Genomic DNA, 72,089 nt, shown 5'->3' with positions numbered 1-72,089 from the left:
AAGTGGCAGACGCGTTCTTCATGCCGAAAGGCATAACAGTGTACTGCATAAACGCATCAAGCGTGACAAAGGCTGATATTTCAGAAGCTCGCTGGGTCAAAGGAACCTGCCAGTATCCTTTGAGTAGATCAAGCTTTGAAAAGCACACAGCTCGTCCAATCCTGTTGGTGTGTTTCTTAAGCAGACTAAGGGTGTTTGCTTGGCTTGTTTCTCTGTTACCTTTTAAGATCCAGAAGTTCAGGATAATTTTACTGGGAATCGATAAAAAATAATCAATTCTCTAATTAAAATCCATCTTTGAGTGATCTGATATCGATTAAAAACAATCTTTTAACGTATGCCTTTTCGGCCCTACTGCATTTTTGAGCGTCAATTCTTGATGTAAACATTAACCTGCATGCATTCATTAAAAAAATATTTCAGGATTGCTTCTTTTTTAATTTAATTTTAGGGCATTTTGCCTTTAATGGACACAACAGCTGTAGAAAGTGGGAGGAGAGAGGGGGAAGACATGCAGCTAAGGGCCATAGGCCAGATTCCAACCCTGGGCTGCTGCGGTAAGGACTGAGCCTTGGTACATGGGGCGCACGCTCTACCAGGTGAGCTACCAAGGCGCCACTTGAGGGTTGCTTCTTGCTTTTACAATTTACAGCAGTACAGGCTCGGGATCTGAGAGTGTGTTCAGACTCGGGATCTGAGAGTGTTACAGACTCGGGATCTGAGAGTGTTACAGACTCGGGATCTGAGAGTGTTACAGACTCGGGATCTGAGAGTGTGTTACAGACTCGGGATCTGAGAGTGTGTTACAGACTCGGGATCTGAGAGTGTTACAGACTCGGGATCTGAGAGTGTTACAGACTCAGGATCTGAGAGTGTTACAGACTCGGGATCTGAGAGTGTGTTACAGACTCGGGATCTGAGAGTGTTACAGACTCGGGATCTGAGAGTGTTACAGACTCGGGATCTGAGAGTGTTACAGACTCAGGATCTGAGAGTGTGTTACAGACTCGGGATCTGAGAGTGTTACAGACTCGGGATCTGAGAGTGTTACAGACTCGGGATCTGAGAGTGTGTTACAGACTCGGGATCTGAGAGTGTTACAGACTCGGGATCTGAGAGTGTGTTACAGACTCGGGATCTGAGAGTGTGTTCAGACTCGGGATCTGAGAGTGTTACAGACTCGGGATCTGAGAGTGTTACAGACTCGGGATCTGAGAGTGTTACAGACTCGGGATCTGAGAGTGTGTTACAGACTCGGGATCTGAGAGTGTGTTACAGACTCGGGATCTGAGAGTGTTACAGACTCGGGATCTGAGAGTGTTACAGACTCAGGATCTGAGAGTGTTACAGACTCGGGATCTGAGAGTGTGTTACAGACTCGGGATCTGAGAGTGTTACAGACTCGGGATCTGAGAGTGTTACAGACTCGGGATCTGAGAGTGTTACAGACTCAGGATCTGAGAGTGTGTTACAGACTCGGGATCTGAGAGTGTTACAGACTCGGGATCTGAGAGTGTTACAGACTCGGGATCTGAGAGTGTGTTACAGACTCGGGATCTGAGAGTGTTACAGACTCGGGATCTGAGAGTGTGTTACAGACTCGGGATCTGAGAGTGTTACAGACTCGGGATCTGAGAGTGTTACAGACTCGGGATCTGAGAGTGTTACAGACTCGGGATCTGAGAGTGTGTTACAGACTCGGGATCTGAGAGTGTTACAGACTCGGGATCTGAGAGTGTTACAGACTCGGGATCTGAGAGTGTTACAGACTCGGGATCTGAGAGTGTTACAGGCTCGGGATCTGAGAGTGTTACAGACTCGGGATCTGAGAGTGTGTTACAGACTCGGGATCTGAGAGTGTGTTACAGACTCGGGATCTGAGAGTGTTACAGACTCGGGATCTGAGAGTGTTACAGACTCGGGATCTGAGAGTGTGTTACAGACTCGGGATCTGAGAGTGTTACAGACTCGGGATCTGAGAGTGTTACAGACTCGGGATCTGAGAGTGTTACAGACTCGGGATCTGAGAGTGTGTTACAGACTCGGGATCTGAGAGTGTTACAGACTCGGGATCTGAGAGTGTTACAGACTCGGGATCTGAGAGTGTTACAGACTCGGGATCTGAGAGTGTGTTACAGACTCGGGATCTGAGAGTGTTACAGACTCGGGATCTGAGAGTGTTACAGACTCGGGATCTGAGAGTGTTACAGGCTCGGGATCTGAGAGTGTGTTACAGACTCGGGATCTGAGAGTGTGTTTAGGGGCAGTGAGAACTTCAACTTCAGTTTTTATGCTCCACATATCTGGAACAAACTTCCAGAAAACTGCAGGTCTGCCACAACTCTCAGTTCTTTTAAATCAAGGCTGAAGACTTTTCTTTTTGATGTTGCCTTTCTTCAAATAATTTCTTAATTTCTTATACTGCACTGAAACTTTTATTTACGTATTTTATCTGTTTTTCATTTTTTGATCCATAAGTCCTCTGGGAGGCCAGGATTGGAACCTGAATTGCAACATTTTATTCTCATCTTTTATCTGTCCTTAATGTTTTAATTTTTTTTAAAATCATTTTTAACTGCTCTTTAATGTTTTATGTAAAGCACTTTGAATTGCCCTGTTGCTGAATGTGCTATCCAAATAAAGCTGCCTGGCCTTGCCTTGCCTTCAACAGTGTGTGCACTTCAAGCTGAGACAGGACAAATGCCACTGTATCTTTGTCGAAAACAACTGCTTGTTAACTGTTGGATGAATCTGAGCGAGCATCCAACCACAAAGAGCTACACGTTGCGAATTCTTAATTCCCCCAATAAATATAGAAATGCCTTTACAATCTGGATAATGTGCAATATTTAGGGATACTAGTTTGAGATAAGATAAGATAAACTGTATTAATCCCACACTGGGGAAATTCCTTTGCTACAGCAGCTCAAAAGAAAAAAATGTACACACATCAGAATAACACAAATACACATTAAGTAGACATAGGAGAAGAAATGTACATAAAGAATAAGAAATAGAAAGAATAGAATTAATTATAATTATATAGCAGCCAGCCTCTCATCCAAATGGTGACCCTGTAAGATCCCCAAAAACTCAACCAACCGCAAACAGCTACACATTGCGAATTCTTAATTCCCCAATAAATATAGAAATGCTTTTACAATGTGGATAATGTGCAATATTTAGGGATACTAGTTTGAGATAAGATAAGATCAACTTTATTAATCCCACACTGGGGAAATTCCTGTGCTACAGCAGCTCAAAAGAAAAAAAATGTACACACATCAAAATAACACAAATACACATTAAGTAGACATAGGAGAAGAAATGTACATAAAGTATAAGAAATATAAAGAATATAATTAATTATAATAATAATAGTAATAACAGCAAACATATAAACACCCTTATATAAACAGACAGTATATAAACACAGATATACAGATGAGTAAGGTGCGGATGAATAGAAATAACTAAAATATATGAAAAGGGGGAAAATAGGCAACCTTGTCTGACCCCGCCTTATTCAAATCTATGGGCGGTGTAGTCTGCTCTACGGTTGAAGCATAGACAGTATATAAGAATTACACACAGACACAGACACAGACACAGACACACACACACTTGAAGGTTGAAGTTATATCAACTGACCACTAGGCGTCGCGCTGAGTTCAAGCAGATGGTGACGCAACCCTGGGCGAAGCAGAGGAAGAGACGGCAGATACCGCACCTTCGACCAAGGTAAGTGAACAAAGACCAACTATTAAAACACAGAATGAAAGGACTAGAAGGCAATATGTTGCACTTTTTCTTTAGTTAATCATCATACTAAATGGACGGTTAACGTGCTCTGTTTTGTGATGTTTTATTAAAAAACAAAGGACTCAAACAAAGGACTTTAGCAGATAAGTAGCTAACGTTTACTAGCTAACTTTTCCTTAGCTTTTTGCTTTGGGGTAACTTCAAGTTGTCAAATTCGTGAAAACGGATATCGTAAGTTTCTGGTAAGGCTTTCAAAATAAAACTCAGAATAACAAATATGCGACGAAACAGTCTTTCCTGTAAACGTGACAGTTTTACTTTGAAGGAAATATCCGGTGTTATTCATACTTTCTCTGCCTGACTTGATGCAGCTAAGAACTTTAATAGCTAACTAGCTAGCTAACTAAGCATTTGTTTGTAATGCTATGGGTTAACGGAAACTACGCGGACTTTATATTATGAACAAAAATGTAACCAATGTTACGCAACAGTACGTTAAGTGTCGAGGTAAATTGCTTTCTTTACGTTACTCTTTCGGTAACGTCAACGTTCGTTTTTGGCACTATGGCTAACGTCTCGGTGCAACCGAAACTAACCACTTTCGGTAGCTACGTGTTGTTGACATTATCCAACTGGCCAGGAGCTGGAAAAAAACAGCCAAACTTAATCATTCCCGTTTTGTCAATAACCTCCAACACTGTCTGTCTTGTTTGTTTTTGACACGATGAGCTCTCGCGATATTACTCGTAACTCTAAATACTTTTTTATTCTTTTCTCGTCAGTTAAGGGCGTAGTTTTGTGTCAATATTGAAACACTTAGTTTCCTGCATTCTGGTGATTTTTTATCCAACAGTTTGTGTCATTTCTGCAGCAATTTATGGTGCAAATGTCGTTAATTATTATTATTATTATTATTATTATTATTAATTATTCTCTTGTATTGTTCTCCTGCATTTTCAAAACATCACACATGCTTCAGGATGTTTTTTTAGGGAAACGTACATCTCAACAACAATACTTGTTGAGAATGAGCCCGTCTTAAAGCCAGAAGCTCTAAAGTTAAAATCTACATAAGTAAGTAGAAATAATGACTGTTTTCGGTCAGATCGTTTATAGTTCTTTTTTTGGGGCTTTTCCACCTTTTTAATGGGCAGGACAGCTAGGTGAGAAAGAGGAGAGAGAGGGGGAAGACATGCAGGAAATTGTCACAGGTCGGATTCGAACCCTGGACCTCTGCGTTATGTGCGCCTGCTCTACCAACTGAGCCAACCCGGCCACCTTTCCCACGCCCTTGAAGGCGGCTTCATTTCACGGAGAAAAATATTCTAAATATTGGGGATAGGGCTGCAACTAACGATTATTTTCATAGTCGATTAATCTGTCGATTATTTTCTCGATTAATCGATTAGTTGTTTGATCTATAAAAATGTCAAAACATGGTGAAAAATGTGGATCAGTGTTTCCCAAAGCCTAAGAGGACGTCCTCAAATGTCTAGTTTTGTCCAAAACTCAAAGATATTCAGTTTACTGTCACAGAGGAGAGAAGAAACTAGAAGATATTCACATTTAACAAGCTGGAATCAGAGAAATCTTATTTTTTTAAATAAAAATAAATGACTCAAACGATTAATCGATTATCAAAATAGTTGACAATTAATTTAATAGTTGACAATTAATCGATTCATCGTTGCACCTCTAATTGGGGATGACATAACCCCTGCATCCCCCCAAAATCTACACCTACTGTATGTGATGAGTATTAGATTTTGCGTAACCGTTGAGTTTCTCTAATTAAAACGGCTACTTTTACAGCGTCGTTTACTGTCATTCCCAGACTGATTTTGGGCCAGTAAAGGCTGTTGTTTTGGGCTGTTTCGCACCGTTTTGTACTAAATCAAACACATATTTGATAATAAATCAACTAATGTAAATGATGGCCAAAGTATTTTATATAGGGAGTTTGATATTCCATAGAAAATGAAAATGCTTCTTGAAGTGTCTGTAATTTAGCCAGCATGCCAAATTCGGACCAATAACACTACAACAGATTCTTCAACATGCTTTCCATTATGTAAAAATCAAGATTTCACGATTCCTTTCATTGTCATTCAGCACAACACAGAAATGCAAAGCATGAATTACGAGCATGGCTCCTTTTTTAAAAACAGGGTAATAAATAGAGCTCTACGAATATATATATAATAATAATTTCCAGCAGAATATTTGTCCAGATGACTATGTGATGTATTGTACTTGTAAAAGAATAAATAGTATTGTACATTTGCATAGTAAAGCACAGTTTAGTGGTGTTTGGTTGACTTTAGTAGTCTCATAGCAGCCCGGTAAGAGCTGTTTTTCAGTCTTGTTTTGTGCTGCAACGCAGGCTGTGGTATCGGAAAACAGGCTCTGACATGGGTGGGTGGAGTCTTTTTTAGGATGCTGGTGGCTTTAGTCAATAGCCGCTTTTGGGCTATTGTCTATGTTAGCTCAATATCCTACTTAACTTAATATCCTTAGCCTATGTCTCATAGTTTGATTAAGCACTTACAACTATCTGCGTGGTCTATAAAATGTCAGAAAAGGGTGAAAACTTCGCTACCAAGACTTAAAACTTATGATAATATACAAACAGGTTTGATTTTGTTGGAACGTCAAGACGGGAAAAAGACTGACTGGGACTGAGTTTTATGACCACCTTACATCAAACTATTGAGACGACGGGAGCGCCCCGACTCTGGCAAGACTCTCAGGATTTCATTCCCATATTGGAAATTTGTCTGCGACAGTGGGATCGCTTGAAAAGCCCTTTTTGGTGTATGGTTGGCATTATTCGTCAGTGGTGCAGTGTTTTTCTCTTAGCTGTGTGGCAGCATTTTAAATGGACCAGGGTTTTTCCTGCATTGAGAAAGTGTTGGCGCCCCCCAAGGAGGTTTTAGCCAGCGCCAAAGGAAAATACGAGCGCCAAAGTGTCTGATTTTCAGCAGCCAGCCTCTCATCCAAATGGTGACCCTGCAAGATCTCCCAAAAACTCAGTGACTTTATGACAGGTTGTCTTTAGATGTGAGATGGTGTCAGACTTTAGTCTTTTCAGAGTCTTCTAGTTTATTGTAGGCATAAGGTGGGATGGGATAATAGAGAGCTTAACGCAGCAGCAGAGTACACAGCGAGGGTTAGATGTTACAACACTAACCGAGCTGAGCACTTAAACATTGACAACAATGATCAACTATGAAATGAGGTGACTGTTGACCCAGAAAAAGAGGAAGGAAAGCGGCCTTGCTGTGCTGTGTGAGCAGAGAAATGTTGATAACATTGTGCAGTTATGAAGAAATAATGACAAAATCTGATTTGTGCAAGCACTAATGTCTCTTAGAGAAAGATGGGGTTTTGAGGTAAGCTGAGTTTGAATATGTTTCTAGATTAAGCCTAATAGAGATATAAAAAGAGATAACATTTGATGAAGGCTTTCATCAAAGGTTTCCTGGCTCATTAAACTGATTTTATTTTCTGTGTGAACAAGAGATGATAAGAAAGTGACAGTACGTTGTTCTTAAAACGTCCATTTAATCCTAATTAACTATCTTGATAATCAAATAATCGGTTTGAGTACATTTTAAGAAAGAAAAGTAAAACTTCTCTGATGTCAGCTTGTTGAATGTGAATATGTTCTAGTTTCTTCTCTCCTCTGGGACAGAAAACTGAACTACAACTAGATTTGTTTTGAAATAATTAACCAAGCTAGCTAGCTACCGCTAGCGTTAGCTGGTAACTTAAAGGGAAAGTTTGCAGATTTTCTGTTCTGCCGTACACGCAGATAAATGGCGGCCGTACCCAGAGGTCCGTGTAAATCTCCGTTGATTGACTCGCTTCAGAAGGGTTAAAAATCGGCAACTTTCCCTCTTTAGCGTTGAGCTTAGCGCAGCGCCATACCAACCATAAACAACACTGGCTCTAGCCGTTTGCTGCTTCCTGTTTGGTGCTGGAGGGAGAGCACCCATTGGTTGTTGACAATGTTCACATGATTTAACTTCACTACTAAGACTTAAAACTTATGATAATATCAAACATGTTTTGATTTTGTCGGAACGTCCAGACGGGAAAAAGACTGACTGGGACCAGGGGCGATCCTAGGATCAGACCTTTAGGGGGGCTCAGCCCCTAATGAGAATGTGACACGGATACAGTGCCTTGCAAAACTGTTAACCCCCCCTCCTGCTAAATCAGTAATTTCATTAGCCGATAATCTCTGAGCTCAACTTTTTTTTTTGACACAGTGATGGAACTAAACCTGACACTTTATAAGTCACAGTAATAACGACCAATTTGAACTCCGAACACATCTTCCTTTTTTAAGAATGACTTCAGTGCCGTTCTTTGTTCTTTTCTCAAAGAAAAGCTGAACTCCAAGTCTTCCAGAGTCGCGGCCAAAGCCGATTCCAAAGGCCGCTGTTCACCAGCAGCAGCAGCAGCAGCAGCAGCAGCAGCAGCAGCAGCAGCAGGCATCTTCTTTGTTTTCAAGTAGCAGGGAATTCACGCGGAACCGTCGCAACTCTGCCGTCATTATATTAAGCCCGCCTACCGACTCTATACACGGTGTGATTGGTCTGACCAGAGTTTGGTTTTTCAAGCTCGCAAGCCAACGGAGAGTTGCTAGACAACCCTGGCTGCAAACTACATTTGCTGCTGCTAGGGTGGTCTAGATTTCTAGGCTAAGCATTTAGTACAACAGTGAGACATTTTCCCGTGGACACGCTCCGTTCTCACTGCTAACTTTGTCCGTGTTTCGTTCCAGGTAAAGCATGGCAATGACTGGCCCGAGCTCGTGCTCCTCCATGAGTAACCACACCAAGGAGCGGGTCACTATGGCCAAAGTGACCCTGGAGAACTTCTACAGTAACCTCATCGCCCAGCACGAAGAGAGAGAGATGAGGTAAGTTTCAGATCTACACAAGTCATTCTGTGGCTGCTCAGTGGTTTCCTTTTGCAGTTGGGCTTAACTTTGCTCTGAACACGGATGTTTATTTAGGCCCATGATCTTGTAATTCCATAAAACATTCAACAATTTAAGTATTCACAGGGAAACTGATACAGGCTTCTGCTCATAAGTTGATACACAAGCGCACACACATATATAAACATTAACATTTTATTTGTTTTTCATCGGGGATGTAGCTTATGTCTAAATTAAGTTGAAGCAAGACCACTACCTGTTGTAACATGTCATCATTGTGGTTGGTTTAGTAGAGAGGCTGGGTGATTTTCTTTTTTTCTTTCAAACAGATTTCACTCTGATGATGATGATGATGACCTTTTATTTAGTTTTCGGAGGTACTATTGAGGGCGAGCCCTCATTTTCAATGTAGCCGAGATTACACAAAATAAAATACACAATAAAATTTAGAACACAATGCACCGACAGTGCAAAACGTGTAAAGGACTGGAATAGAAACAAGGACATGCAACTCACAAAATCAATTATGTAAAGTCAATGATGTGAGCATCCACACTGCTGAACAATAACGTCAAACACGCACTGAACGCTCCAGCTGATAAAAATACATCAGAGCAGACGTCGCAATGTTCGATTACAGGAATGTCTGTAGTAATGTCCGACATATTTGTGAATTCTGGTACTATATTATGAACCAAAAAAAGTCTGACCAGCGGTAACAGTAACTGATATGATGGGATTTGTATTCACTACTTTGTGTCTCTCCAGGCAGCAGAAGCTGGAGAAAGTGATGGATCAGGAGGGCTTGGCAGATGAAGAGGTGAGTGGCAAACACACACGTGCAGCATGCTTTGTGGCTGTATGGGAGAATTCACCTGACGTTGTCCTCAGTCCCTGTTATAATGTAGGATTTTCAGATCTGCTGGAACACTGCTATACAGTGCTTTATGTTTATTTTCTTCGGGTGAACTGTGAGCATTTAGATTGGCCACAAAAATGTAGCCTGAAGGGCTGGGTATTAGCAATGATTTCCTGAATCAATTTGATTCACAAGGTCCCGATTCAAATACATTTATGATTTGATATTATTTACGTTAGGGACATTTCAGTTGCATTACCAATTTAGCTTGGATATTCTTCTCTTCTAAGATTCTCAGAGAACTTCTGCTGTACATTGTACAAGCTAGGGCTGCACAATTAATCACAGTTTTATCGAAATCGCAATATGGACTAGGGCAAAATCCAAATCGCAGAAGGGTGCAATATTTGTTAAAGGCAAAATATGTGTCTAACTATTCTGAATGAAGTGTATATATATTTTCCTCATATTGTGCAGCCGTCGTACAAGCAACCCTCAAATCTTTTTTATAATGTACCAGGTTAATTGAACCCAAAAAGGGATTGAAAATTATTTTACATTTGCCAAGAAAGTAGTTGGTTGCCAATTTTAAGAGATATTTGGCTGATTTAAATCCAGCTCTGTGTCATGGCCGTGTGTTTGCATTAACGGTGTTTGGCTTTCCTCTGTGGCTCCAGTACACGGAGTAATGGTGTTAAAGGTGCTCTAAGCGATGTTGGGTGACGTCACTTCTTGTTGACGTTCGAAGTATAACGACAACGGAGGCTAGCTCGTTGTCTAGGACAGCTCTCCTCTAGCTAACTTCCCTCTTCACGCTTCTCTCTCCTCCACTCCCCACAACCCCCTTCATGTGCACGCGCACTAACCCCCCAACCCCCAAATCCTTCTTGTTGGTTATTGGCTGGAACACTGTTTATGTTTGGTGGTGCAGGTTGACGCAGTTTGTTTTTGTTGCTGTTTTGTGGAGCCTGGGCTGTCTACAGAGACTGCATTTCTTAACAGTGTGTTCAGGGGACAGGCAGCTAGCAGATAGTGAGGAGATGTTTTTTACAGTGTGTTCAGGGGACAGGCAGCTAGCAGATAGTGAGGAGATGTTTTTTTACAGTGTGTTCAGGGGACAGGCAGATAGTGAGGAGATGTTTTTTTACAGTGTGTTCAGGGGACAGGCAGATAGTGAGGAGATGTTTGCTGTATGTGACAAAAAATTTTGTAGCCTAAAAAACGCGTGACATCGCTTAGAGCAGTGGTTCCCAACCTTTTTTCTTTGGTGCCCCCCCTACTTATGTCTAAGAAAAGCTGACCCCCCCCCTCCCGAAACCGAAGTGGAGGTAACTCTCGAGATAGAGCCTTACTTTCTTTTTTGATACAGAGGAGATATCAGCACTTTTACTTTTCTCCGCCATGTTTCATTCATAAAATAGTGATGCCGTGGCGGCAGGAAAAACGAGGATGATAGCAGCTAGCAGCTGACCTGATGACAGCAGGGTCCCAGGTCAAGAGGTCCCAGAGGTTTGGCCTACTAAGTAGCCTGCCTACAATGTTAAGCGACAACTAAAATATATAGTTTTTATACCAACTTTTATATACATTATATATTCTGGTGTATTATCATAATTTGTTTAACATGTGCACATATTTTTTTTTTTACCTCAACCTCAAGCCAGATAAAGACTTGCGCCCCCCCCCCTCTGATCTTTGCCGCCCCCCTGAGGGGTCCCCGGACCCCAGGTTGGGAACCACTGGCTTAGAGCACCTTTTTTTTTTTTTCGCAATGCAGAACTGGATGATTCTGCATCGATGCAGTGACAGACCATAATGATTACTGCCTGCTGATGTTGCTTGCTGATTTTTCCGGTCTGTACTTTTTTTTTTTTTCTTTTTTTCTGTTGTCTGCTGTGTTTAGACTCAGCTACATTCAGGAAGTGTCTTTTTTAAGAGCAGATACAATTAAAAGGGGAGTTCATATATATGTGACGGCTTGAATTTGTCGATGAAAACCATGTGTAGCAATATATATAATAATATTGAGGAGGTGACGCATTGTGATATCAAATTGATCCGAATCGTTGACAGGATAATACTAATCGAATCGTGAGACACGTGAAGATTCACACCCCTACTGGTTAATTAAAATCCCAGAGGCAATAACATAACAGACTGTTGAGAGCAGTGATTTAGTTTGACCTGGGCTTGCAACTGTATTCTGATATGATTTCTTTACTTTGGAAACAGTAGTTATTGGGAAATTTACAATCTTTCAATTTATCCATTTTTTGGGGGGTAAAACCGCAAGCCATTGCACTGCAATCACAAGCTCTCCCTCTTCCTGGAGGGACTGTATAATAATGAATCTTATTTATTGCTTTAAAGATGTGCAGTTATGAATGATGTTAAATAGCGAGTGTGCGTCACACTATGGTGTATTTCAAAGTGATGTCTGTGCTCTGCAGAAACGTATCCGCCGTTCTCAGCATGCCAGGAAAGAGACAGAGTTTCTGCGTCTGAAACGTACTCGACTGGGTCTGGAAGACTTTGAGTCCCTGAAGGTGATTGGGCGAGGAGCTTTCGGAGAGGTAACAACCTTTTACATAAACACTTAAAACATGAGTCTCGTGTGCCATTGAGAACCCAAGCAGTCAACATGGCTTCAAAAACGTGTGTGTGTGTGTGTGTGTGTGTGTGTGTGTGTGTGTGTGTGTGTGTGTGTGTGTGTGTGTGTGTGTGTGTGTGTGTGTGTGTGTGTGTGTGTGTGTGTGTGTGTGTGTGCTTTTCTAGTTTTTTTAAATATTTAAAACGGGTAAAAATCTTGTTTCATTGTCAAGTAAGAGATTTGTGTTTTGTGGCTTGTTGAGAGTTAGTAAGCATAGCCATATCCATGTATCACTAGTTTGGAGACATAATGTGAACAGTAGCAAGTAATTCTCACAGCATACTGTTTATTTTTAGCCTCACATGTGAGAGAGAGAGAGCGCCTCGCTGATATCATCCCTGTGATCAAACAATTCTTTCTCTGTCTGCTCTTTCAAACATCCTTTTGTCTGAAATCCACCCTGTATCAGTTGAAACACATGTAATCTTTTTCTTATTAGATTAGTCCCGTGGTTCCCAAACTGTGCCGGCGTTAGAATGGGGGGGGGGGGGCGGCAACGCTACATATCATTAAATATAGCATGGTTCTGCTGCACTGCCAGGTAAACGTACAGCAGACGATGAAACTACACCAAACACCACACCTACCAAAACAAAGGCAAGAAAATACGAAGTCACATCACATTATCTCGTTGACAATACCTTCATGGAAAAACAGATAATCGTTGCGTGCATTTCTCTCTCTCTCTCTCTCTCTCTCTCTCTCTCTCTCTCTCTCTCTCTCTCTCTCTCTCTCTCTCTCTCTCTCTCTCTCTCTCTCTTTCTCTCTCTCTCCCTCCCTCTCTTTCCCCCTCTCTCCCTTTTTCCCTCTCTCTCTCTTTCTCTCTCTCCTCTCCCTCTCTCTCCCTCTCTTTCCCTCTTTCCCTTTCTCCCTCTCTCCCTCTCTCTCTTTCCCTCTCTCTCTCTCTCTCTCTCTCTCTCTCTCTCTCTCTCTCTCTCTCTCTCTCTCTCTCTCTCTCTCTCTCTTTTGTCACTTCATGGAGAAACAGCTCTACTACCATAAAGTGTGAACAGAGCTGTGTCGCACTTTAATCAAATATATAAATGAAAATAGGTTAAGCATAACTAATATGTACATAAAGGCCTAAATATATAAATCTTTCTCTCTCTTGCTTTCTCTCCGGGGGGGGGGGGGGGGCTTGAAAATATTTGTACTTACCAAAAGGGGGCCGTGCAGAAAAAGGTTGGTCTTTGTCTCTGTCAGGTTGGTGTAAGCATTGCTGTGTTTGCCTCCAGGTTCGTCTGGTGCAGAAGAAAGACACGGGTCACGTCTATGCCATGAAGATCCTCCGAAAAGCTGACATGCTGGAAAAAGAACAGGTGAGGCAGAAAATTACACACTGAATTGCTGCTGTTGGAGATCAGTTGGGACATCTTTTCAACATGTGTGTGTCCCTGTCTGTTTGTTAGGTTGGTCATATCCGTGCTGAGCGGGACATCCTGGTAGAAGCAGATAGTCTGTGGGTGGTCAAAATGTTCTACAGCTTCCAGGATAAGATGAACCTTTACCTCATCATGGAGTTCCTGCCTGGAGGTATGAGCCCTTAACCCTACAAAACAGTACTGCAGGGAGACCAGAATGCATCCCAAGCCGGCTAACCTTTGGCTAACACTGGTGTTCATGCAGAGATGGGGACTCGAGTTTGAAACTCGGACTTAAGTCGCACACACAGTCACTTCAGACTTGACTTGAGACTCGAGATGCGGCACTCGTGAATAATGTTTATTTTTTTTAAAAACGTCTGATGAGCTGAATGTTATTTCCCCCGGCGTAACCTATAACCTACCTATGTAATACGTAATGTATTTGCTGCGTGCAGCCACACATGAGAGAGGACACCAAACATGTTGACCGCACCGGCAGCTGCTGTGCCATTCATCAGAAGATTTGGCTTTAAAAACTTCATACAACAAGGTCCAAAGTAAAGAAGCTCTGAATGCAAAATTATGCAGACTCTAGCTCAGAGACTTGAGCATGAAACCGTCATGGAGCCAAAAAATTACCCGGATCTTCCGCTCTGCTTCCACAGCAGGCGCACTAGAGCCGGCTACTTCCTGTTTAGCGCTGAGCTAACTTGAATGAGGATTAAATGATTTTAACGTGCAGCTCTTAGACTTTCCAAATGTTATCGGACAGAATTGATCTGATAGTGAAACAAGTCATTCCGCGGGGTTGTGACGCTTGAAAAATATATCCACTGATTTCACAGACGTCCCTTTCACTGTGTACGTTTTTGGTTTAAAGGGTAAAAAACATATTTTCCTATGTTTTTGTGTCTAAGTGACTGATGGGAACAACAATCTTTGGTCCAGTATTAAGCGAGATCGCTGCATTTGGCAGCGGCGAAACAAGCTACAATGTAAAAAAGATTAATATTCTAAGTGACAACATTTTCCCTGTCTGTCAGCGGCAAAACAAGCACTTTTGTGAAGGTAAATACAAGCTGGACAATTGCTCTATTAACTTACATTGTAGCTTGTTTCGCCGCTGCCGACTGCAGCGATCTCGCTTAATACTGGACAGGTGTCACAGATTGATTGATTTCCATCAGTCACTTAGACACAAACACATAGGATCATAGGGTCCAGGTTGAAAAGTCTTTATGGGCCAGAGGGCATCACGTGACGGACACAGAAGTTCAATTTGCTTCAAAGCCTGTCACAATTCTTGGGGGCCTGATCCTGACCTGTCAGAAAGTTAAACCCCTGGAGAAGGAGTTTAGAAATGCTTGTTGTCCATCGCTACAACATAAGTGCTAGTGTGACTGTGGTCTCTGCTGTTGTGTCCCAGGAGACATGATGACCCTGCTGATGAAGAAGGACACTCTAACAGAAGAGGCGACTCAGTTCTACATAGCTGAGACGGTGCTGGCCATCGACTCCATCCACCAGCTGGGCTTCATTCACAGAGATATCAAACCCGACAACTTGCTGCTGGACTCCAGGGTGAGTCATGGTTAACCACCTTTTTTTGCCAATAGACTACAGACTCTGTACTACATTTAACAATTATTTATTAAACACTAAATATTACATTTAAATATTAATATATAATTAATACATTATATCTATCTACATCTATGTCTATGTGGCTATCTGCCACATGGCGAGTAAATGTTTTTACCAAAATAGTTGTGTTTTTCATTCTTCATTGTGGCAAAGGTGCAGCTACTTTTTTCTGCTCCTCTGCTGTCTGCAGGTCGGAACTTCGCGGGTGCAGGCCGACGCGCGCGCGCGCGCACACACACACACACACACACACACACATATACACAAACACTGGCGCACACACCAGACGCCAGCCACCACGTCACTTCTGTTTACTGATAGTTAGCGTTTACCTCAGGCTAATTAATTAGCTAGTAAGTGGCGATTTTTGGTAGCCAGCCTTCCAAAAGAGAGCACAATGAAATTAAATAAGCAGGTAACGGAGTCTCAGTTCACCATCCGGGAGGCTCTGACATGCTTTCCGCACTCTGTGTCCACGGACAGCTGTAGGCTTGTACCAGTTAATGTTCTGTGCATTGTCGGACACATGCAGCCACTTTCCTGAAACCGCTACCAAGACTGACAGCGGCCACAGCGGCGTGTATGTCCGAGCCTGTCTCCACCGCCTCCACCTGCAGGTTGTCAGCTGTGTGGTTTGGAATGAAAGGGGGAAAATGGGACGGAGTAACACGACAGATATCGCTCAAAAACATTATTTTTTTTTATGACGTAGTTAAGGCGGCAGGCGTGTGTTGCTAAGGCGGCCTCCTTAACTGCAAAGTGCTGCGGGAAACCCTAGGGAGTCATGTTTAACAGGACCGCCTTGATGTGAGAATGGCTGTGATTGGTGTGTGTCTGATAGGAATGATAATTCAATCAGTGGGCGTATGACTTCCGTGTCCTGGATGAAAAACTTGCTTTTTCAATGTCAATTTGTCTGGTTACCTGGTTGTTACTGTAGTCTAAGCTACACAGAAGCTAGGCACAGCCCCTCTTCTTGCCCTCCCCAGTTTGCATCTGTAGCATACACTGAACTTACTGTACTTTAATTTGCTCTTTATGATGTCCATAATGTGCCCAGCTGGAGACTGATGACATTGAGGCGCTCACCGTGTGCTGCAGACTTCAGTAGTTCTAATCGTGTGTGTTCTGTGTTTTCAGGGTCATGTGAAGCTGTCTGACTTTGGTCTGTGCACGGGGCTGAAGAGGGCTCACCGCACCGAGTTCTACAAGAACCTGAACCACAGCCTGCCCAGTGACCTCAGTAAGCAAAGTCAGGCAACCCCTTCCTTTTATTTCAACTGTAGCTTGCATGTGTTCATGTTTTATGACTCCAATCTGTTGTTTTTATATATAAATGCTAGGGCTGTTAAAATGAACGTGATAATAACAAATTTAACACAAATTCCTTTTAATGCCACTAATTGTTTTGACGCGTTCTGTGATTTGGGCTTCAGGCCGCTTCGTAGTTCGGGAAATCGGGAAGCAATGCAGCAGTTGGTGTTGGGGTCCTGCATCATCCTGTCAGGGTTCTAGTCGCAGTAATTTCCGGCTCGCTCGTCGCTCTACATTACCCCGCTTATCACACGGCTTATTACACAGCTTATTACACTGCTTATTACACTGCTACTCCCCTCCCTTATTCCGTAACACGTAACAGCTTATCATACAGCTACTCATACAGAGGTTACCCGCCTGCGTCCTGGTGGGGACGGTTAACTTTACAGCTGATGACCACGGCTCTCCGGCGAATGCCAGGTCACCCCGTGAGTGAGCTAACCATGGAGCTAACGGATGCTCTGTTAGCAGTGTAGCCATTAGCGCTGTTAGCGTTCCCCGTTTCCTCCACCCTCTCTCTCCCTTTGATCCGCTGATCAGCGGTATGTGCTCCGTATGAGCACACATATTGATTTTTAAATGATTTTATTCATTTAAAATTGTCCACCAGAATCTGTGATCAGAACTTTGTCCATGGCAACGGTCTATTATACCTAGCAACGGTTTGTTACACAGAAATAGTAGACCGGAGAATGCCTTGATTGTCCAGTCCGAATCAAGCATCCAACCACGCCGTGTCAATGTCAAAGTGTCCCTGAGCAACACACTGCTCCTAATATACTTATGGGTTAAATTGCAGAATAGAATTTCACTACATTGTACTGTGTGTATGTGTGATGGGCTTGAGTTTGCCATGTTATGCTTTCAACATATCTTTTGAGCATACGTTACCTTTGAGGTTATTCTGGAGAATATTCTAGACAGTATTTGTCATTTCTTTGGATTGTTGCAATAACAGTAAACATTTGCATAGAGCAAGCATATTTATACGCTCCCATGTTGATAAGAGGGTTACAAACTTGAAAAATATCCCTTTTAATGTACATTTAGAACAAAATGTGCGTTTAATTTGTGATTAATTGCGAGTTAACTATGGACAATCATGCGATTAATCGCAATTAAATATTTTAATCGCTATCGATTGTCAGCCCTAGTACATATAAAACTGAAGAGTTTGACCATATTTAATCTCTGTAAAACTGTTTTCTTAATATATCAGGAATGATTTTCCTCACTGGTTAAGATTACAGGGGACTACAGATACAAAAAATAGCCTTTTGGCTAATTGTGGCATTTTTAACCCGCTTATAATCATGTGTGTTATTAATTTGCACTGTCCCCTTCTTAAATAAACTGAATTTAATTGAAGATGCAGCACACATCAGCCTGTATGAGAGATTGTGGGGGTCCCAGCTTGCTTTAACACTGAGCGGTCCTGTCTCCACAGCCTTTCAGAACATGAACTCCAAGAGGAAAGCAGAGACCTGGAAGAGGAACCGGAGGCAGCTGGTAAGTCCGAACAGAGGCGTGATTTCAGCCTTTTGGAACTGGCTTTTTTTTTTATTGTGAATGAATACAGCACAACTTTAAAAAGAACATGTCAACATTGCAAGTTTTTACTCTTAACCTTTGGTACTGATACCAAAACTATCATACATCAGGGTTTCCGTGGGGTTTAAAAAAAGTCTAAAAAAAGGCCTTAAAAAGTCTTACATTTGCTGTGTTTCACAGGTGTTGTGTTCTAGGTCTTAAATGTTTTAAACCGGTTTTAATTTCCCTACGTCCATGTAACGCTACCTCTAATGCTCACTGAAAGGTTTTGTTTTATTCTGTGGCGTTGAAGTTCCTTCTTTCGCTCATCCAAATAACATGCTGTATAGTTTCGCTTTTATTCAATTTTAATAAGTTTATTAACTTTGAAAGTACTTTTGTGACTCTGCACTTCGTTGTACTTTTATGTCGTGATATAGGACTTAAATTTCATTCATTTAGGTCTTTAAAGGGTCTTTAAAAAGTCTTAAATTTGACTTGGTGAAACCTGCAGAAACCCTTTCTATGCAGTATCACTGAACATATCCAGCCCCACAAATGACTGTTTACTGACACTTCCACAGTGTGCTTCACAGGCTCTAAGAGATGCCAAATGTCATGTCTGGAGTTATATTGTTTATAGATGAAGGTAAAAGTGCCTTTTGTCTCGAAAGAAGGGTCGAACAGAGCACAGAGAGACTCCAATCCAGATATCTCTGATGTGTAAAGGCGCTGTCACACCAACCCGATTATCGGCCGTCGGACAGTCTGGCGAGGTCGGTGACTCGAGTCTGTTCGGTGCGTTCCGTGCCGTCGTCAGTCAGAGGAGCCGTCGGCCTTCATTTGGGCAGATTTGACTTGTTGAATCGGAAGGCGGGCAGTCGGACTCAATGACCAATCTGATTGGTGGAGCGCTAACCCGGAAATGACAAGCGGGATGAGCCTGACTAATGCCTCTCAAAATCTGACGAAAATCTTTATCTTCTTTTAATCTTTGTCGATCTTAAATTGAAGACAGATTCAGCAACTGCACGGCCTATTTCTCGCTTTAAATGTTTTCAGAAACACGTTTCGGTGAACTATCTTCGTGAAATATGAGATCGTATTCCGAACGAGCCGCCATTATGCCCGGTTGTAAAATCCGGGAGCAGCCAGACCCACGTGATGCGTTCGTCCAATCAGCTGCCGGTTTTCATTTTTTGGGCGACAATACAGATTAGCGCCGCCTGCTGTTACGGAGACGTATTACGTCTCGCGCACACACAGAACGTACGCTCAAGTCGGCGTCTCTTCGGTGTGTTCTGAGAAATTTTTTGGACCAACTCGGGGAGACAGTCAGTCCGACTGCCTTTTCTGCCGACGGTCGGCCGTCGGGTTGGTGTGTCAGAGCCTTAAAACCCAAACTGTTGCAGAAAACAGTGGGTTCATGTAAAACCTCACTGCTCATAGTCAGACGTGTATTAAAAAAAAATGGTTTTAGGGGCCTTTTAATCTTTAACATTAAAGCTTTTTGTTGTTCCCTCCCTGCTCCTCTTCTCCGACAGGCTTTCTCTACAGTGGGAACCCCAGACTACATCGCTCCAGAGGTCTTCATGCAAAATGGATACAACAAGCTCTGCGATTGGTGGAGCCTGGGTGTCATCATGTATGAGATGCTGATAGGTAATGACTCGATGGTACAATGGGATAGGGCTGTAACGGTACATGTATTCATCCCCAAGCGTTTCGGTACAGGGCGTACGGATTGGTATGCGGCATTGGTTTGCTACGCCCTGTAACCCAAACATATCAGAGACGCCCCAACTCAGAGTAACTTCCTGTATCTGTGTCACATTGTTGTCCACTGGCACGCCCTCTTTAGGAGACTGAAGTTGTATGAGTGATTCCAACGGGAGAAGTGAACGCAGATTATTCAGACAGGAGAAAATTAACTTTGTTCAAGACCTGTTTCTGTCTCAGGAACAAACTCTCGCGAGATCTGGCAACACAGAGAAGCTAACGTCAGCTAACGTTCGTGAACGCCCTAACAAATCCCACCTCTGTGACGCTAAATGTCTTTTATCAGTGTAAATATCTAACGGTAGCAAAAGAACATATTAATATATTATTAAAATATAACTTTTCATTCATCCACACGACGTTCACTACATGTTCAAACGAGGCCACGCCCCTTTAGGAGACAGGAAGTGTGTAGCGTTTCATACCATTGGCGCAGCTTGAAATGCTATCTTTAGTAAAGAGGATCTTTGTTAGACAACGAGCCACCGTTGAATGTTAATACTTAATAAACATAAAAATGGAAAACAAGTTATTTTCTGCACTTTGTTTATTTTCCCGTTGTACTGAATCCACATTGACCCCAAAACCGAGACTCTGATGTACCGTTACACGTCTACGATGGAACAGTTTTCACCTTATTACCTAAATGGCCAGATGTGGTTTAAAAAGATGGTTGATCTTTTTGTTCCCCTCGCTGTCTGCAGGTTACCCTCCGTTCTGCTCCGAGACGCCTCAGGAGACGTACAGGAAGGTGATGAACTGGCGAGAGACGCTGACCTTTCCTCCAGAAGTGCCTATATCAGAGAAGGCCAAAGATCTGATCCTCAGGCAGGGAAACCTCTCTTCGTCTTTCATCACAATCACTTGTTTTGTAAACTGATAAATGATGCCTTTATTTATTATTTTGAACACGTCAAAGTTATCTAAAGCCCAGTTCAGATGGAAGATTTGCGACAAGATGAGTGGAAACTTTCAACTACTTGCGAAGCACCGATCTGCAGCGTTCTGAAAGCTGCCAGTTCACACCAACGAGACGAGACGGTGTATCATCTCCATAGCAACGACTCTTTGTACTTCCGTTCTTCCGTACTTCTGACTTTCAGGCTTTTTTGCAGCTGGATATAGGCTGTCATTCGTTCCGTCTAAATATGAGTGTGGATAACGTTAGTGATAGTAAGATACTTGCTACAAGGGCTGCAACATATTGTTTTTTTATCCTCATCGCTTTCTCAACTTGCACAATAAACGCATCTCGAAAGGCTGCAACATATCACGAAAGACACTCAGAGATTTTGTTAGTTGAAAGGAAATAGTAGAAAACTAGACTTTAAAATATAACTGTCGTTCTTGTTTTTTAGTGGTGCCTTTTATATTCAGTTCAATGTTCAATTTTCCTTTTATTTCTTTTAATTTCAACAAGCAATTTGTCGTATCTTAGCAGAATACTGAAAGCAACTGAGTACACTTTCATATCTGTGAATTGGCGCAAACATTTTATTTATGTGATTCACTGCTCTGTTTTAACGCTGCTCCTTCTCTTCAGTCACTCTCTAGCTCGCTCCACCACATATGTTGATCCGTTTCCACCATTTACAGTTTGTAACATAGAAATAAAACGGATAATGGATCATTTATTTCTATAGTTTGTAGCTGACTTGACCAGCTGACTTCTCTATTGGCTGTTGAAACAGGAGACGTCTCTTACGTTCTAAAACCAGCCTCTGGAGACTCCACCACCGCTGAAACTTTTCCTGCAACGTTCTAAAACGGTTTCGTCTCGTCGCGAATCTTTGGTCTGAACTGGGCTTCAGAGCACCTAAAATGTTTTGTATTGAATGTGTATGATATTAAGTGAAGCGTGTTGTGAGCAGGTTCTGCTGCGAGGAGGAGCACAGGATCGGTGCTGCGGGGGTCGAGGAGATCAAGTCCAATCCTTTCTTTGAGGGCGTGGACTACGACCATATCAGGTGGGGAAAGTTATCACCTGTCTGAGTTAAAGGATAGTTATTACAGTGAGACATTTAAAATCTTTCCTTTGTCTTAGATGATTGGTATTTTAGACTTTTGACAGTTAATAACTGTGTCTCTACTAGGGATGTCAAAATTAAAGTGATAATAACGGCACAAATTTTGTGTGATGCGCGATTAACGCACACGCTCTGTGATTTGGGCCTCAGGTCCCTCCCTAGTTTGGGAAATTAGATAGCAATTCAGCAGTAACGTTCTGCAGAATAGTCTCGAGAAGGAACTTGTTTTGGTGGAACATTTGCACCCCGCAGAAGAAAACACCATATACAATATTAAATGAAGTTAACTGTTGACACAATACAGTAACGTGAGCTATTTAAATTAGCTGATACATGGTTAAACCTCATTAGCTCTTACCAGTGTATCTCTGTGTGTCCTTCGTCCACAGCAATCCCACCAATCAGTTCCAAAACCTCCCAGTTAAAGAGGAAATGCCCTAAACATATTCTTTGTAAATCTTTACAATCATTCCCCGAAAGAACCAAGCAGGCCTGACTTGTTGTACCATTCAACTGTTCTTCAAAACTTTCAGCGTGTAGCTCGCTAGCTCGAAGTATGTTCACACAGAGAGAGGAAGGAGAGGTGCAAGGCCTGACATCCTGAGCTGTTACGGCCACAGGACACCAAACCAGAGGATTAGTTCAAGTAAATTATTTTTATTCACAAAATATAACTACCAGAACTGGACCCAGAACTTCCCCCCGCCCCCAAGACCAGACCTCCATCCTCCAAAAGAAATAAACACAAAATAAAGAAAGCAACAGGAGACAACACGGTGGTCAAAGGGCTGCTTCAGTCCGAGAGAGAGAGAGAGCGATCCCGTCTCCCCCATCCTTCCTTATCTACAGGGGGCGGGGCCACACACTAAAGGCCCTAACACACCAACCCAATTATCTGGCGAGGTCAGTGACTCGAGTCTGTTCGGTGCGTTCTGTGCCGTCGTCAGTCGGAGGAGCCGTCGACTTTAATTTGGGCCGATTTGACTTGTTGAATCGGCCAGTGGGAAGTCGGACTCAATGACCAATCTGATTGGTGGAGCGCTAACCCTTGACTAGCGAATCAGTGCACTTACGTTAAAACACTTATCGGAAATGACAAGCGGGATGAGCGTGACGAACGCCTCTCAAAATCTGACGAAAATCTTTCAAACTGACCTTTGTCGATCTCAAATTAAGACTCAGCAACTGCACGGCCTATTTCTCGCTTAAAATGTTTTCAGAAACACGTTTCGGTGAACTATCTTCGCAAAATACGAGATTGTATTCCGAACGGGACGCCATTATGGTCGGCTTTATAATTCGGGAGAAGCCAGACCCACGTGACGCGTTCGTCATTTCCAGTTTTCATTTTTTTGGGTGACAATACAGATTAGCGCCGCCTGCTGTTATGGAGACATATTACGTCTTGCGCACGTGCAGAATGTACGCTCAAGTTGGCGTTGCTTCGGTGTGTTTCGAGGCACTTTTTTTAGAGACGGGAGCCGACTGATCAGTCCAACTGCCTTTTCTGCCAACGGTCGGCTGTCGGGTTGGCGTGTCAGAGCCTTAACAGTCAAACCAGGAGCACCTGAGGAAGACCAGGGGGGAGCAGACGTGAGAATGTATATTGGTGTTTAAAAGTCTAGGCTTTGATGGAAGGCTGCTGATCCGCCCACCCACACTCAGTGGTTGAGGGACATTATGTCCTGTTTAAACCTTAAAAAAATTGATTTGCTACAATTGGGGACGGTGCGTACGCGCAACCTTTTCAGATTTCGTCATGAGTCATTTTGTACACGCCACTTTTTTTGAAAACCTTGAGCTCAATTTAGTTAAAAAAAAATTAAGTTCATACACAGTGTAATTCTTGAGCGACAGATGCCAACAAATCCACAAAAATCTCTATCCCCACAGGGCAGACACGGACACAGCCGTGTTGTAGTGCAGAACTACAAATATTGTGCTGCACAATATGACTGAAGCGTCTGCACCGTTATTCCACGGGACGGTGCGTAGGCTCAGCCGCCTGCTCGCACTTCAACACCGCTCACTTGCGCTCGAACTTCGGATAAACTTTTTTTCCTACACATCTCCAAGGAGACAGGGACTCTTGCTTTGTGTTTGTCTTTCTCAAGGATTGTCAGATTACGTTCTGAAATGCTTTTTTATTTTTTTTTATTTTTTTTATTTTATTGAATTGAAGTTGAATTGAAACTTCCCCTGATCTGTAGAAATCATTCTCTCCATTCAAGAGGATTGTGTTTGCATGGAAACCCCAGAAGCAACTCTCTCCTCAGTTATTCAGTGTCCCAAAAGTAGGCTACTCCAGAAGTGTTTTTTTTTTTTTTTTTAATCCTGTGCAGCTCCTCCCTCTGAGTCTGATGTCAGGTCATGCCACATTGTCAGCATGGTACATGGATACATGAAGCAGAACACAGTGGGTCACATGTCTAATGCTTTTTGAAAACTAAAGGCTTTCTTCTTTATAAAACGTGTCGGACATCATCACGTTTTTGTACAGGCCTACATTTTTATTCATTTACATTAGTAAGCTACAGGACAGCGTCTTTGAAAACATGACCTGCGCAAAAGAGAAAAAAAAAAAGAATGCGTCATTGTACCCAGCACTTCTGAAAATGCACTTCCGAATGAGTCTCTGTCCCCAGCACATTTCAAACCAAACTGACTCCCATGGCTACTCGGTTACTGGCTGCAACAACAAATTCCAAAACTTCACTTTTTGCTATTTATCCTGACTGAGCACTTTTTTTTCTCCTTTTTTAAACTCTAGTCTGCGTGTGCGTGTTAGAGTACCGGCTGTTAAATGAGGTTTGGGGAAGGGTTAAGGGCACGGGCTGTAATTTTTCATAGTATCTTCTCTGTGATATGCAGACACTGAACAAATGTATGTATTTGTTTAATGAAATAACATCTAGAGTCTAAAGTCTGAAGCCCGTATATAGGACCACCTCACTCATCTTATATTTGGTCAATACGGTAAGAAATGCAGCACTTTTAGCTTTGCATCCCCCTCCCCAGATGAACTGTTCTTTGTACCTGGTTTAAGAAAAATCTGTTCTGTAACTCTCCTGATCTGCTCTCCAGAGAGAGACCTGCTGCCATTCCCATCGAGATCAAAAGCATCGACGACACCTCAAACTTTGACGAATTCCCTGATTCGGATATCCTCACACCGACAGGTACGCTGCCTATTTCTGTTCAACACATTCCATGTTTTGTGTTTTGATGTGTGAAATAATTCAAAACCCCTCTTCTTCATTTTCTTCTTCTCCTCCAGTCGCCCCGGTGTCCAACCAGACCGAGGCCGACCTGAAGAACAAGGACTGGGTCTTCATCAACTACACCTACAAACGCTTCGAGGGCCTGACCGCTCGGGGAGCGATACCGTCCTACATGAAGTCAGGGAAGAGATGAGCTTCTCTCGGACCCGAAAACACCACCACCGTGAAACCTGAAAGAGTCGTCCAAAAAAAAACACCGCGTTGTCTGAGGAAACTCGGCTCTGAAAGGAGAACTCTTTGTTTGTTCCCTGCATTACCCGAGTGACGAGGAGGATCCTTGTCACACGGGACGAATAATAAAGGGGCTCAATTTCATCCGTTTGCTTTTTCCAGGAACTGCTGCCTTCATTTCTGCAGGTCTTCACTTTTATCTGATGCTTTCGAGGGTACCTCTCTACTTTCCTGCGCACACATGAAGACTGAACTGGGATTTAAAGTGATTGGGATTCTCTCCACTTGCTTTTTTTTCCACTAGTGGATGCAGTGCGATGTCTTCACTCCTGATACCAGCATCCATTACATTCCTGCTCTATAAACCAGCACCAGTCAGTCGGTTTGGACCTACAGTACCAAGGGCTCCTCTCCTTCCAAAAACCAGGACATCCACTCCACATGTTCCCCTTTTTATGTTGACTTCTCAACTCAAACATTGCATTAAGTGGTCACTTGATGCTCTTCAGGGATTCTGTCCAAATGTTTTCTTGTTTCCCACAAGAGCTCACAATGAGGCGTCTCTAAAGTGCTGCTTCTAGGGCTTCTGACCTTAACCAAAGACTGTGAGCTGAATGGTTTCTGCTTGTCTTCCCCGTCACGTCACATCTTATAACTTAGAATTATAGTTTTATAGATTCATAATTGCTAAGTTTTACTCGTTGGAAAGTGTGAATATATGAGTGATGCATTTTGTGGAACAGACGCAACAGTCTTGTTACATTTTCACAATGACCCACTTATGTTCAAAAATACCCTTTAGCACCTTACGTGATGTTTGATCCGGCTCCTGTACAGTCGAGCTTACAGCTCATTAATTTATGTTTTTAATTGGACTGGAAAAGTACACCTGTGTCCACACGTGGGTTTGACAGGGGAGTGAAGGCGCTATCTTAAAACTTATAGTAAGTCACAATTTTACAGTTCTAATGCATAGACTGTAAGATTAGTGGACGTAGCATCCGTGCCGTTACCCATCGTTTTGTGGACTGACGTTTTAAAGCCTTGAGTTTGGCGTTTTTTGACGAGAGGGCGTAGCTGGGGAGGATGCCAAGCCAGTGTTATTTATGGTTGCAATGGCGCTGCGCTAAACGCTAAAGAGGGAAAGTTGCTGATTTTCAATCCTTCTGAAGGGAATCGTCCAGCAGAGATTTACTGGTGAGTAAACGCAGACCTCCAGGTACTGGAGCCGTTCATCTGCACGTACGGCAGAACAGAAAATCTGCAAACTTTCCCTCAAGTTTCCAGCTAACGCTAGTTGTAGCTAGCTAGCTTGGTTGGCAGAAAGCTGAACTAGACATTTTTTAGGCGACTAAATTAACTTTGCTGAGGTGAAAGCACACAGTGAGAGGGTCAAAGTTTAAGATAAAAACACCCAAAAACAAGTTGAGGTCTATTTTAATGTCCCCAGTGTTAGCATGGTTAGCATCGCTAAGCCTCTGTCCTGACTGACAGGTCCTAAAACATCCCCTGCTTTATCGTCTGTTTTAAAATAAATGGGAGCATCATTTACTAAATGAACATCATGCTGTGTTGAAGAAGACTTGGAACTAGTGATTTAGACCATCAACTCATTATGAAAATGTTTACTGAGGTAATAAATGAAGAGAGAAGTAGGCTCATTTTCTCATAGACTTCTATAGAAACAGACTTCTTTTTGGAGCCGGTGGAGTCGCCCCCTGCTGGAAGTTAGAGAGAACGCAGCTTTAAGGAGCTTCAGCGTCGGCTTCACTTCTCAGACCTGGAAGCTTCGTCCATCATTTTTTGCAGTCTATGTTTTAATGTCATGAACATGTTGCAAACTCAGATTTTTAGTCTCACGAGGGTGGGAAAGCCTAAATCATCATGAAACAATTCCATTCCTTTTCCATGCAACCCTTCGGCTACATTTTACACCGCTACGTTTTGGTTTTTAAGCATTTGAGTTTTGAGCCAAAAGCGATCTCCGTGCACACAAGTGTCTCCGGTTTAGGGGCTCAGAAACACCAGCGCAGGGGGGAATGAGAGGGGGAAACACCAGAGCAGGGGGGAATGAGAGGGGGAAACACCAGAGCAGGGGGGAATGAGGGGGGGAAACACCAGAGCAGGGGGAATGAGAGGGGGAACCTCCAGAGCAGGGGGAATGAGAGGGGGAACACCAGAGCAGGGGGAATGAGAGGGGGAACACCAGAGCAGGGGGAGGGGGAAACGTAGCAAAAGATATTATTTTTAAACCAAAACGTAGTGATGTAAATGTAGCCTCAATCTAACCCAATTCTCGTAGACTTAGCAGCTGTTAAAAGCAGTTTGACCCACTCCGCCTGTTTTATGTGACACAGAACAGACACGTTATGTGTCACACGTACCGCTGAACTCACGGCAACCTGCAAAGTCAAAGCATTTAACTCGTTGGATAGGAGTGTGAACCAGATTTCGTGTGGACTGACTTTTTAAATCTAGAAGCACAGGGCTAAACATCTTCCAATGAACACAATATCCAAAATGCTGTCATTTAAAATGAATGTCAATGAAGTTTTTATGGAGAAATGTATTTTTTTTTTTTTTTTGCCGCCACAATAATTCCAAAATGCTGTTTGTGTGAATGTAGCCTGGACCTTTTTGTTTTTCTTTCTTTTTTTAAATCTGTGTCCTGGCACATGAGGTAAAACTATGGAAACCCATTTCCCCCCGAAACGAGGAGATAAAAGACGCAAAAAAATAAAATAAAATAAAAAGACACATAAAATGGACTTTTATCATTTTGACGTAATACATTTTAGATTTTGTCAAAACTGTGTCACATTATGACGTTTACAGCTTTGACTTGTCGAGTTGAAATTGGGACTTTGTATCTAAGTCTGAAAATATAGTTTTTCATGATAATCTTGACTCCAAACTTGGATCAAAGCTGCTCAATTATGAAAAAAAAAAAATTAATGATCGCAATTATTTTTGGTCGATATAGAAATCACGATTATTTGACACCATTATAGTGAAAACACCTTGAGCTTTGAAGTTTCCCTTCATACTTTCCCCGTCAGTAAACAAGACAAAATAAGAGTCTGAAATCGGGATCAAAATGTGATTAATTTGTGTAGTTAGTCAAATTTTGATTGCGATTTAGTTCAGTATTTTATGAGTGTGACTTAAAAGAAAAACTAGAATTTTTCATTTGCATCTTTTTTTTCTTTTCTTTTTGGCAGGAATGGGCTTCCATACTAACAGTTGAGTCTGAAGGTTTTTCTTGTAGTCTGTTGTATGAAAACTAGTGTGTAGATCAAGCTCCGCACATTGTAACGCTGTCATTTTAGAAAAGCACGCAGTGGAGCTTTTTTCTATGTGGCGGGGGGGGGTCCCTTGCTCCTTGCTCTGCATGTTTTTACGGCAGATGGGTCAGCTTAAAGCAATAGAGCACGTGGAAATTACGTATTTTATTGATGACGCCACTCGGTGTGTGTGCGTGCGTGTGTGTGTGTGTGTGTGTGTGTGTGATTCACGCTCAAGATAAAACGATGCAAACGTTACGTATGGTGGTTTTCTACGAGATGTGTGTATGCTCTGCTCGTGTCATGTATTGCACGTGATCGGAGAGTCAGAAGAGAGGGATGTTGGGAAGGTGGGTGTACATTATTTAAACCACTGTTCTCTTTGTAGCGCGTGGCTGTTATATTGTTTTCTGCTATTTGACAATGAATTACTCTGCACTTACAGATTGGGTCGTGTCCTCTTTTCTTCACAATGTTTGAATGAACTAGAGAATGCACACCGTGTGAATGCTGGATGTTGAAAGGCTGACGCTACACTGGATTGCTGGCTTGAATGTGTAAAGGTCCTGACACACCAACCTGATAATCGGCCGTCGGACAGTCTGGCGAGGTCGGTGACTCTGAGTCTGTTCGGTGTGTTCCGTGCCGTCGGAGGAGCTGTCAGCCTTTATTTTGGCCTGACCTGACTTGCTGGGTCGGAGGGCGGGCAGTCGGACTCAATGACCAGTCTGATTGGTGGAGTGCTAACCCGGAAATGGCGAGCGGGATGAGTGACAGACGCCTCTCAAATTCTGACAAAATTTTTTTAAACTGACCTTTGTCGATCTGAAATGAAGACAGATTCAGCAACTGCACGGCCTATTTCTCTCTTAAAATGTTTTCAGAAACACGTTTCGGTGAACTATTTTAGTAAAATACGAGATCGTATTTCGAACAAGCCGCCATTACTATCAGCTGGAGAAAGAAGGTGACGTAGTAAGAATAGTTGAAAAAGTGGGAATGGGTTTAATTAGTATGAATGTCTTTGAAAAGTTGAATAATACCAATGATGCAAGTTTTTATTTTTAGAAGCAAACGCTTCTAAAAATAAAAAACGGTAATTAGTGGCTTTTAGAGTTTAATAAGACAAATTCTGCTTAAAAAATGTGGAATATTTTAGGGCTTAGATTGATTTTCTAGCTGAAGTTTGAAAAAGTAGACAAGAATTAGAAAAATGCTTATTTGTGAAAAGTCTAAATCCATTTTATAACTTAAAGGCATTACTGTAGATCAGGGGTTCTCAAAGTCCGCACCCGGACCAAATGCCAAGTAAATCTGGACCCGGCCCTCGTGTTACAGTATGGATTATAATTAAATACATTATGACGTGTAATGTTTTCTATTTTGAAATGAAATTTTTTGTTGATCAATAAATCATTAGGGATGTTGAATATTCGGAGGAAATTGACAAAAAAACATTAAAAAAAAAAATACCAGACTGATCTCATGAAGTGGCGTATGTATGACACATCAATTCATATGCCGTTATTGGTGTGTTATCAAGACGCACACTCGCTTTGTAGCAACGCCGTTTGGCCTCCATTGACTTACATTACCTTGCGATTGCGTGTGAATTGACGCCGTAGCGAGTGGTACGAAAGGGAGGAAATCCTCGGCGGGAAAATTGGTCGAGGTGGTGGATGGGTCAAACAGGACTTAACACCCAGAAGACTGGCGATCGCGTCCCGCGTGTGATGTTTGCTAAACTCAAACGTCGCTTTCTTCTACCCCCCCCCCCCAATAATTACATTACATTATTACATGTCATTTAGCTGACGCTTTTATCCAAAGCGACTTACAATTAATGCTTTCAACTGTGAAGGTTCAAACTCCAGACAACAAGTAGTAAGTGCAAGTACATTAGCTTTAAATAGGCAAAGCTACAAAGAGACTTAATGAAAGTGCAGCTTCAAGAAACTTTTTTTTATTTATTTATTTTTATCCGAGGTGTAGTCGGAAGAGATGTGTTTTTAGCCTTCGGCGGAAGATGTGTAGGCTTTCGGCCGTCCTGATATCGACGGGGAGCTCGTTCCACCATTTAGGAGCCAGGACAGTGAACAGTCGGGATCTCGTTGAGTGATTAGTTCTCCCTCGCTGTGAGGGGGCAGCAAGCAGTTTGGCTGATGCAGAACGAAGTGGGCGGGTTGGGGTATATGGTTTGACCATGTTCTGGATGTAAGCGGGTGCTGATCCGTTCGTGGCCCTGTACGTAAGTACTACTGTCTTGAAGCGGATGCGGGCCGCAATTGGTAACCAGTGAAGAGAGCGGAGGAGCGGTGTAGTGTGAGAGAACTTTGGGAGGTTGAAGACAAGCCGAGCTGCTGCGTTCTGAATGAGCTGCAGGGGTCGGATGGCACATGCAGGCAGGCCAATCAGGAGGGAGTTGCAGTAGTCTAGACGTGAGATGACTAGAGCCTGAACCAGAACTTGAGCCGCCTTCTGCGTTAGAAGGGGACGTATGATGTTGTGCAGCATGTATCTACACGATCGGGTGGTTGCAGCAATGTTAGCAGTGAAGGAGAGTTGGTCGTCAAGTGTTACACCCAGGTTTCTAGCAGTCTGGGTGGGGACTACCACAGAGTTGTCAATTGTTATAGTCAGGTCTTGGGTAGGAGAGCCCTTCCCTGGAAGGAAAAGGAGCTCAGTCTTGTTGAGGTTGAGTTTCAGATGGTGTGTAGACATCCAAGAAGAGATGTCAGTCAGACAGGCCGAGATACGTGCTGCTACCTGAGTTTCAGACTCAGGAAAGGAGAGAATTAGTTGGGTGTCATCTGCGTAGCTGTGATAAGAAAAGCCGTGCGACTGAATGACAGACCCGAGAGAGTTGGTGTACAGAGAGAAGAGGAGGGGACCCAGGACTGATCCCTGAGGAACCCCAGTTCTGAGTGGGCAAGGTTCTGAGCTAGATCCTCTCCAAGTTACCCGGTAGGTTCGGTCTGCCAGGTAAGATGTGAGCAATGAGAGCGCAGAGCCTGAGACACCTGAGATTCTGGAGTGTCGAAATGAGGATCTGGTGGTTCACTGTGTCGAAGGCAGCAGTAAGATCCAGAAGGATGATGATGGAAGAGAGAGAGGTTGTTCTAGCGATGTGAAGCTGCTCAGTGACAGCAAGGAGGGCAGTTTCTGTTGAGTGGCCAGCCTTGAAGCCAGACTGGTGGGGATCAAGAAGGTTGTTCTGGTGGAGATAGGTAGGGTTGATTATAAATGGCACGCTCAAGAGTTATAAACTAAAATAAAACTATTATAACTTCCTTTACATAAATAGACATTTGGACCATAAATTGATGCAGAAAAATTCACCAGAATGCAGAAAATGGAATAAAAACACGGAAACAGCCTGTCAGACTTCACTGGAGTCAAAATATAAGCATTTATTTATCATCAGGAACACATGCGTGTGGCTTTTAACCATCCTCTGGGGAGACATTTAAATGTAACTGATTGTGTATGATGGAATGAAAATGTTTTTTTGGGGCTCTTTTAGGCCTTTATTTGACAGGACAGATGAAGACATGAAAGGAGAGAGAGAGAGAGGGGGAATGACATGCAGCAAAGGGCCGCAGGTCGGAGAAAACCTCTATATATGGGCGCCCACTGAACCAACCGGGCGTCCTGCACAAATATATTTTAAAGCCAAAAAACATCCTGAAAACTTCAGGGTATCAAATTAAAATTTAAGAAAGATAGTACTGTGTACATTTACATCATGTTCAATGTTTTCAGTATTTCTTATCATATTTTCCATGCATTTCTTATATATTTATAGACATTTATGTCCTTAAAAAAATACTTTTTGGTATTCTCCGCACAACCAGACACTCATTGTTTCCAGAAACGGAAACTCATTTGAATTGCAAAGAAGCAGCAAAGCCTCCAGAGGCAGAGTGTCCTCCTGTGTACTCTGGACTTTAAAGAGACTTTAAAGCAACACGGAGACGTCTGTTTATTATCATTAACCCTCGTGTTGTCGTACCGCCGAACATGCAACTTGTTTCTGTCCTCCTGGCTCATGAAATGAATTTTTCTTTTTTCTTTTTTTTTTCTGTTTTTTTTACATTTTTGGCACTTTTTTTCCAATGTTTTAGTCACTTTTTTCAACATTTTTGGAGCTGTTTTTTATTTATTTATTTTGTACTACCACTAGTGTATGTATATGATGATACGTTGATGGATAATCTCAGACTTTCAAAGTTTAGTTACTGTTTTGAAACTTAAAAAAAAAGAAATCTCAAATGCTATAAAATTGTATAATACACCCCAAAATTCAACTGATCATTAATTTTACTTGCGAGGAACGTTGTATTGAACCATCCATGTTAATTTTGGGTAATTGGGTTGAAAGAAACCCATATTTCTGATATAAAAAAAAGTCAAATTTGCCCTGAGGACAACAGGAAGGTTAAGTTAGATCCTACTCTGTTCTTCTCACTTTGCTGACATTATTTTTTGCATAGTAATGCAGTTAAAAGGCTGACGGCACTCCGTTAGCTCCCAGCGATAATGGAGTTGACGGTCACTGTTACCAGGGTTTCTGCAGGTTTTAACAAGTCAATCTTAAGACTTTTTAAAGACCTTCTTTAAGACCTTTATGAATGAATTTTAAGACCTTTATCGTGACATTGAAGTACAACAAAATGCAGAGTCACAAAAGTAGTTGCAGAGTAAATAAATGAGTAAATAAAAGGCGACACGGAGTAACTGATCTGTACATATACAGCAAATTATATTTGGACCAGCGAAAGAAAGAACTACAATGCCACGGAATAAAAAATAAACATTTCAGTGAGCATTAGACGTAGGGAAATTAAGACCTGTTTAAAATAATTTAAGATCTAGAACACAATTCTTCAGCGGATTTAAGACTTTTTAAGGCCTACCATTTTAGACTTTTTAAGACCCGCGGAAACCCTTATTGGTTATATGGTGATGGATTACACATCTCAACTAAGTTTAAAAAGTCTGCCAAATGGTGAGGAAATGAATAGAAGTCTATGGGCCCTATCTGGCACACGGCGCAGAGCCTGACGCAAGAGTCTTTGCTAGTTTAAGACCGACGTGTCGTTTAAATAGCAAATGCACCTGCGCCCAGCTGGTCTTACAGGGAGGTGTGTTCAGGTGCATTCTGGGCGTGCTGGTCTTACAGGGAGGTGTGTTCAGGTGCATTCTGGGTGTGCTGGTCTTACAGGGAGGTGTGTTCAGGTGCATTCTGGGCGTATTGCTATCTTGAGGCAGCGGGAAGTGATCGCGCCATTGACCAACAAAAACCTGGTCTAAAGTCAGTAACGCAGCATTTCATTGTTATTTTAACAGCACATTAGTAAAATGCTCCTAGGCTCGTGCACAGCGCGTGCACACTGTGCTTGTTACACACACAGGGACGCACAGCAGCACACACACATGGAGAAGATTACAAATAAATATATTACAGTGCAAATCCTCCATCATAACAGCAATGCTCCAAGGTCCAAACGCGCCTGGCTTTTAAAGGGAATGAGAGATGATCTCTGATTGGTTGATTGCATGTTACGCCCAAAACACCCCTCTGATTAATGAAGACACTAAGTACAACCCTTTTGAACCATGCGCCCGGCACACGGACCCTAAACCCACCTGCGCCAGGCGCTTCACGCCGTGCCCTTAGATCGTTAAAATAGGGCCCAGAAAGTTAAAGTACTAGATTAAAATAGGAGTGTAAGAGATACTGTAAAACAAAAGTCATACAGTAGTTTTTAAAAACTGTAATTTTACTTTTACTTTTACTTTAGTATGTTTTGTTTGAAGTATTGTACTTCGCTACATTTTAAATCACATCCGTTGCGGAGTAGAAAAAGGAATAAAAAAGTTGCTTTGGCAAAGTATCTGTCAACAAATGAAATGCTAAATGTCTCTGCGCCCTTTTCAAATCACAGAAGACTTAAGTAAATAAGTATAAATAAGATTTTAAATAAGTATAAATATTAAAAAAAAGTAAATCTTCCCTCCCGCTGTTAAAATGTAACTATGTAACTTCTACTTTAAATTATAAATAAGCTACTATTTACTTTTACTTTGAGTAGATTTTTATGCCAGTAATTGTACTCAAGCTTTAGTGCGTAACGTTTTGATATTAATGAACGTCCGATACATTCAAGCCGTTGCCAAATGAGTTGCTACAAAGCTAATTAAGACTATCAGCTCCACACAACTCTCTGGATTTCTCAGTACGTTTACTAACTCGTGTAGTCCGGCAACATTCGCTTGCAGCAGCTTGAAGTGAAGATAATGACCTCTTCTGAGGAGTCTATCATGTTTTTTTAATCCTCCGTGTCCTCCTTGATTTGACAGTAACTGCGAGGAGGTGGGGTGGTGTGCAATCACCTAAGGCTTGCGTAAATTTGCAATTTGCATCGTGCAACAAAGTCAGGCCTGCTTGGTTCATTTGAGGAATGATTGTAAAAATTTACAAAGAATATGTTTAGGGCATTTCCTCTCTAACTGGGAGGTTTTGGGACTGATTGGTGGGATTGTTGTGGACGAAGTACACACGGAGATACACTGGTAAGAGCTAATGAGGTTTAACCATGTATCAGCTAATATTAATAGCTCACGTTACTGTATTGTGTCAACAGTTAACTTCAATTAATATTGTATGTGGAGTTTTCTTTTGCGGGGTGTAAATGTTCCACCAAAACAAGTTCCTTCCTGAGACTATTTAGCAGAGCCACCGTCGCTGCATCCGGAGCTTAGCGCCGCCCATGACGATTCTGATTGGTTCAAAGAAATGCAAACAACGAAGACTTGTATCATGTGGAAGCGCCGACAGTTTTGTTGTCATTACATAGAATTCCTCACGGGGGGGGTGGGGGTGGGGGGCAACAGAAACTACGCACTATAGCTTTAAGTTAAAGTTCATCCAAGTATAAGTACTTTTACTTAAGTGGAATATTTTTGTACTCTTTCCACTTCTGGGCCGGGGGGGGGGAATGTTGGTGAGCAGACAGAGGAAGAACATCCCAGCAGTCGATGATGTAATGATGATGATGATGTAACGATGATGATGTTATCCCTCGGTGGAGGGCCGGGAGGTGACGGGCACCCGGCGGAAAAAGAAGCTGGATCCTCTGAAGAGCTGATCCTGACGGGAGAGGACACACACACACACACACACACACACACACACACACACACACACACACACACACACACACACACACACACACACACACACACACACTCTAAATGTTTTGGAAAACTTTCTACTGACAACTTCAATCCAGCATATTGATATAGTGTCAGCTAGAGATGCAGCTAACAATTATTTTCATTGTCAATTAATCTGTTGATTATTTCCTTGATAGATTAGTTGTTTGGTCTACGAAACGTCGATCAGTGTTTCCTAAAGTCCAAGAGGACGTGCTCCAATGTCTTGTTTAGTCCACAACTAAGAGAAACTAGAACACAATAAAGAGCATGGAGTATGTCGAAAAAAGTCATAGTATATTATGTCGAAAAAAGTAAAAAAAAAAGCCAGTATAGTATGTCGAAAAAAGTCATAGTATAGTATGTCGAAAAAAGTCATAGTATAGTATGTCGAAAATCATAGTATAGTATGTCGAAAATCATAGTATAGTATGTCGAAAATCATAGTATAGTATGTCGAAAATCATAGTAGAGTATGTCGAAAAAAGTAAAAAAAAATCATAGTATAGTATGTCGAAAAAAGTAAAAAAAAAGTCATAGTATAGTATGTCGAAAAAAGTAAAAAAAAAGTCATAGTATAGTATGTCGAAAAAAGTAAAAAAAGTAATAGTATAGTATGTCGAAAAAGTCATAGTGTATATAGTATGTAGAAAAAAGTAAAAAAAAGTCATAGTATAGTATGTCGAAAAGTCATATTGTAGTATGTCGAAAAAAGTAAAAAAAAATCAGTATAGTATGTCGAAAAAAGTAAAAAAAAAATCATAGTATAGTATGTCGAAAAAAGTAAAAAAAGTCATAGTATAGTATGTCGAAAAGTCATATTGTAGTATGTCGAAAAAAGTAAAAAAAAATCAGTATAGTATGTCGAAAAAAGTAAAAAAAAAATCATAGTATAGTATGTCGAAAAAAGTAAAAAAAAGTCATAGTATAGTATGTCGAAAAAAGTCATAGTATAGTATGTCGAAAAGTCATATTGTAGTATGTCGAAAAAAGTAAAAAAAAAATCAGAGTATAGTATGTCGAAAAAAGTCATATTGTAGTATGTCGAAAAAGTTAAAAAAAACAAAAAAAAAACAGTATAGTATGTCGAAAAAAGTAAAAAAAAGTCATAGTATAGTACGTCAAAAAAAGTCAGCGGACTGTTCCCTCTGTGTGGTGCGGTGTGGCTGCGTTTGTTAGACGGTACCTTGTGGCTCAGGTGATTCCAGCATTGCAGCCAGGACTTGAAGATGGGAGAGTGAGGAGGAAGACCTGCAGCCAAGCTGACAACACAAAGCACAACCGGTCACACTCAAGCATCAGGATTTTACTAATAAAATATGAGATTTGGATTTGTCATATTTTAATTATACAAGTGTTGAGTTATATCTTCTGTACATTTTCTGCACACTGCCAGGGCTGTAAAGATGCATTGAGAATCGGTTTTAAATAGGTATAAATGTGTGAAGATTACAACCAGTTTCAAATCTACTTTAGGTTTCACTTGTTTGACTTCAGACGTCACTACGTGTTCTTAGTTTATTTATTTGAATTTTTTTTTTTTATGTATTTAGTTATTTTGATGTGGGATTTGTTTTAGTACGGAGCCCCCCTGGTCCCACTTTGTCAAAAAAATTAATTATAACTATCTCGTGGCCTCAAGATAGTAAAGTGTCTGACACATGGACCCTTTGTTATTAAACTGGACCCTGTAGTGTAGTGCAATACTTCACATTCTGTGCAATATTCTCTGTTTTAATATTCAGTATGCAATATAGTTTGCTGCAGTTCTGCTTCTATTTATTTACTAGTACTGTTCATCACAATTCTGTTAATACAGTAATGTAAATCTTGTAGGCTGCATATCCATTGTCCTTTATAATTCTTCTTCATATTTTATAGCCTATTTATACTTTTTACATGTATATACTTGTTTAACTACCAACTTCTATTATTATTTATATTCCTTTAAATGTCTTGATGTGCACATCAACTGTGACACAAGAATTGTCCCCCGGGTTATCAATAGCATCAATAAAGATCAATAAAGTATTTCTGATTCTGATTTTAAGTTAGCCTATAGTGGGGTGTGCAGACTGGTTCATTAATTATTTAAGTGTTTCACATTCTGGTAGTTTTGAATGTAAGAAAAGCATGTGTCCGTGTAGCCTACGAAAAAACATCAGCAGAGGGTGTTCTAGGCTTAGGTCACGGTCACGAGATACTATCTTGAGGCCACGAGATAGTATTTTGAGGCCACGAGAGAGTATCTTGAGGCCACGAGAGAGTATCTTGAGGCCACGAGATAGTATTTTGAGGCCACGAGAGAGTATCTTGAGGTCACGAGATAGTATTTTGAGGCCACGAGATAGTATTTTGAGGCCACGAGAGAGTATCTTGAGGTCACGAGATAGTATTTTGAGGCCACGAGATAGTATTTTGAGGCCACGAGAGAGTATCTTGAGGCCACGAGATAGTATTTTGAGGCCACGAGATAGTATTTTGAGGCCACGAGAGAGTATCTTGAGGCCACGAGATAGTATCTTGAGGCCACGAGAGAGTATCTTGAGGCCACGAGATAGTATTTTGAGGCCACGAGAGAGTATCTTGAGGCCACGAGATAGTATTTTGAGGCCACGAGAGAGTATCTTGAGGTCACGAGATAGTATTTTGAGGCCGCGAGAGAGTATCTTGAGGTCACGAGATACTATCTTGAGGCCACGAGATAGTATTTTGAGGCCACGAGAGAGTATCTTGAGGCCACGAGATAGTATCTTGAGGCCACGAGAGAGTATTTTGAGGCCACGAGATAGTATTTTGAGGCCACGAGAGAGTATCTTGAGGCCACGAGATAGTATTTTGAGGCCACGAGATAGTTATAATTAATTTTTTTGACAAAGTGGGACCAGGGGGGCTCCGTATTTTAGAAATCAAATTTTTATTATTTAAAATTATAACATTTCAGTTGAACTTTTGATCAGAGGACATCTGTTGTTTTGCAAAGTTTATGGAAATAAAGGAATATTTTGGAGTCATTTGTCTGCAGCTCATTCTGTATAGTATGTCGAAAACGTGATAAAAAGTCACAGTAAATACTTCCTGGTTGCCTGTTGGAGCAGTGCTAACCACTGAGCCACTAAAGAAATTATCTTGAAACAGTCATAGTATAGTATGTCGTAAAAAGCCATTTTAAAGTCATAGTATGCTATGTCGAAGAAAAGTCATAGTATAGTATGTCGAAAACAATACATGGCATCAGCATTCACACAATAAGGGCCCTATCTTGCACCCGCGTCGTTTAAATAGCAAATGCACCTGCGCCCATGGGCATGCTGGTCTTACAGGGAGGTGTGTTCAGGTGCAGTCTGGGCGTATTGCTATCTTGAGGCAGCGGGAAGTGATGGCGCCATTGACCAACAAAAACCTGGTCTAAAGTCAATAACGCAGCATTTCATTGTTATTTTAACAGCACATTAGTAAAATGCACCTAGGCTCGTGCGCACTATGCTTGCAGCAGCAGACAAACATGCAAAAGATTACAAATATAAATATTATGGTGCAAATCCTCCATCATAACAGCAATGCTCTAAGGTCCAAACGCGCCTGGCTTTTAAAGGGAATGGGAGATGACTCTCTGATTGGTTTATTGCATGTTACGCCCAAAACACACCTCTGATTAATGAAGACACTAAGTACAACCTTTTTGAACCATGCGCGCGGCGCACTGACCCTTTTTACCGCCGTCAAACTAGCAAAAGTGAATTTGGACACGCCTTAAACGCACCTGCACCAGGCGCTTCACGCCGTGCGCTTAGATCGTTAAAATAGGGCCCACAGTGTTTAAGAGAATGACTCACCCACAGTTGTTGACTGCCATAATATCGGCCACCAGCATGAATGGATATGTCAGAGCACTCACTGCAATCTAGAGAAAAACACACTCCATTAATATGAAGAAACGTTGCCTATGAGAAACATTTCAAATAACAGTTTTAACGTTGAACTTACACCCATCACAAACTTAGTGTAGCTTCGTATCGCTGAGGCCTGAGTGAACTGCAACAGAAACACAAAGAGAGGGGTGAAAGAGTACTTCTTTTGCTTTACATGCAACGGGAAATCAAAACGAATTCAGTTCAATTAAACTATAGCTGAACAAGACTGGATTTAATGTTTATGTTATAGCATTATGTTATTAAGTGTTAACCATTGTTTTGAAATCATTATTTTTTTTTACATTTTATTGTCTTGTTGTAATTTTTTTGTAAGTTTGTTTGTATTCTTTAGTTTTTTCTGATCTGTATATAAATGAAGTTGAGTTGATAGCATGTGTAATACTTGTATACCTCATATTTTATCTTTTGAGATCACTTTGCTATTCAGAACAGCATCTTGACGAATAAATAAACATTTTTACACTTTATTCTTATCTTCTGGATCAGATTTACCATGACTTCTTAAGAATTGACACCACATCAGTTACACAGAGACAGAAAACAATGTACAAGTGTTTTCGGTTAACACTTTACTTGAAGGTGTCTACATAAGAGTGACATGACACAGTCATGACACATGAACTCTAACTCTAACCATAACCATAACTTGTCATGACAAAAACCGAATGACACTTACTAAAAGAAGCGTTATGTCATAAACGTTTATGACTTGTATATAATGTTTATGACACGTTCATGACAGTGTCATGTCACTCTTACGTAGATACCTTCAAGTAAAGTGTAACCGTGTTTTCTTTAGTGCAGAGGGTGTGATGCAGAGACAGAGACCCAAAGCCACATCTGTGGAAACGGACAGTTTTTCCCTCGCCAAAATGTAGCCAAACTTTGGAGCGTTATTTAGCAAGACATGGATTCCTTAGATCATCTAGTTTCATATGAAACCAATATTTTCAGTCTGGCATTAAAACGGAGCCTCTTAAGATCGATCTCAGGATGTTATGAATTTTAATTTAGATTCAAGATCGATTTCAATGGGAAAATTGATTATTTTGAACCCAGCCCTAATGCTTTATATATTTGTTCAAAAGTTTAATCAGTAAGGTATTCGTTACCATAGCTTGTTGTCTTTCGTACACTCTCTCTTCTAGCATCCATAAAGGTGAAGGACTTACACTTTCGTCTACAGCGTAGGTGTTAATAAAGTGAGCCAGGAGGTTACAAAACCACAGGAAGAGGACTTCTCCCGCCACGTGGGGTATGAGCCCGCTGCAAACACACAAAACACTGCTCAGACTGATGGAGGCCAAAGATCGAGGTAAACATGTCGTAAAAACTCTACCAATCAACAGTTAAATATCAACACTACATCTACACTACTACGTTTTAACTTTTAAGCTGTGTTTTTAGACAAAAATGATCTCCGTACACACAAGAGTTTTATCTCCGTAGCAGAACTAATCTCCGTCCATAGTAACACGTCTGACAACACATATCACATGACCGTTCACACACACACTGGGCACGTGAGGGCCGGTGTAAACAGGAAGCAGATTGTCTGACGTTACTCTGCGGTTGAAAATCATGGATGTAGAAGTTGAAAATACCAACATGACATCATGACTTCGCGTAAACATACACGGCACTTTCCTAAAGTTCCTAAAGTGGCGTGTTATGTGTACGCATTTTGAGCTATCCGCGCGTATGTCTACGCTGTATACAGCGGACGGCAGCCTGCAACGTCACAGCGTAAACATACACGCCACGTGGCGTGTTATCACGAGGCTACGGTTGGGTTTAGGAAACGTCACATGCGGGTTGGGTTTAGGAAAAGAAGAACGGGGAAAGGAAACATCACACGCGGGACACGAAGGAAACATCACATGCGGGACACGTTCCCGGTCTCCTGGGTGAAAGTCCTGTTTGACCCATCCACCCCCCCGACCAATCTCCCTACGCTGATTTTCGCCCTTTCATACTACTCGCTACGGCGTCAATTCACACGCAACTGCAAGGTAATGTAAGTCAACGGAGGCCAAACGGCATTGATAAACACGCTAAAAAGCAAGTATGCGTCTTGATAATACGCCAATAATGCAATACGAATTGGCGTGTCATACATACGCCACTTCTTGAGATCAGTCTGAAAATACAGAACATATTTTGGAGAAAGAACAACAACAGTGAAAAGTAAGAGCAGGGATTTATTATCTTGGAGCGACGACGAGGTGGAACTGTTACTGAAAGGTCTGTAAGCTACCTAACGTCCAGACGACAAAGCATTCCTGGAGTTTTCAAAACAAAATGGGGACAGCAGTGTTTCCAAATGTCTCCATTTTAGGGGCTCAGAAACGCCAGAGTATTTCGACGTAAGGCGTAAATGTAGCAAAGGATAATTGTTTTAAAACCAAAACGTGGTAGTGTAAATGTAGATTAAGTATGACTTACACATAGAATCCAGCAACTCCTTCCTCCTTAAAAATCTTGACAATACAACTGAATATCCCACTGCAAATGTGACACAAACTCCATTAACATGTGCAGAATATCCACAGTGTAAAAAAAACTTTTGTAAAATAACTTAAAGTGCTCATATTATGCTCATTTTCAGGTTCATAATTGTATTTAGAGGTTATATCAGAATAGGTTTACATGGTTTAATTTTCAAAAAACACCATATTTTTGATGTACTGCACATTGCTGCAGCTCCTCTTTTCACCCTGTGTGTTGAGCTCTCTGTTTTAGCTACAGAGTGAGACCTCTCACTGCTGTAACATCTTTGTTGGGAGTCGCACATGCTCAGTAGCTAGGTAAGGACTACTAGCCAGTCAGAAGCAGAGTATGAGGGCGTGCCCTGACAGTAGCTAGGTAAGGACTACTAGCCAGTCAGAAGCAGAGTATGAGGGCGTGCCCTGACAGTACCTAGGTAAGGACTACTAGCCAGTCAGAAGCAGAGTATGAGGGCGTGTCCTGACAGTAGCTAGGTAAGGACTACTAGCCAGTCAGAAGCAGAGTATGAGGGCGTGTCCTGACAGTAGCTAGGTGAGAACTACTAGCCAGTCAGAAGCAGAGTATGAGGGCGTGCCCTGACAGTAGCTAGGTAAGGACTACTAGCCAGTCAGAAGCAGAGTATGAGGGCGTGCCATGCTAGCAGCTAGGCGAGCATTATAACGTGTGTTCCAAAGTGACCACGTTTGTCTCTGAAGTAAAGGCTGGACTACAATAGAGCTGTTTGGAGCAGTTTGTGAACAGTGTTTTCTGTTGGAGATGGTAAGTCCCTTTGGGGTGGACTTTGGGCTTTTTCACTTTGTAAACCTATAACATGCACAAAAAAGATATATAACACAATAAAGGGAAGGGAAAAAGCCAAAAAGCATAATATGAGCACTTTAAAGAAAAACAATGTGGCATATCTGCAGCTTTAAAACATGTCTTACCCATACTTCACCTCTCTGCCAACAAACTGGGCCATACACCGCACTGACATAACTGCCAAAGGGAAACAAAACAGGTGATCAGCTAAACAAACGGTGTACTACTTGGTTTTTGAGATGTCACATTTCATTCAGCCAGTATCGAGTGAATCATCCGTGACATCACGCAAACGCAAAAAAGACGTATAATTAAACACGGAGCTCCGACCAAGCTGACGTCTCTGCGGTGTTTATTTTCTGCTGTGTTCCTTTGCTAGTAGTTTGGATCAACGGAAGTACATTTCCAGGATAAATGCCTGACATCCAGCGTGATGTCCCTCATCTTCCGCTCTCTGTGTGTTTCTGTTTTTTAAACTCTGTTAACTTCAGGAAACTAGCAAGTTACACGCTAAAAATGACAAGTTTTGAAGAAAACATGGATCGTGCAGCAAGTCAGGCCTGCTTGGTTCTTTCAGGGAATGATTGTTAAGATTTACTAAGAATATGTTTAGGGCATTTCCTCTCTAACTGGGAGGTTTTGGAACCGATTGGTGGGATTGCTGTGGACGAAGTACACACGGAGATACACTGGTAAGAGCTAATGAGGTTTAACCATGTATCAGCTAATTTAAATAGCTCACGTTACTGTATTGTGTCAACAGTTAACTTCATTTATTATTGGATGTGGCGTTTTCTTTTCTGGGGTGCAAATGTTCCACCAAAACAAGTTCCTTCCTGAGACTATTTAGCAGAGCCACCGTCGCTGCGTCTGGGGCTTAGCGCCGCCCAAGACGGTTGTGATTGGTTCAAAGAAATGCAAACAACCCAGAGTGTTTTTTTTTCTCTATCCCAGAATGTATGTGTGGTGTAGCCAGACCTTCACTCCACAGAGCTGTGGAGATAGATCTGGCTATGAGACACTACTTTGCTAGCATCTTTGATAAACCAAATTAAAAGTTAGGAACAGCAACATCTCACCGCTGGTCGGACTGACTGCTAGTTTGGGTGGTGTCACTTTCTTTAGTCTGTGGCCCAACAGGTAAATTAGGTCTCCAAGCTAACGTTAGTCGAATTGTTGACATATTAAAAGCATCAAACATGCATTTTAGATGAATGAGATAAGAGTATATCCAGCTGATCCTCGTCCTGGTTTGCTCAGCGCAGTTAAAATTAGTGGTGCACGATATATCGGCCGCCGATATGGTCATTTTTTTAACACATCGGTATCGGTTCGATGTCAAATCATATAAAATTATATAAATATAAATTTTTTCTTCTGAAAATCTGATGACAGTCATATTTTGCACACAGGTAAAGGTGCCCAATATCAGTCATTTCGGAAAATAAATCACAAAAGTAAAAAAAAAAAAAATGCGTTTTGGAAAATAGTTCTTTATTTGATTATCATAAAAATGTGTTTTCTATACAGAGATATCGACATCGGTAAATATCGGTATCGGCCATAACACCAATATTAATATCGGTTATCGGTATCGGCCACAATTTTCACATCGGTGCATCACTAGTTAAAATTGTACGTACAGGATGCAGGAGTTTCGACCCCGGAAATCAGTGTAAGAAAACATTGTTATTGGGTCTAAATGTCAGCGTTAAGGGGACTGACAACATGGCACATACTGTAGGCAGCCCAAAATGGATGGATGGTCTAATCATTTAAGAAAGTGCCAAACCTTTACTGGTTTCAGTTTCTCCAAGGTGAGGATTAGTCTGTTTTTGTCTGTTTGTTGTTATTGTTAAATTGAACATCTTTGGGTTTTAGATGGTTGGCAAATCAAGGCGTTTGGAGACGTCACCTTTCCACCATTCATTGGAAAAAATAACTTCATCAATAATGAAAATAATTTGTTGCAGCCCTAGTTTCGGTTGTGACGTTGTTTTTGTAGATCAGGAGGAAGCTTCCAGAATAAAGCCACGTAATCAAAGGCACTTTTTAAGGTGGAATACACTTTGACAGCCTAAATGAGGACGTACCATGAAAAGGATGAGTGGCTACTCTGGACAGGCACTGGATGATCATCTCATGTGAGGTCTGGAGAGAGGAAAATATTTGAAGAGACAACCTGGTATAAATTTAGGGCTGCGTATCATTTAAAAAAAATTACGATACCAGTACCAATACCAGTACCCTTAAAGTGATACCAATAGAGCTGCAAAGATGAGAAAAGAAGAGCAGATAGTCAACTTTTTTTCCCACACTGAGGGCCCTATTTTAACGATCTAAGCGCACGGCGTGAAGCACCTGGCGCAGGTGTGTTTAGGGCGTGTACAAATCCGCTTTTGCTAGTTTGAAAAAAGGTTCCGTGCGCCGGGCGCATGGTTCTAAAGGGTTGTACTTAGTGTCTTCATTAATCAGAGGGGTGTTTTGGGCGTAGCATGCAATAAACCAATCAGAGATCATTCCCATTCCCTTTAAAAGCCAGGCGCGTTTGGACCTTGACGCATTGCTATTATGATGGAGGATTTGCACCGTAATATTTTTAGTTGTAATCTTTTGCATGTGTGTGTGCTGCTGTGCGTCCCTGTGTGTGTAACAAGCTCAGTGTGCGCACGCTGTGCACGAGCCTAGGAGCATTTTACTAATGTGCTGTTAAAATAACAATGAAATGCTGCGTTATTGACTTTAGACCAGGTTTTTGTTGGTCAATGGCGCCATCACTTCCCGCTGCCTCAAGATAGCAATACGCCCAGAATGCACCTGAACACACCTCCCTGTAAGACCAGCACGCCCAGAATGCACCTGAACACACCTCCCTGTAAGACCAGCACGCCCAGAATGCACCTGAACACACCTCCCTGTAAGACCAGCACGCCCATGGGCGCACAGATGGGCGCAGGTGCATTTGCTATTTAAACGACGCGGGCGCTGGACGGGAAATTGACAACTGCGTCGGTCTTAAACTAGCAAAAACACTCGCGTTGGGCTTTGTGCTGTGCTGCGAGATAGGGCCCTGTGTGTCTTTAACATTGATGTGGCACGCGTTTGAGAGATATTTAAATAGATGCATTTTATAATGGAACATTTAAATACCATAATGACCAACAGAAAGTACGCAGGAAGTATAACGAGACATTTCAATGATATCACTTCAGTTAGACTGAATGAAAGAAGTCAGGGATGATGGACAGATGTTGGACAGATTTCACTGTTTAGATGTTATTCAGGAGTAGACGACCTCTCACCTCCTTCACCACTTTCCTAAGTGATGTCTGCAGCTCATCTCTCTTGGATAGAAGCTCCACCTGCTGAATAAAGAACTAAAATTACCTTTGACAACCCTTCTCAATTGGGGTGTGCGATATGACAATATTAAATCCTTTTGTGAAATGTGTTGAAGACCGCAAAATACAAAAATATTGGCATCAGCCTTCATCTAACTATAAACCGAGGAACCTCTGTGCGTGCGTGTATGTGTGTCTCCCTCATGCGCACAGCAGTGTGGGGGGAGAGAGCTACAGGTGTTGTGCCAAAAAGTGTTCATGCAAATGATGAAATGAATCGTACAGAAACAGATGGTAGATGAACGCCCAGGCTCTCGGGCTCTCCAGCACGTTGTTTTGTTGCCGGTGGTTGTGCACGTTCCTCCGTCCGTTCTGCGCGCTGTTTAACCCTTGTGTTGTCCTCGGGTCAAATTCGACCCGTTTTAAAAGTTTTCTTATATCAGAAATATGAGTTTCTTTCAACCAAATTGCCCCAAAATAACATGGATGCATGGATGTGCTTCGCAGGAAACATGAATGATCACTTTCACTGAACTTTGGGTGTTTAATTCCATTTTAAAGCATTTGAAAGAAATGTTTAAAATGGTTTCATACCAGTGTCCTGACTAAACTTTGACATGAACCAGTCTGTGATTCATTCAACATCCTCTGATCTTAACTATTAGTCAAAATAACTCATGATTTCTGTGTCATATAAATTAGGTTTATAGACCATGAATTTAAAAAAAAGGCGTTAAAAATGTGACAAAAAGCTTCGCAAACTTCAGAAAAAGCCCCAAAAATGTTGCGGGAAAAAAGCGCCAAAAAAAAGTTCTTTTTCAACAGATAACACAAGACACAACAAGGGTTAAGAGTGGCTTCGTAGGTAGGGTCAAAAACGTTGCCTTTATATTAAATATGGGAGTTTAAAGTAGAGATGGCCAGATACGGGGCGGCCTCTAGCTCACCCAGTTAGAGCGTTCGCCCCATGTTGGCTGAGTCCTGCAGCGGCGCAGGGTTCGAATCCGACCTGCTGCCCTTTGCTGCGTGTCATCCCCCATCTCTCTCCCCCTTTCATATCTATCCACTTTCAAATAAAAGGAAAAGCCCCAAAAAAATAATACGATACCATTTTCTGCTTCCCGATTCTGATACCTGAACTTGCGTATCGGCCGATACCGAGTACTGATCAGATACCAGTGTGTCATATATTTTATTATGTTTTAACAGCTGTATACTACTATCCCTGTATAGATGATATGATGTATAACAGCTGTATACTACTATCCCTGTATAGATGATATGATGTATAACAGCTGTATACTACTATCCCTGTATGATGATATGATGTATAACAGCTGTATACTACTATCTCTGTATGGATGATATGATGTATAACAGCTGTATACTACTATCCCTGTATAGATGATATGATGTATAACAGCTGTATACTACTATCCCTGTATGGATGATATGATGTATAACAACTGTATACTACTATCTCTGTATGGATGATATGATGTATAACAGCTGTGTGGATGATATGATGTATAACAGCTGTATACTACTATCTCTGTATGGATGATATGATGTATAACAGCAGTATACTACTATCTCTGTATGGATGATATGATGTATAACAGCTGTATACTACTATCTCTGTATGGATGATATGATGTATAACAGCTGTATACTACTATCCCTGTATGGATGATATGATGTATAACAGCTGTATACTACTATCCCTGTATGGATGATATGATGTATAACAGCTGTATACTACTATCTCTGTATGGATGTGATATTATTTCTATCTTTGTTGTCGGTCTAGCTCAGGTTAAACTCTTTGTGAAACATGAACAAACACAAACAATGAACGCCCCAGAACTTTCTTTTATTCTGCAGTTTGACAGTCAGTTATAACGGAAAAAGAACATAAATAAACTACTTTAACGTAGATTCCGATACCGATACCAGCGTTTTAGGCAGTATCGGAGCCGACCATCTCTAGTTTAAAGCAGTGTTGCGGACATTACATTCTTTCACTTTAGTATTTTTCATTTGTCCTGCACCTGCCAGAAGGTGGGATGTGCACACAATTACTTTTATAATTGTTAAGAGTGGCTTCCCCAGCAGGCTGAGACGGGTTCCCTGCTTCTAAAAGGGGACGCATCGAATCTGTAGAAGAGCCGCAGCCGAGCTGCGCCTGATTGAACCGTACTTAGAGTTAGATAAAGCGGTGGAAAAAGGTACTGGGAGCCGAGCAATCAACCGGTTCCGAAACAGGCACACACACTCCAAATGGGCACTGCACTAGAATTAGAAAATAACTTGTAAAACGGTATTGATATTATTAGAATAAATGCTTACCTGTTTCACTTTGCTCCTGACCACAGTGGAGATGGCGCTGGACACGATACGGGGCGAGAGGCCGCGGAAGAGTCCTCTCTTTCCATCTACTTTCACAATGTGATGTGCTGAAAACAAATTAATTTCCTGTCAACTGCTCTTAACTTGTCCGGTGATACAATAAGAGGTTGATAAATCACACCTCACTCACCGTAGGAGAAGAAGCCAGGCAGGTACAAGACTCTTCGTCCAAACATAGTTGTGCCCACAGTTGGGGGAAGAGGTTCATGTCCCACCTGGAAACAACAGCGACACAACAATTGTACTGATAACTATTGTATTAAATGGCCCAAAAAAAACAACAACAGTGTTTTCCCAAACCGGTATGCAGAGTGGATAATGCTTAAGATGCCAGATGGTATTTTAGCGATATAAAGAAGCGGTTAAGAAGACAACTTTCTGTCTTCAAAATGTCTCTGTGATAATCATGTTTTGGGCTGGGACTGTGTATTAATATTCACTGTAGTCAAGCCTCTCTAAATACAACACAGAGTCTCTGTGCATAACGTAGAGCTGGGCGATATGGAGAAAATCAAATATCCTGATATTTTTTACCAAATACTAGGGCTGCAACTAACGATTATTTTCATAGTCGATTAATCTGTCGATTATTTTCTCGACTAATCGATTAGTTGTTTGATCTATAAAAATGTCAAAACATGGTGAAAAATGTGGATCAGTGTTTCCCAAAGCCTAAGAGGACGTCCTCAAATTTCTTGTTTTGTCCAAAACTCAAAAGATATTCAGTTTACTGTCACAGAGGAGAGAAGAAACTAGAAGATATTCACATTTAACAAGCTGGAATCAGAGAAATCTGTTATGGTTTTGTACATTTTCTGTTTTTTGCATTCTGTATATTTCTGTTCCCTGTTGTGTCGTATCTTGTTGTGTCAAGTCTCTGTGTTTAGTTTATTTCATGTTTCCTGTCTGTTGTTCTGGTTTCCTGTTTTATTTTGATAGTCTGTTTTCTGTCTTGTCTTAGTAGCTTTACTTCGTGTTTTCCCGCCTGTGTGATTGTCTGATGTGCTCCACCTGTTCCCCAGCCCTGGTGTCACCTGTCTTGCGTCTTCTCGTTACCTAGTTTATTCAGCCCCTGTGTTTCCTTTGTCTGTTGTCAGATCGTTTGTGTCTTTTTGTGTTCCTGTCCTGTCAGCATTTCATAGCCTGTACTATTGTTTGGATTCCTCCCTGCTTTATTTTGTAAGTTTTTCCTCTGAGTTTTGTCATAGTGTTTTCCAGCCTGGAGCTGCCGTTTTTCGTTATCAAATAAATTCCTGTACTCAAGCCATCTCCTGCCTGCCTGCCTCTCCCTGCATTTGGGTCCACTATTCCTCACTTAAACCTAACAAAATCTAATTTTTTTTAATAAAAAAATGACTCAAACGATTAATGGATTATCAAAATAGTTGCCAATTAATTTAATAGTTGACAACTAATTGATTCATCGTTGCACCTCTACCAAATACCTTGATATCGATATCGTGGCGATATTGTAGGGTTGACAATTGGTGCTTTCACAAAATATGCACACAATGAGTTTTGATAAATAATCATCAGTTATGTTGATATAATAACTATGTGGGTAAAGGCAAATAATAGAACAGCGAGAACAGTCTGGTGTGTTCAGAAAATTACATCACTCTACTGTAATGCAGCTTTAAAAAAACAAGAAAAAACAACACTTGTGTCATATCAGGATATTACAATATCCAAAATATCTAACCTCATATATTGATATCGATATAATATCGATATATTGCCCAGCCCTAGCATAACGTAGAGTTTTTCCTGCGTGACTTTACATCGTGTAACGTTAGACAGCCAATCACAAGCATTATTAGATAGGTACAATCATTCTGCATGCTTATTGGCACACTGACGCTAGATTTACTCCTTAGGTATTGAAATTTGGTATTGAATGACGAGGCATTTAAGTTCAAAACTTACCAAATAAGTTCAAAACTTCAGGCCCTGGTGGGATTGTTTTGTAGTCTAAAATGGTTTAATGTTGCACCAGGAGGATAAGCATCAAAGCTATTTTAAGCCTGTTAACAATTATTACATAATTGTCTAATCGCAATTATAAATAGGCTATTTTTTTGTTTACATAATCGCCGTTTCTTTGTTTAACCGCAGTCAATAAGCTCCGGCCCTAAGGGGGTTATGACTGGTGGTAATTGTCAGGTTTATGTTCATTTAAGGAGAAAACAATACATTTTATGATAATAAAGAGGCATGGTTTACTTCATAGGTAGTGTACCTGTGTTATTACATTATCTGGGTCACATAACAGTGATCTGACCAAAAGATATGTCCTGGGAATTTGTTTGTTTGCAAAAGTAATACATAAATAGCTATTTTTTAAATTTGACTGACAAGAGACAATTATATTGTTAAACGCAATTATTTCTGAGACTATTAATTGTACAGTAAAATTTGGAATTGTTACAGCTGTAGACCTATTTAATGTCAAAGGAAGTGGATTTCCACCAAAAACAATGGAGAGGTCGGGTTGGATCAGTTGGTCGAGCAGGCGCACATAGAGGGTTACTCTTCGACGCAGCGGCCGCAGGTTCGACTCCGACCTGCGGCCCTTTGCTGCATGTCATTCCCCCTCTCTCTCCCCGTTCATGTCTTCTCTGTCCTGTGAAAATAAAAGCCTAAAAATGCCCCACATAGCTTTTATAATACAATAAACTGTAGGATGTTTAAAATGGATCAGTTCCCACAGTTTACAGAATCAACACCGGTCATTGCAAGTGACTACTCTCAGTCAAAACTGAGAAAATATTTGCTATATCTAAGGAAAAAATATTGAACGAAATTTGCATTTATGTTTGATAAATGATAAATTAGGCAACCCCGGCTGCACTGGACCCCTTCACAGAGAAGCGGTTCTCTGCCGTACAGCATCTCCTGTAACTTACCGGGAGAACAACAACCCGCAGTAGGACTCTTCTACCTGGATAACCACAGAGGAAACGACCAAGCTGGTTGTCGTTGTAATATCTACATAGCTAAGTTACATGGGAACGTAAGGTGACAGTTGGAGGACTCCATAAACAACAGCCGCGATGTTTTAATAGTCATAACGGTTGCTGTTAGACGTTTTGGTAACCAACGGTTGCTGTTAGACGTCGTAATCAACGGTTAACGGTTGCTGTTAGCTAGCGAGCTACATCAAGCTAACGTTACGTTACCTGTATTAGCAGCTTCACATATAACAGCGGGTGTGTGATGGCTGTTACTCCCGCTCCCAGCAGCAACAACGCGGTGTCCACATCCACGAGAGTCGGTGTAGCATCCTGCTCAACACCGACTTCCTGACCGGAGATGTTTTCTGGCGATTCCATCTTTAAAGTTTGGATCCCCAGTAACTGTAAGAAAGACAGCTACAAAAACTATTTCCGCTATGAATTTTCAAAATAATATTCTCTGTTTCAGAGGTCATTTTCGGTGTGAACCTGTTGTAGCGAAAGAAATACAGCTGTAATAAATCATACTCAGTTATAAGACATTTATTCAGGTTTTATTATGATTGTTGTTCTGGCAAAATCCTATCATCTGTCATGTGACAGCGGAACCAAAACATTTGGGCGGAGTCAAGCTCTTGCATCACTTTAACACACGTGCACACACGTTTTTTGTTTTGTTTTTGTTATTTTTTACAATTTTGCAAGAGTACATTCATTGGTCAAATACATTCAACTTGTCAATATGGCGACACAAGAAATATCCGAATTCACTAGGCCTGTCGCAATATGCAATAAATCAATTAATCGCATGATAAATTAAAATGAGCTCGATCATTTTTAAATGGAAATTAACGCTGCCGGAAAAATTATCATTTTATTTATTGTTTTTGATTGTGTTTGGTTTTTATTCAAGTCCATTTTATTTATTGTTTTTGGTTGTTTAGTTCATGTTTTGTGGATATTTAAAATGTCTTCCAGTTCCAGTGTTAAATATTCTTTAGAAATAAAAGTGTATTGATCTTTGAAAAGGTGTACCTGCATTAATATGCCATTATCATTTTATTAGATGAAAATGGTCTCAGAACGACAATTATTATTATCGTTTATCGCAATCATTTCTGGGACAATTTATCATCCAGCAAAATTTGTTATCGTGACCTAGAATTCACAAACAAAAAAATTAAAAATAAACTAAGAAAAGTACAAGACATTAGTGCAGTAATACACAACCATGAAATAAGAAAGTAGCCTATACACAAATTTGAACACAAACATGAACACACACAAGGGTTTACCAAATTGGTTATGACATTTTAAATTTGCGTAAATTAATAGTTTTGGTTAGTGTCTTCTTTTTTTTTACTTATAACAGCTGCTTTGTCAAACGTGCCAGCTGCTATATGTAAAAGTTAGAAAAGAGCAGACTGGTACCAGAAATAGATCGCAAAACAGAAACTAAAAAATAGTTATGACATACCATAATACACCATATAGGCTAATAAAGCCAGATCTATGTTGTCACAACGTTTTACTGCTTAGACCTTCAGACTAGTTTTGATAAGGAGGTTAAATTAAGTTTAGAGTCATTCACTTTATATTCTTTTGGTAATTTGTTTGTTTTGACCATTTATGTATATGTAAAGTAGAGGAAACTTATTCTACTTTGTATATTTTTAGCCAGTTCATATGAGATGTACCACATAAGTGTATTTGGTATATGCAAAGGTAAAACAAAAAGATGAAGAATAATCCCATACATATGATTTTAGAGTTTCTGAGTACACAAAGACCCCCAAATGCACATCTCCACTCTCAACATCAGGGATTATTTTCTGAATAAAATATCTACAAACATACAAGAATCAGAAACTGTAAGAAAAACTGACTCTGCAACATCCAGCACTTGATAATTAGCATTCTATTATCTCTGATGACATCTGTTTGGAAAAACAGATGTCATCAGAGACATTTAATGTGGATTTTTTATTAAGTATCTTTTCTTTTATTGTCCATATTATTCATGTGGATTTGTTATTTTATCATCCTGTTTATGATGTATGTGTATGTTGTGTGTGATGTCTTTAAGCTACTGGGACCTTGAATTTCCCCTTGGGGATCAATAAAGTACCTATCCATCCATCCATCCATCCATCCATCCATCCATCTATCTATCTATCTATCTATCTATCTATCTATCTATCTACCTACCTACCTACCCATCCATCCATCCATCCATCCATCCATCCATCCACCCACCCACCTATCTATCTACCTACCTACCTACCTATCAATCTATCTACCTACCTACCTACCTACCTACCCACCTATCTATCTATCTATCTATCTACCTACCTACCTACCTACCTACCTATCTATCTACCTACCTACCTACCTACCTATCTATCTATCTACCTACCTACCTACCTACCTATCTACCTACCTACCTACCTACCTACCTATCATCTATCTATCTATCTACCTACCTACCTACCTACCTACCTACGCACCTATCTATCTATCTATCTATCTACCTACCTACCTACCTACCTACCTACCTACCTATCAATCTATCTATCTATCTATCTACCTACCTACCTATCTACCTACCTACCTACCTACCTACCTACGCACCTATCTATCTATCTATCTATCTATCTATCTACCTACCTACCTACCTACCTACCTACTTACCTATCAATCTATCTATCTATCTATCTACCTACCTACCTACCTACCTACTTACCTATCAATCTATCTATCTATCTATCTACCTACCTACCTACCTACCTACCTACCTATCAATCTACCTACCTACCTACCTATCTATCTATCTACCTACCTACCTACCTATCTATCCATCTATCTATCTATCTACCTACCTACCTATCAATCTATCTATCTATCTATCTATCTACCTACCTACCTACCTACCTACCTACCTATCTATCTATCTATCTATCTACCTACCTACCTACCTACCTACCTACCTACCTACCTATCTATCTATCTATCTATCTATCTATAAACAAAGGAGTAGGCGTACTTTATGCAGCAGGTGGCACTGTTAGCCTAACAATGGTCCTGGGTGTCTTCTCTTAACAGCAGCAGTTCTGTTACACATGGCTCAGTGTGAATCACGGTCAGATTCAAACGAGATTTAAATCATACGTGTTTGTTATTTAGAATTTTGATTATATTTTTGTTTGTTTGTTTTTTTTTACTCAATTTGGGGTCATGGCTTAGAAAAGCCATCAGACTGGTATCCAACAAGTTGGGATTGAAACCAAAGAGCATTTCAGAGACTTTCAAATTGACAATATGTAGGCTATTTACCTTTTAAAACTGTAAAGTGGAAACATTATGGAACAGACTTCAAATTACTCAATGTGATAATATAAGAATATGGTAGTATGTTAGGAGAGCTTAGTCCCCATGGGTTGATGAATTCATCCCAAAATATACTTTGACAGTGATGTATTAAATATACAATATACAATATTTTCCACATTCTGCAAAAAACTGCACACTTCTTTCATTTTAAAACAGATATATTGAACACATTTTGAGTATTTTATCCTATTTTTATTTTTATTCTATTTTACATTATATTTTCTTGACTTTTGCAGTACTTAAGTTTTGTTTTACTTTTTGTTGTTACACAATATTAAAAAAAAACGATTCACTGTGGTCAAAATGTCTGGTTGAAATTCATTAAAATCATCAGAATCAGTTGTTAAATAACAGAACATTATGTGATGTGCACTCTCACTCATCCAGTTTCTTCTATCTAAAAACAGACACATCATTATTATTTTTTAAATACAGTCTAGACGCAACAGTGATTCACTCATGAACTCGATCATTCATTCCCTGATGGAAAAAAAGAAGCCAGCCTTGAATGGTGTAAATGTCAACAAGACACTTTAATCAACATATCATTGTGGTGTAATTGCCTGTGCATGGTATCATCACCAATGTCATTCATGGCAAAATATCAAATTTTTTGTAATTTAAATTTATTATTTGCAAATATGACAAACAACAGCTCATATAGTACAGCTTACAGAAGACAAATAAGACAGAAGGTCAGATCGTGAAATAACATTTCAGTCAAAGCATAAGTTATCCTGGTCACAAGGAATGTCAAAAATGTACAAGCTGAGCAGACAAAAAGTACAGTAGTATTAGTTAAATAAAAGAATCAAACAAAATATCAGTAAATTAAATAAATATGGCAAATAAAAATATCCGGTTACAATCTCATAATCAGGCTACTAGTTAATTCAATTTTATTTATAGTATCAATTCATAACAAGAGTTATCTCAAGACACTTTACAGATAGAGGTCTAGACCACACTCTATAATTTACAAAGACCCAACAATTCCAGTAATTCCCCCAAGAGCAAGCATTTATTACAACAGTGGCGAGGAAGAACTTATTTTTAGGAAGAAACCTGGGACAGACCCAGGCTCTTGGTAGGCGGTGTCTGACGTTGCCGGTTGGAGGTGTGATGAACAGTGGCAATTATAGTTACAATAAAGATAATGGAACAGTGACTAGAAATAGTAGCTGTAGTAGTTCATGGCGTAGCAGGGCACTGCAGGGTGCCATAGGACGTAGCAGGACACAGCAGGGCACTGCAGAGCGTAGCAGGTTAGTTAGAAGTCAGGTGGACCATAAAGTAATCCCAAATCAAAATATTTATTTTTAATTGTTTTTTATAAATTTTTCTATAGAAAACTGCAACAGAAAAATAAAAAAAATTAAAGGTGACAGATGAAATAAGTTCTGTTGTGTGTGTGCCTTTTTTAAACATAATGTTATACGAATCCTGCACGTGAACTATTTCTTCTAAAAGTGGCAACAGGATAAAAAAAAAACATGTTGTGATGGTTGGGGTCGGCTGGCTGTGAGTTTTTGTTTATTTTCTAGTTCTGTTTGGTTCTCCACGGTTAGTTTCTCTGTTGGCCCTGCCTCTCTCTGTGTTCCTCTGTTGGCCCACCTCCCCTCCGGCCTACTGTTGCACCCTTTTGGCTTTCCATACCATCATCACCTCTCCCGCCGTGCACACCTGCCAGTCATCTACAATCAAGCTCAGTATTTGAACCCCAGGCCAACTCATCACCACCTTCGCTTGATCGTTGTCTCAGCCACACTGGTGACACTCGCTCTAAGCTCCCAGAGAAAAGCTGTACTTACCTGTCTCTGCTTGTTGTTGTGTCTTACCCCTTCTTTGTGCTTGTTCTCCCGCAGTTATCATCTCCAACCTCTGTCTCCAGTCAGCTGGCTTCATCATCCGGTCCCCTCCTCGCGGCTCCCTGCTCCATTCCACCTCCAACCTCACTTCCAGCCTTTCCCACTTCGGCTCCTCGGCTCCCCGGATTCCAGTGCCTCTCCCTCGGCTTCCTCGGACCCGGTTTCCCCGCGCTCCCCTGTGTTCCCTCGCCATCCTACCTCAGCCCTCTTACCCTCGCTCCTGTCCCTGGCGTCCGCCTCCCCACCTCCCTCCCTCTGAGTATCATTTAAATAAACTTTTTTTTGTGAGCCTTGCATTTGGGTCTGTTCTGTCTCCCTCGTAACACATGTAACAAATACAACTGCAAGCAGTTATGACGGGGTCCAAGCGGCAAGGCAAACATCAGGAAACATCGCAACGTATGAGCCACAAGGTCGTCATGTAGTAAGTTGAAAATGCAAACTTCCCATTTACATTCATTTTACACATCCATTTTAAAAGCATTGATGCATTTTTTGGGGTGGGTGTAAAAGGCACACAAATGTAGGCATTTCCTCAGGAGGGGCCCTAGATAGTACCCTCTAAATGTCGTAAAAATTGCATGAGTCCTTCATTATTTTCAAGGTTTTTTTCTATTATCCCCAGAGGGCAATTTAGTTTAAAGCCAGCGGTAGGCTATCTAGACAACAAGCACACAAAAAATGAAACCCAACAAAATAATTACAAGAGTTTAATTGTAAGAAATTCTGATGCTGATGGCAGCAGGAATACATGACCTTTTAGAACTTATTTGATCTGCAATTTATACGTATTTGTAACGCCCCCTAGTGGCCAATGTTTGCCAAATTTCATCCCGAGCCTCGGAGTGGCACGGCTAACAAGAATTAAGTAAGTTTTGTGTTGATAGCATTTACTTTGGGCGAGATATGCAAAAGTTTGTGTTTCCCTAGCTACAAAAATTAGTTTGTTTGAAATTTGGGCTTTTTTTTTAACCGAGCAAATTTGTTTTGATAACTTTTTGTCAGGTCCATCTGGAGATGCTATGTGCCAAGTTTCAGGCAGATTGGGCAAAAACTAGCAAGAATTCAACCTTGTGGTTAGAAAAAGTAGGTTTTGCACATTTTGTGATTTTGCGAAAACCTTAAATGTGGTGGTATAAATGGTTGTGGCCTATGCCAGGGTGATTCGGCTCCAGTCAGGGAACAGCAAGAAAGAGTGAAGAGCAAAAAGAGAATGGGAGAGAGGGTAGAGGTAGAGATGAGATGGGTTATTAATCTAGAGTGTTTGCATCACTTTTGTTTGCAAAAGGTACCAAGTGCTCATATTATGCTTTTTGGCTTTTTCCCTTTCCTTAATTGTGTTATATATCTTTTTTTGTGCACGTTATAGGTTTACAAAGTGAAAAAGCCCAAAGTCCACCCCAAAGGGACTTACCATCTCCAACAGAAAACACTGTTCACAAACTGCTCCAAACAGCTCTATTGTAGTCCAGCCTTTACTTCAGAGACAAACGTGGTCACTTTGGAACACACGTTATAATGCTCACCTAGCTGCTAGCATGGCACGCCCTCATACTCTGCTTCTGACTGGCTAGTAGTCCTCACCTAGGTACTGTCAGGGCACACCCTCATACTCTGCTTCTGACTGGCTAGTAGTCCTTACCTAGGTACTGTCAGGGCACGCTCTCATACTCTGCTTCTGACTGGCTAGTAGTCCTTACCTAGGTACTGTCAGGGCACGCCCTCATACTCTGCTTCTGACTGGCTAGTAGTCCTTACCTAGGTACTGTCAGGGCACGCTCTCATACTCTGCTTCTGACTGGCTAGTAGTCCTTACCTAGGTACTGTCAGGGCACGCTCTCATACTCTGCTTCTGACTGGCTAGTAGTCCTTACCTAGCTACTGTCAGGGCACGCTCTCATACTCTGCTTCTGACTGGCTAGTAGTCCTTACCTAGCTACTGAGCATGTGCGACTCCCAACAAAGATGGAACAGAAGTGAGAGGTCTCACTCTGTAGCTAAAACAGAGAGCTCAACACACAGGGTGAAAAGAGGAGCTGCAGCAATGTGCAGTACAACAAAAATATGGTGTTTTTAAAAAATGTAACCATGTAAACCTATTCTGATATAACCTCTAAATACAATTATGAACCTGAAAATGAGCATAATATGAGCACTTGAAATCGTTTCAATGAGCCCTGAACTGTGCATCCGTTTTTTTCCATTAACGGCAAACTATTGAATTCTATTGAATACACACTTGTAGCCTCTTTCTCCATATATTACAGCACACCAAAAAGCCAGATCTGATGTTTCTGGAATAAACAATGTGATTGGTAGAACACACACACACACACACACACACACACACACACACACACACACACACACACGGCTTACAGACGTCACACTGTGGGTCTTTTGATTTATTGTCACAGTGGCAGATGCTGGTTTCAGCCTGCTGACTGTTTCCCTTCATGCTGACAGACACAAGCCCTCACACTACAGGTGGACACATCAGTTATTTCATACTGCTGCTGTCTAAGCAATGATGCAGTGGTATAGTAAAAATGAGGCTTTAGAAGAAGAGTCTTCCACAAAGCTAGGGAAAACACTGAGAGGGTAGGAATAAATGACCCATGTTGTCCCACGGTTTGGAGGACTGTTTGGAGACGTCAGCTATTAATGAGGCGAGACGCCTTCGATGAAGTCACATTCGAATAGGAATGGTAAAACCCATTATGCGGGTGAGTAAACAGAGGTGTGAATCTGCATTACTCAAATCAGCTCATCATAAATTGTAATGATGGAGTCACTTTTTCTCGTATATCTGCAGCCCTGGGTAAGATAACCCCCCCCCCTGCTCAGTTTAATTAAAAGCTTCCTCTCTTCCATCTTTTATTGATCCCAGGGACATTATTTTTCTGCTCTTAGATATACACGCACGGCCTGTGGATTTTATTAGCCGGTGGGGGTACAGGGTTTGGATGGATCGGTGCTGTATGGATTTCACTCAGTGGGAGGTTGTGCTCAGGTTAAGATAGGGTCAAATTCTGAAAGCAAGCCAACAAATTATATATTGGGTTAATAAATCATGCTCGCTTGTCTTTTCTTGTCAAGTTGTTGATATAGTTCTGTGGGGAGAGATTGTGTGGTTGGCAGGGGCGATCCTAGGATCAGACCTTTAGGGGGGCTCAGCCCCTAATGAGAATGTGACACGGATACAGTGCCTTGTGTTAACCCCCCCACCACACACACACACACACACACACACACACACACACACACTATTAACACTATGATGGAACTAAACCTGACACTCACAGTAATAACGACCAATTTGACTCAATGTTCTAACATTCAGCAATTTTAGTTGCTTACGTTTCAATTTGGGTTCTAATCTGAACCATGAAATTACCAACTTCTTCTCTGGGGACTACCAACGTTAAACTCAACAACCGTCTCCTGCTCTCCCTCTGACAGATCAGAGGCGGTTCTACATTGAATTACACCCCGGGCGAGACCCCCTTCAAAAGTAGTCAAAAATGTTTGCATTTCAAATAGCCGACACGAACACACACGCCTATCAACTCGATAATAAAGCCGTAAAGTAGGCTCTTTCAACTCAGGATAGGACTAGAGATGAAAAGTTTAACTGACACATGATCACGATCAGCTTCGTGTGTGAGTATTAGTGAGCACCAACGGTATCGGCGCCTATGCCCAACATCCCGTTCGACCCAGAGGTGAACTGTCCCCCGCTCCCCTTTCCCCCTCTCACACAGCTTCTCTGTGCACGGCACCTTCTCAGCAAGCAGGGGCGGCAATTTGCCAATTCCCCACACGGTGAAATGATAGATAATACAGTAGAAAACCGCGCTCTTCGCACGTGGCAAAAAACGCTACTGAAGGCGGGAGTCTGGCACAACCTCCTCTGATTGGCCAACACTATGTTTCTGTTAACCCTTTCCTTGACTGGGTTACAGGTGTGTAGCATCGGCGACAGACACACAGGATATTAAACCTGTTTCAAGCCCTTTGAACCTGTAATTGTTTGTCTTCTGTCACTAACAGACACGTTCGCAAACTCTCACTTGAAGCACTGAAATGTATTTAAAAAAATATGTATATATTTTGTTTTTTATTATTATAATTTTTAGGGGGGCTGAGATGAAATTTAGGGGGGGCTTGAGCCTCCTTAAAAAGGGTTTAAAATCGCCATGGTGGTTGGTAACCCCTGATGTGAATGTCCTCCTTGATCTTTCTTAGGCTGTGTATATACTTACTTACTACTATAAATGTTTGCTAAGATGTTCACCATATAATATATATATATATATATATATATATATATATATAAGGTGATGTCAAACGTATATGAATGTTTAAGGAGCAATATGTAATACTCACAGCCAACGTTTAAAATGGGTACTGCAGTCCAAATTCAAAATACTGGAGATAGTCTGACATGGGTTTCCAGGTTGAGAAGGCTGAACCCAACGTCACACGATGTCAGGGTTAGCTACAGTATACTGTATGCTGGCTATGTCAACGATCATAGATATATACAGTATACAAAGTGCGATTTTCCGGGGGGATGCATGGGATTTCCCCTTTGTGGTCTATATATCCCTGTGATATATAGTGATATACCCAGGGTTCAAAATTAGCACCATTTACCAGCCAAATGCTGGTAAAATATGCAATTGGCTGGTAGATTTGCTTCACTCACCAGCCAAAAAACAATGGTAATCCTTTGAGTGGCTGGTAAAATTTGAACATTCACTAGCCATTTGGCTGGTGGACGAAAAAGTTAATTTTGAACCCTGGATATACCGATAAAATCCAAGCGGCAGTTGCTAGTTGTATTTAGCCGCTACAGAGCTCCGGGACACCGGCTACCAGCGGCAGTTATTCAGCCGCCAATAGGTGACTGTGAGCCGGCTACAGGCACCGCCAGATGACGGTTCTTTCAGGGGCCATAGAAGTTGAGTTTAGCCAGAAAAAGTGAGCGTCATGCGGCGATGACAAGCGTTTCCTGGGTGAAAGTATTTTGTTTTCTCCACGAAGTGAACTCCTCTCCCCAGCTTGAAAGCGCTGTGTTTTATGATGACACCACATTCTGCGTTTTCTTGCATGTTTTGTTTGGTTGATCAAAAAACATGGTTGTTTTGCCAAAGTTAAATTGCATGTTTCCATTATGAGGAAGTCAAACTTGCGGTTTCTGTGATATGTCTGCCACTGTGATTGTTGCCGAGATAACATTAGCCCGCTTCTCCGGTAACGTTAGCAGTTAGCGTGTGTTAGCATAAGACGTTAGCCAGCACCAGTCAGGATCATTTCCCAGCTTTGTGTCTCAATTTGTTTTAGCGAGTAACTAACTTGAGTACTCAATCCTATCACGGAAGTAAACCCGGAAGCTTAGAAACTTTTTGGGCGTATGTGCCACTGAGTAACTCTCGTAGGAATGAACGGGGCTCTGCCTCGAACTTTGTATCCATGTCTTAATATACATCCGTGATCCGCACTCTCCACGTCTCTGCACCGTCATTGCAGCCGGGGAATGACTGTAACCGCACTGTAGCGGCACCAGGGGCGGATTTAGTCATTTTGGGGCCCAAGGCAAACACAGACATGGGGCCCTCTACATCTCTTGTTTCCCCCCTTTTGTCAATCCTTATTTTTCTAAGAAAGTCCTACTTGTAACTTCTCTTCAGCAGTCTTCACACAGCAATGATGTCTAGACTTCGGGGGTCCGTTTCAGGTAGAAGGTTTAACAAACTCTGAGTCTAACCCTGATGTCTGAGTTGATTTACCCTGAGATGGGAAGAGTTTTCGGTTCCAGAACAGCTGATATGAGTTGGTTCAATCAACTCAGAGTAGGTTCACGCGCGTGCACCACCACAATAAAAAGGCAGCATGAATGGAGCCATGATTCTACGATTCACCATGGTAACAACCACAAACAAACGGGTCGGCGGAAATACTCATGCGCACAAACAGCGAGTTTGAACATGTATTTCGTTAAAAAAGTAAGACGGCGGCTGCTGCTGCAAAAGAGAGAGAATTGGTGTGGGAGAAAATTGCTGCTCGAGTCAATGCGTAAGCATTAAAAGTGTATTCATTTCATATTTAATCACAGTTAACTTATAATATTAGCCAACTAGTGAAAACTGGAATTGTATTACACCTATAATTTCATTTGGGTGCAATCCTACTGGCGAAAAAGTAAACTACTAGGCCTACTACTATATCCCATTCTGAGGCTGCAGCACCATGCTCATTAACAGAACTATAATTTATAATCATGTATTTCTTTTTTATGTCTCTCACTGGTTTGTGTCCAGGGAACAATACAAAAAACTTTTAAAAAACGTTTCAGAGCGGGTCACACTTTTCTGACGAATGGCTTTACTATTAGCCTACAGTATGATCTGATCACCAATAAAGAAAACTGCCGTTTGCAAAAAACGTAATGCGACACAAAGAATCAGCTGGGATGTTAAAGCATGTCATGGTGGATGTTAATGATATGAGGACGGATAAGGTATCTACATATCTGATGGACTGTGAAAAAAAATACCTCTCAAATCGGTTATGTGGAAATGAAAATACATTTAGTCTGGACTTAATATCATCTCCCGACGTAAACTCTCTGTGAAGTAATACAGCTTTTTCCTCAACGGGATCGTCGACAAAAGGACATGACATGTTTGAGAAAAAAACGTTTTATAATCTGCCTAACAATAAGTTTTATGTATTAAGTTTTTATTCATGCAGATAACAAACTGCATTAAAATGCGCCTGATACAGACTGAATGAATGAATGAGGAAATGAGAGAGAAGAAACCCTGAGTTTCTCTCAGTCTCGGAGGAGACTGTGTGAGTGTGTGTGTGTGTGTGTGTGTGTGTGTGTGTGTCTGTGTGAGAGTGTCTGTGTGTGAGTGAGTGCGTCTGTGAGTGTTTATGTGTGAGTGAGTGAGTGAGTGAGTGAGTGAGTGAGTGAGTGAGTGAGTGAGTGTATCTGTGTGAGAGTGTCTGTGTGTGAGTGAGTGTCTGTGTGTGTGTGTGTGTGTGTGTGTGTGTGTGTGTGTGTGTGTGTGTGTGTGTGTGTGTCTGTGTGAGAGTGTCTGTGTGTGAGTGAGTGCGTCTGTGAGTGTTTATGTGTGAGTGAGTGAGTGAGTGAGTGAGTGAGTGAGTGTATCTGTGTGAGAGTGTCTGTCTGTGTGTGAGTGAGTGTCTGTGTGTGTGTGAGTGTGTGAGTGTCTGTATTGTCATGTCTAAAGCGCTATAATCTGACCTTGCGAGCTTTGGCCTCAGCAAATCTTGCTATCACTGATTCCATATCCATAACGTTAGCAGCAATATCACTTGAGCAGCCTGGGCTGGCACTGTCGGCAGCAACAGGTAGCTCCTCCTCGCTAGCAGCAGTGCTAACGGTCGTGATGGTGGTTGTAGCATGGGTTGTAGCGTTGTTGTCATTGTCAGCGGCGGGCATCACAAAAAACTTTGTTAACTTCGGCGATTTTTTTAAAAACGTTTTGCTTTCCTCCTTTTTTCAGCACCACTTGGGTAGTTTGGCTTCATTGTTACTCTACTCTGTACACTGTCTGTCACTCTACACACGCACCCTGTCTGTCTGTCACTTTTTTTTCTCCGTATTTTGGCGCATTACAGCCTTGTCACTTTCGCAGATGCGCAGTAAGTGAGATAATGGAATAGTCCAATCATGTAGTGAGGTGGGGGGGCCCCCTCCGGTCTGCAAAACTAATGATTTGATGCCATTTTTCGCAAATGGAGATTTAGAAATATATAATTTGCGAAAAGTAAAAAAAAAAAAAAAAACCTTAAGCATAAGTTAATGGGGCATTTTGGGGGCCCCTAGGTAGCTCGGGGCCCAAGGCAATTGCCGACCTTTGCCTAATGGTAAAGTCCGCCTCTGAGCGGCACTTTCTACCTATATATAGTATAATTATGATCACAACTGTACGGAAGTCTTGACAGCTCATTTAAAGGCACAGTTTCTGAATATGGGCTGTGAATTTCTCTGAGCGTTTTGATACTTTATAATCCAAAAAAGACCATGGAAATGTCACTATTTACATACGGGACCTTTAAGTAACAGACCTGAATACTACTGGCTGTCTGTATGGTAAATGTATGGCAATACTTTTCACAGCACTCCTTTGATCTGATTTGGAAAACATAAAGTAACAGCCGTATGTTTATCAGACATTCTCAGATAAACCTGAAATAGTACGGCGCAAGTAAGAGCAGCTTTATTTGCACAGCACATTTCAACAACAATGCAATTTAAAGAGCTTTACATAAAACATTAAAAAGCGGTTTAAAACAATTGAAAACATTTGTTAAAGACAATATAAAAACAGCTTAAATAGAATAAGACGGGTATGAAATACAAGAATCAAAGTTACAGGGCAGTGTAAGAAATGAACGATTATCTTAAAAAAGATAGCATCAAACAGAAAAGCAGTTATGTCGTCAGCTGTATCTGGGCTGCATCGTGCCGTGAAATGAAAACGTCTGTAGTACAAATTGATATAAAGCAGCTTGAACAACCCACATCAAGACATGGCACTTAAGATGAAAAATACATCTTCACTATAAAGTGTCAATAGAAGTAGTTGAGTCAAGTCAAGTCAATTTATTTATAGAGCACATTTAAAACCAACCTAGGCTGAACATTAGGTTGTAAGTTATATTATGTTATAAAAACAAAGGAAGACAATAAAAATATAGACACAATGAACATCATACAAACAGCACACTTCTATACAAATGTCTCTAAACTAAATCATACGCCAAAGAATAAAAATGTGTTTTAAGACGAGACTTAAAGATCTCGGCAGTAGAGAAGAACCTACTATGAATGGGAAGTTTGTTCCAGAGACACGTGACCACAACGGAGAAGGCCCGATCACCCTTTGTTTTCATCCGAGACTGTGGAATAGCTAAAAGGAACTGATTAGACCATCTTAGGCTCCTGGAGGAGTGATGTAGGGTAAGGAGATCAGCAATATATAAAGGGGCCAATCCATGTAATGCCTTAAAAACAAGTAACATTACCTTAAAATTGATTCTATATTTGACCAGTAACCATTGAAGAGAAGCCAATATCAGGGAGATATGATCCCTCCTTCTGGTTCCAGTCAACAATCTAGCAGCCGCATTCTGGACAAGCTGCAGCTGTGATAAAGATGATTGGTATATCCCAGAATACAAGGAATTGCAGTAGTCAATACGAGACGAAATAAGAGCATGAATAACAGTCTCCAAGTCCTTACGACAGAGGAAGGATCTTAGTTGAGTTGATACCCACACACACAGACTCACACACACAGACCCACACACACGGACCCACACACACAAACACAAGGGGGAGAGGATGTGATGATTTTTGACGAGAGGGTTGAGCTGGGGAGGATGACGTGGCCGAGCCAGGCCCCCAGGAAGAGCGGCAGGCTTTGAAGCAAATTGAACATAGCGGCCAAACAGTGAAATTGCAACATCACGTGATGCCCTCTGGCCCAAAAATACTTTTTCCTATAGACTTGGTGAAAAAAATGTATGCCTGTAAATGAGTGGATCAATTTTTTTAGGGCATCACAACCCCTGCAAAATGACTCCTTTCACTGAAAGTATTTGATCCATTCGGTCCGACAACATTTGGAAAGTCTAGAAGAGTCAAATCATTTCATTCCCATTCAAGTTAGCGCAGTGGAGATTTACCGGCGGGTAAACACAGAACTCTGGGTAATGCCGCCATCCATCTGCATGTACGGCAGTACAGAAAATCTGCAAACTTTCCCTTAAGTTACCAGCGAATGCTAGCAGTAGCTAGCTAGCTTGGTTGGCAGAATGCTGAACAAGACATTTTTAAGCAACCAAATGTTTTAATGAACTTTTAAGAAACACACAGTGACAGGGTCAAAGATTAAGATGAAAACACAGTGTCATCATCCGTTGGTTTGTGGACTGCATGCCGTTGAAACAAGCTAATAGACATTATCTATTCATTTATCATAAAGTTAATAAGTTAAACAGGCCATTCGGTACAGTTAATTTAGTTTAGTACAGCACAGATTTTCATCTTAAATACTTTATTGTGACGCACTACATATTTAAATGAGAGAATAGCATGCTGTTCAGTAAGTAGTTGGAATATTCATTGACTCATATTTGGCTAAAAACGTCTTAAAAACACAAAAAGATGTGTTTTTTTGTGTGCTATGTATTCACCACCTTCAAGCTTCCTCTATTATTCTGAAAAATATCTTCCTGAAGATATCAGATCAGAAAGAAATACTTCACTTCCAGTCGCCTGGCTCTGGATTATGTGGGGGATTTTAATGCCAAAACTGACAAGGAGAATGATTTTATTGATACAGATGGCAATAATAATTTAGATGTATCTCCTCTTTACAAACACAGTGTTACAAAACAAAGGCAGAGCTATGATAATGAATAAGATAATAAATAACTTTTACGAATGTGCAAAGCCCTGGGATTATACATTGTTCATGGACAGAGGAAAGTCTCACTGATAACACCAATGCATTTAAAGGGGCGCTATGCAGTTTTGGCCATTTCTTTGCTGTTTTCTCGCTTTTTGCTCGCAGGTTTCTCTATAGATCTCCCCCCTCCCCCTCCCCAGCTTCAGAATAGATATTTGGCAGCTCCTATGTTTATTTGTGTCTGACTCCTCGCTCGGTCAGTCTGCCGTTTCCTCTTTCTCTGTTCCTCCAACAATGCTTAGAGCTTTCTGGTTCTTTTTTGCCGGCTCAGCCATGGCGATAGTGTGAAAAACTCCATCGCTACCTTGTTATGATCCTGAATGGGCGTATGTGTGTAGTGCTGTGAAGCAATTTGTTGCATCGCGAGACCTGATATCACGTGATACTTCCTGACGCTGAGGCCAGTGACTCACCGGCCGAAAGTTGCGAGGGTGTTTTTTCAGCTCACAGGCGCTAGGAGGGAGCGAGACGACCACCATTCAACTCGAAAAAAGTCATATAACCATTCCGATGTCTCCAAAGCTGTTCAGTTAAGGTAAATTAAGCTAAAAAACTGCTTTAACAACACTTACATCCAAAAAAACATGAATGATAACTTTCTATGTAACCAATAAACAAAGATAGCATATATCAGGCCACTAAATATTGTATTATATATTTATGAAATTGGCAAAATAAAGAGACCCCAAATAACCCAAACCCAAACAGCAAACAAGCAAAAACAAATGGTTTGACAGTGAATGTTTTAGACTGCATTCGTTGTAACAAGTACCTAATAAACTAGCAGTGTATCCATAGCACAACCTGCAGAGATTGAGAGGAAACCAAACTAATTCTCTGTTTTCATTTATGATCTCTAATTTACTGTCAACCCTGAAAAATTAAACTATAAATTAAAAACGTGTCTGTGTTTGGATGAACCATCCTTTCCCATTATTGCATTTTCTCATTTCCTTTGTGTACCTTAATTCAGTTCCAGTGGTCTTGAGTGAGATCATTATTCACCTCAGTATCACCTTCGTCTCAAGGTGATACTAAAAATGCAAATTTCCCCATCCAAGTCATTCATTAAAATCTCTGCAAACATAAAATATATTCCCCATGGCGCTGCAGGGAAAAAATACAACCCAGACTTCCCTTATACTAATGGTAGTAACGCCGATATATGAGACTAGATATCGTTATAAATTTTGGATATTGTAATATGACTTATGACTTATGATATGCATAAGTGTTGTCTTTTCCTGGTTTTACAGGATGCATTACGTAATGAAGTGATATTATTTTCTGAGCTCGCAAGAATGTTCTAGCTGTTCTTTTATTTGCCTTTACCCACTTAGTCATTATATCCAGTTTACTTATGATTATTTATCAAAAATCTCATTGTGTAAATATTTTGTGAAAACACCATTTGTCGACCCGACAATATCTCCATGTCGCCGAGCCCTAGTACCAACCCGTTCAAGAGAATGCGTTGCACCCATAGACTGTAAATACTAGCAGTCTACAGTTGTACCCTGACACTCTTATATTGTCCATATTTAATGCTGGTCTCTAGACTTTAACTTTGCACTATTGGACTTATTTGCACTATACCACCATGACACACACTCTCATAGAGCACGTTACCATGCATACTGAGTCACAGGGTCAGTCCCTGACCTGTCACTGCAAGCGTCTCATGCTTATACATCCCTTAGTACATTCATTTTATTGTCCATATTATTCATGTGGATTTGTTATTTTATCATCCTGTTTATGATGTATGTGTATGTTGTGTGTGATGTCTTTAAGCTACTGGGACCTTGAATTTCCTCTTATGGATCAATAAAGTATCTATCTACCCATCTATCCATCTATCCATTTATCTATCTATCCATCTATCCATTTATCTATCTATCCATCTATCTATCTATCTATCTATCTATCTATCTATCTATCTATCCATCCATCCATCCATCCATCCCTCCCTCCATCCATATCTATCTATCTATCTATCTATCTAGCTATATATCTATCTATCTATCTATCCATCCATCCATCCATCCATCCATCCATCCCTCCCTCCATCCATATCTATCTATCTATCTATCTATCTAGCTATATATCTAGCTATCTATCTAAAAGAAGAACTTTGTGCTACTGGCATGTTTGCAACTCTAACAGCCACAGTAACAGAAAGGGTTATTTGGATCAGTTGCACACAGAGAAATGGCCCTCCTGACATGTTTATGACAGCTGTGGTCACTCTATCAGATCCTGACTCAGTCTACTCGACAGGGATGACGATCAACACCAGAGACTTTTGACCGCATTCCCCGTGTGTGTCTGCAGCTTTCAGTACAACACGAGACGACACAAGCCTTAGCTGCTAACGAGTTTGTCACATCTCACAGATGAGGGCACTTTTACTAATTAACTGGAGCAGACGTCACCATCCTCGCCATTAGCAGCTCTCAGGGACAGAGGGACATTTAAATTGTCTGATAAGAACAGACCTCTAGAACAAAGGCATGCTGGGAGCGAGATGATTGCAGCTCAGAGGACAATAAAAGACTGATGGATCATCTCGCGATTGAAAGCAAAAGGAAAATATTTAAGTGAGTGAGGCCAGTGATTAAGACTGCTGATGTTTTAATTGAAGTGGCCGGATATAATTTGGATTTTCGTAGATGAGTACGGGGAGTACAAGGTGAACAGAGTCACGATTTACATGAGCTGGGTTCCGTTCCACGGTATAGATAAACTCTACTCCATGTTAAGGGAACGTCCCTCGATGAAATTCCTCTGTACAAAACGCCCTGCAACGCCCCCAACGCAGACATCACTTCCACCGTAGTCTTGCATTGAAAGACCTATCTCTACAGTGCTGTGGAGGAAGGTCTGGCTACATCACAGATGCATTCTGGGATAGGAGAAAAAAACACTGGGATGTTTGCATTTCTTTGAACCAATCACAAGCGTCTTGGACGGCGTTAAGCTCTGGACGCAGTGACGGTGGCTCTGCTAAATAGTCTCAGGAAGGAACTTGTTTTGGTGGAACATTTGCACCCCGCAAAAGAAAACTCCACATACAATATTAAATTAAGTTAACTGTTGACACAATACAGTAATGTGAGCTATTTAAATTAGCTGATACATGGTTAAACCTCATTAGCTCTTACCAGTGTATCTCCGTGTGTACTTTGTCCACAGCAATCCCACCAATCAGTCCCAAAACCTCCCAGTTAGAGAGGAAATGCCCTAAACATATTCTTTGTAAATCTTTACAATCATTCCCCGAAAGAACCAAGCAGGCCTGCCTTGTTGCACGATCCAAATTTCCTTCCAAACTTGCCATTTTCAGCATGTAGCTCGCTAGTTAGAAGTTTGTTGTTTTTTCCCTAAGAGAACAGAGTTTAAAAACGGCAACACACAGAGAGCGGAGAGTGAGGGTCATCCGGCGCGTGGTGTAAGGCAATTGTCCAAGAAATGAGGCATGTTACGTTATCTATTTAAATTAGCTGGATGCATGGTTAAATGTAATTGTATCCAGCTAAAATAAGAAATAAATCATTTTGCAGAGCCACTGTCAGACCTTAGCACTGCCAAAGACGACTGGGAGTGGTTTAAAGAAATGCAAACAACCTAGAGTTTTTTTTTCCTCATTCCCAGAATGCATTTGTGGTGTAGCCAGACCTTACCAGAGAATGTCTAATAAGGGTAGAACTTCCACTCTCGGGAAACTTCCGGCTTCTGAAGTGGTTGCAGTTCCACTCAGGTTCCATGTGGGGGCACTCACGGGCGAGTGCACGAGAATGAATGGTGGTCTATGGAGCTGTACCCCTCAAAATCCACTTTTCTCAGGATATCATTTTTTGTCTAGTAATTTCAATGTTGCATTCGAAAGGGGAGGCTAAGAAAATACACACTGCTGGGTGTTTTTTTAAAGTCGTTTTTTTGTTCTAAAAAGCCTTTTAAAATGTCAATGACGTCATACACATATACGGCCAGAGATTCTGCTTTACGGCGAGCTCTGAGTCGCTTCCTTTGTTCTCTCGAGGCATCGACAACACAGGTGACGGTTTGGCTCTCCCTGTCAATACACGGGCTAGAAAGAGGTTTGCTAATGTTTTTAAGATCATGCCATATGATAATATTCACTCTGACATTCTGGTTCTGCTTTGGATGCCGTCAAGCAGGATTTCCGATCGTAATCAGTCCTTCACTGACCAATCAGCATTCTTTAGCAGAATGCTAGCGTATTATGGGCAACTACGACTCAACCTGTAAGAAATCATAAGGACATAAGTACTCGTTCATTCAACTTTCGACCTATAATCCATGTTGAACTTGCAAAAACTACAATCAAATCTGAGATTTCTCAACGACAATCAGGCGAAAGAGACAAATTTTGCCGTCTAGCTCCATAGAGTCCCATTAATTTTGCACTCGCCCTCGAGTACCCCCAGTGGAACTCTGGTGGAACTGCAACCAAATTCGGTACAATGGGGCTAAATAGGGATAGGAAAGGCTCTCCGTAGACAGGCTTT

General features: G+C 41.2%; 2 protein-coding genes and 2 long non-coding RNA genes across 12 annotated transcripts in view; 2 read left to right on the top strand and 2 right to left on the bottom strand.

Annotated features, from left to right (window-relative positions):
- The window catches only part of LOC116058755, a 9,044-nt gene extending 9,033 nt beyond the window's left edge, over window positions 1-11 (bottom strand). The window contains exon 1 of the long non-coding RNA XR_004107107.2: window positions 1-11. This exon is cut by the window's left edge and continues 215 nt beyond it. This is a non-coding gene — a long non-coding RNA (uncharacterized LOC116058755).
- A 3,625-nt stretch (window positions 12-3,636) lies between these two features.
- Window positions 3,637-25,358, top strand: LOC116058529 (serine/threonine-protein kinase 38). 6 transcript variants are annotated; one of them, XM_031311418.1, is made up of 14 exons: window positions 3,637-3,741; window positions 8,555-8,692; window positions 9,482-9,533; window positions 12,023-12,145; window positions 13,458-13,541; window positions 13,632-13,755; window positions 15,013-15,167; window positions 16,371-16,473; window positions 17,995-18,056; window positions 19,622-19,739; window positions 20,561-20,684; window positions 21,728-21,823; window positions 24,968-25,062; window positions 25,161-25,358. In XM_031311418.1, exons 2-14 carry the CDS (start codon window positions 8,562-8,564, stop codon window positions 25,295-25,297), a joined length of 1,404 nt encoding a protein of 467 aa, XP_031167278.1. In that variant the 5' UTR covers window positions 3,637-3,741; window positions 8,555-8,561; the 3' UTR covers window positions 25,298-25,358. The 6 variants fall into 6 exon arrangements, with proteins under 6 accessions (XP_031167278.1, XP_031167250.1, XP_031167269.1 ...); XM_031311390.1 differs by having other exon boundaries at window positions 24,968-25,069; XM_031311409.2 differs by having other exon boundaries at window positions 16,371-16,482.
- A 7,693-nt stretch (window positions 25,359-33,051) lies between these two features.
- LOC116058751 lies at window positions 33,052-56,015 on the top strand. Its single transcript, XR_004107106.2, has 3 exons — window positions 33,052-33,331; window positions 41,323-41,325; window positions 56,003-56,015. It is a non-coding gene; the product is annotated as an uncharacterized LOC116058751 (long non-coding RNA).
- On the bottom strand, window positions 35,501-52,361 carry LOC116058589 (mitochondrial carrier homolog 1). Of its 4 annotated transcripts, none has more exons than XM_031311483.2 (12): window positions 52,011-52,359; window positions 48,962-49,046; window positions 48,772-48,878; window positions 46,384-46,446; window positions 45,175-45,232; window positions 43,207-43,258; window positions 42,218-42,277; window positions 40,885-41,038; window positions 39,825-39,872; window positions 39,674-39,741; window positions 37,024-37,099; window positions 35,501-35,772 (listed from the first exon to the last, which is right to left on the bottom strand). In XM_031311483.2, exons 1-12 carry the CDS (start codon window positions 52,161-52,163, stop codon window positions 35,698-35,700), a joined length of 999 nt encoding a protein of 332 aa, XP_031167343.1. In that variant the 5' UTR covers window positions 52,164-52,359; the 3' UTR covers window positions 35,501-35,697. The 4 variants fall into 4 exon arrangements, with proteins under 4 accessions (XP_031167343.1, XP_035864422.1, XP_031167344.1 ...); XM_036008529.1 differs by having other exon boundaries at window positions 35,640-35,772; window positions 46,384-46,443; window positions 52,011-52,361; XM_031311484.2 differs by having other exon boundaries at window positions 35,640-35,772; window positions 40,945-41,038; window positions 52,011-52,357.
- Window positions 56,016-72,089: the final 16,074 nt, after the last annotated feature.

Source organism: Sander lucioperca, chromosome 12, assembly GCF_008315115.2.
Source record: "Sander lucioperca isolate FBNREF2018 chromosome 12, SLUC_FBN_1.2, whole genome shotgun sequence".
Taxonomy (NCBI): domain Eukaryota; kingdom Metazoa; phylum Chordata; class Actinopteri; order Perciformes; family Percidae; genus Sander; species Sander lucioperca.
This window is presented reverse-complemented; position numbering and strand designations above follow the sequence as displayed.

Excerpts from the sequence above, each read along its gene's own strand:
- LOC116058589 (XM_031311483.2), bottom strand. The coding sequence starts at position 52,163 with ATGGAATCGCCAGAAAACATCTCCGGTCAGGAAGTCGGTGTTGAGCAG. Across the intron at positions 39,873-40,884 it reads ACGAAAGACAACAAGCTATG|TTCACTCAGGCCTCAGCGAT; the intron begins GTAACGAATACC and ends TTTCTGTTGCAG. Across the intron at positions 37,100-39,673 it reads ATGGCAGTCAACAACTGTGG|CTTGGCTGCAGGTCTTCCTC; the intron begins GTGAGTCATTCT and ends TTGTGTTGTCAG.
- LOC116058529 (XM_031311374.1), top strand. The coding sequence starts at position 8,562 with ATGGCAATGACTGGCCCGAGCTCGTGCTCCTCCATGAGTAACCACACC. Across the intron at positions 13,756-15,012 it reads CATGGAGTTCCTGCCTGGAG|GAGACATGATGACCCTGCTG; the intron begins GTATGAGCCCTT and ends GTTGTGTCCCAG. Across the intron at positions 16,483-17,994 it reads CAGTGACCTCAGTAAGCAAA|CCTTTCAGAACATGAACTCC; the intron begins GTCAGGCAACCC and ends CTGTCTCCACAG.